General features: G+C 42.5%; 1 protein-coding gene across 1 annotated transcript; it reads left to right on the forward strand.

Moving 5' to 3' along the window:
* Positions 1 to 12,355: 12,355 nt before the first annotated feature.
* On the forward strand, positions 12,356 to 34,437 carry LOC135277215 (F-box/SPRY domain-containing protein 1-like). Its single transcript, XM_064382964.1, is given in 7 exon segments — positions 12,356 to 12,586; positions 22,498 to 22,626; positions 25,298 to 25,357; positions 25,864 to 26,025; positions 26,260 to 26,364; positions 33,406 to 33,658; positions 33,661 to 34,437. Coding segments are annotated over 7 exon segments (1,380 nt in total). The 3' UTR covers positions 34,101 to 34,437.
* Positions 34,438 to 72,089: the final 37,652 nt, after the last annotated feature.

Genomic DNA, 72,089 nt, shown 5'->3' on the forward strand with positions numbered 1-72,089 from the left:
TTTATTGGAAATGGAGTCTTGCTCTTTCATCCAGGCTGGAGTGCAATGGCACAATCTCAGCTCACTGCAACCTCCGCCTCCCAGGTTCAAGTGATTCTCCTGCCTCAGGCTCCCAAGTAGCTGAGATTACAGGCACCCACCACCATGCCCAGCTAATTTTCGTATTTTTTAGTAGAGATGGGGTTTCAGCATATTTGCCAGACTGGTCTCGAACTCCTGACATCAAGTGATCTGCCCGCCTCAGCCTCCCAAAGTGCTGGGATGACAGGTGTGAGCCACAGCGCCCAACCGTTCTTTATTCTAAAATTGCCTTTTGGTATCCTTTGCCCAAGTCTCTATTAAGGTACCTTTCTTTTTCTTATTGATTTTGCAATAGTAAATAGTATGTCTGGCCGGGCGCGGTGGCTCAAGCCTGTAATCCCAGCACTTTGGGAGGCCGAGGCGGGTGGATCACGAGGTCAAGAGATCGAGACCATCCTGGTCAACATGGTGAAACCCCGTCTCTACTAATACAAAAAATTAGCTGGGCACGGTGGCGCGTGCCTGTAATCCCAGCTACTCAGGAGGCTGAGGCAGGAGAATTGCCTGAACCCAGGAGGCGGAGATTGCGGTGAGCCGAGATCGCGCCATTGCGCTCCAGCCTGGGTATCAAGAGTGAAACTCCGTCTCAAAAAAAAAAAAAAAAAAAAAAAAAAAAAATAGTATGTCTGGGTATTAATAATCCCTCGTTGGTTTTAGACACTGCAAACATCTTTTCCCAGTCTGTCAGTTGTTAATTTTATTTATCAATGTCTTCATTGAACAGAAGTCTTAATTTTTTTTTTAACTTTATTTATTTTTTTTGAGACAGATCTCACTCTGTCACCAGGCTGGAGTGCAGTGACGCGATCTCGGCTCACTGCAAGTTCTGTCTCCCAGGTTCAATCGATTCTCCTGCCTCAGTCTCTTGAGTAGCTGGGACTACAGGCACGCACCACCATGCCCACATAATTTTTGTGTTTTTAGTAGAGACGGGGTTTCATCATGTTGGCCAGGATGGTCTCCATCTCTTGACCTTGTGATTCACCCGCCTCAGCCTCCCAAAGTGCTGGGATTACAGGCTTGAGCCACCATGCCCAGACTTCATTTTTATTTAATTATTTCCTTTCTTTTTTGTGTTATGGTTTGTGCTTAGAGGTTTAAAGAAGTTATTACCCACCCTTTGTATATTCATTAACTGCATATATTTATATTACACATTTATGTTTCAGTCCTTCCAAAGATAGTCTTTGCATGTGGCATGGGTAGGAAATCAGTTGTATTTTTCTCCTTAGAGTAAGCCAGTTTCATTAATGTCAAATGTAAACTATTATTTCCTGAATGGTTTATGAAACTACCTTTATTTTATATTAAGTTTCCATGTATACAATGTATCTATTCCTGAACTCTCTTCTAGAACTCTCTTCTAGCCCACTGGTCTATTTGAAAGTTCTTATGCCAATAAAATCCAGATTTGGCCGGGCATGGTGGCTTATGCCTGTAATCCCAGTACTTTGGGAGGCTACGGTGGGCGAATCATGAGGTCAGGAGTTCAAGACCAGCCTGGCCATCATGGTGAAAACCCATCTCTACTAAAAATGCCAAAAAAATTAGCCAGGCATGGTGGCGCCCACCTGTAATCTCAGCTACTCAAGAGGCTGAGGCAAGAGAATAGCTTGATTGCTTGAACCTGGGAGGCAGAGGTTGCAGTGAGCCAAGATTGCGCCACTGCTCTTCAGCCTAGGCGACAGAGTGAGACTCCATCTCAAGAAAAAAAACCAAAAAACAGATTTTTATTAGTGTTGTTTTGTAGTGTACTTTCTTTTTGTAATCCCTCCCGAAGTGCTGGGATTACAGGCATGAGCCACCACATCTAGCCTGTAGCATGTCTTACTATCTGACAGGGGAATCTCTTTTTTCTCAAGTCTAATTTGGCTACTATTCACAGACTTATTCTTCTATTTAGAATTTACAGTAAGTTTGCTGAGTTTCTCAAAAATATTTAATTAGTTTTAATTGTGATTGCATTGTAATATAAATTAGTTTAGGAAGAATTAACATCTTCATAATATTGTTGTCCCTATGAAAACTACATACTATCTCTCCATTTCTTATTGAGGTCATTATCTGTCTTTATGCTTTTTTTTTTTTTTTTTTTTTTTGAGATGGAGTCTTTCTCTGTCACCCAGGCTGGAGTGCAGTGGCGAGATCTTGGCTCACTGCAGCCTCTGCCTCCCAGGTTCAAGCAATTCTCCTGTCTTAGCCTCCTGAGTAGCTGGGACTACATGCATGAACCACCATGCCCGGCTAATTTTTGTATTTTTAGTAGAGACAGGGTTTCACCATCTTGGCCAAGCTGGTCCCGAACTACTGACCTCACTGCCCACCTCGGCTTCCCAAAGTGCTGGGATTACAGGCGTGAGCCACCATACCTGGCTGCACATACCTTTTCTCTGAATGCTCATACCTCTTATTTGGTGTCCTTATTGCATTGACCAGGATCCTCAGGACTATGTTAAACATTAGGGGTAATGGTTGGCATCTTTGCCTTATTCCTTCTAATGAAATGCTTCTAAGGTTTCCCCACTAAATATAATGTTTCCTTTGAATTTCTGGTATATAACTTTTGATCAAAACAAGGAGTTACTTCTACTTCTAGTTTGCAATGACACAAATGTTTATCATGATTAGATATTGATTGGATTTGAGGTGTCAGCCAATTCAATTATAGAAGAAAAAGCAATTAGAGTCCTAAGAATTGGAAATGAAAAGGTAAAACTTATTTGCAGATGACGTAATTATATAACTTGAAAACTCAACAGAAAAAATAGGAAATTTCTATAGAGAACTTAATATTAAGTATCAATATATAAAAATAATATACAGAAATCAAAAGCTTTCATCTTACTAAGAATAACCAATAAGAAAAATGGAGCAAAGGACTTGCTAATAAGGTATTGGGATAACTGAACAGCCATATGGAAAAACACATAATTGAATTGCTTTCTCATCCCTCATTATGTAATGAGCTTGAATCATTCTGAAACCATCAACCCCTGCCCCCATTGTCCCCAGTTCATGGAAAAATTGTCTTCCACAAAACTATTCCCTGGTGCCAAAAAGGTTGGGGACTGCTGTTCTAAAACACGTCAATAGAAATTTTGAAAACTAAAGTACAAATAAAAAAAATCAATGTGTGAGAGACGTGTGAAAAATATCTAACATATCTGTAGTTTGAGTTCCATGAGGAGAGAATAAGGCAGAAAAAATATTTGAAAAGATACTGAGAATTTTCCAAAATTGATTAAAAATATTAACCTACAGATCTAAGACACCCAGTAAACCTCAGCAGATTTAAGAGAGAGAGAGAGAGAAAGAGAGAAAGAGAGAGACAAATACCTAGGTATTGCCAAGCTGCTGAAAACCTAAGACAACCAAAAAAACCTTATAAGCAGCTAAAGGGAGAAAGCACATTATATTCACAGTAACGAATAAGAAAAATTACAGCTTACTCTTCAACAGCAACAATGGAAACCAAAAACAATGGAATAACATCTTTCAAATACTGAAAAACAAATCACAGCCTAGAATTTTACTGAGACAAAAGAGTCTTCAAACATTTGATAGCTGAAGAAGATAAACATATTTTTACACAAATAAGAGTTAATTCATTTCCAGCAGAGTCACATCACAAGGAATACTAAAGGACATTCTCCACACTGAAGGAAAATGATCCTAAAGAGAAACACAGATCTGTAAGAAGAAATGAAGAGCACTGGTAAAGGTAAATGTAAAATCATCTAAGACTAAATTATATGTTTAAATCAATAATAATTGTGATAATTATAACATAATAAAAGTAAAATTCTATGATAACAATAGCATAATGGGGGCATGGAATTATATTGTTTACTAGAATTTAGATGTTTGTTCCCCTAAACTTCATGTTGAAATTTGATCCCCAATGTTGGAGGTGGGGCCTAATGGGAAGTACTATGATCATGGTTGGGGGATCCCTCCTGAATAGAGTACTGCCCTCTTGGGAGTGGGGAGCTCTTATTAGTTCCTGTGAGAGCTGGTTGTTAGAAAGAGCATGGCACCTCCCTCCTCTTGTTCTTGCTTCCTCTCACCATGTGATCTCTGCACATGCTAACCTAGATTTACCTTCTGCAGTGTGTGGAAACAGACTGAGGTCCTCATCAGAAGCAAATGCTAGCATCATGCTTCTTGGAGAGCCTGCAGAACTGTGAGCTAAATAACCGCTTTTCTTTATAAATTACCCAGTCTCAGATGTTCCTTCATGCAACACAAAAGGTCTAAGACATTATCGCGTAAGGTTGTAGACATCTTACACTATGTATAAGATGTGGTGAAATACTAATTCAAAGCACAGACAGTCCGTGATTACAGTGGTTTGACTTACAATTTTTCAACTTTACAATGAGTTCATTGGGATGATTAAATGCATTTTCAACCTAACAATATTTTTGACTTACAATGGGCATATTGGGGCATAACCCCATGGTAAGTTGAGGAACATCTGTAGATTATAATAAATTAAACTTTCAGAGGATGTCTGGAAACTAAAAAAAAAAAAAAAAAAGGAAAAGAATAAATTAAACATGCACATAGCGATCTAGAATAACTACTAAAAGAACCTGCAAAAATAGGTTTAACTAAAGAGCTAAGAGAGAGATAAAATAGATTTAAAACACTTGATTAAACTAAAAGAAGAACAAAGGAACAAAGGAGAGGAAGAACAAAGGAACAAAGAACAAATGGGATAAAACAGAACATACAGCAAGATAATAGACTTAAACTCAATTATACCAACAATTACATTAAGTGTAAAAGCACTAAATATGCAATTAAAAGACATAGATTGTCAGAATGGATTAAAACAAAATAATATTCAACTATATTTTTTCTTTTTTTTCATTTGAAAAGTAAGAAGCATGCTTTAAATATAAGATATACAATCACTGGCAGTAAAAGAATTCTAAAAAGATATATTATGCAGATACTAACCATAAGAAAGCTGGTGTGGCTGTATTGTTAGTCAGCTAAGATTACTTTAACACAGAAATATTGCCATAGACAAAGAGGGACATTTCATAATGACAAAACAGTCAATTCTTTAAGAAGATACAATTATAAATATGTATGTAACTAATAACACAACTTACAAGGAGAAATAGAAAACCAGCTCCCTCCCCACTCTCTCCTTCCTTCCTTCCTTCCTTGCTGTCTTGGATAGCAAGATCCAAGACAGGATCTTGCTATGTCGCCCAGGCAAGAGTGCCGTGGCTATTCCCAGATGCAATCATGGTATACACTACAGCCTTGAACTCTTGGTCTCAAGGGATCCTCCTGCCCCAGCCTCCAGAGTAGCTGGGACTACAGGCACATGCCTCCATAACCAGTTTTAATTTTTTTCTTTCTTATTCTAAAGAAGGCTATTTACAAAACTATCTCAGCTAACATCACTTAATGGTGAAATTGAGCACTTTCCCTCTGGGGTTGGGAACTGGATAGGGATGTTCACTCTAATCACTTCTATTCAATGTTGTATTGGAAGGCATCAGCAGTGCAATAAGGTAAGAAAAAGAATTATGAGGTATAAAATTGGAAAGAAAAAAGTTAGAGTCATTATTTGTAGATGACATAATTATGAGTATAGATAACCACAATCAAGTGGTTAATATTAATGCATGAATTTAAATAGTTCAATGGATATAAAATCAATATACAAAATATTGATTAAATTTTTATGTAACTGCAACAATTAGAAAATGAAATTTTAAAAAGATAACACTTACAAATAGAAACAAAATATCAAATTCCTAGAAAAAAACTAATGAGCCGGGCGCGGTGGTTCACGCCTGTAATCCCAGCACTTTGGGAGGCCGAGGCGGGTGGATCACGAGGTCAAGAGATCGAGACCATCCTGGTCAAGATGGTGAAACCCCAAAAATAGGTTTAACTAAAGAGCTAAGAGAGAGATAAAATAGATTTAAAACAGTTGATTAAACTAAAAGAAGAACAAAGGAACAAAGGAGAGGAAGAACAAAGGAACAAAGAACAAATGGGATAAAACAGAACATACAGCAAGATAATAGACTTAAACTCAATTATACCAAAATACAACAATTTTGTATTTTTGTAAAAATACAAAAAATTAGCTGGGCACAGTGGCGCATGCCTGTAATCCAGCTACTCAGGAGGCTGAGGCAGGAGAATCGCCTGGACAACAGAGCAAGACTTCATCTCAAAAATAAATAAAGAAATAAAAATCCCTTCTAAGCATTACAGATGCTTATACTTGTTCCCTGGGTTGTTAGAGGTAGGAAGGGGGAAAGGGTTCTAGGCCAGAATGTTCCTAGTTAGAAAACATATTGAAATTATAGCCTTTGCTATGTATGTGCACCGTTTACTCAAAGGTACTCTGTCTATAGTGGAAAAACTTAAGTCCTATTTGGAACATCTCATCTTCCTAGATGTTTAAAAATGCACAACATAGGCTGGGCACGGTGGCTCATGCCTGTAATCCCAGCACTTAGGAAGGCCAAGGCAGGCAGATCACCTGAGGTTGTGAGTTGGAGACCAGCCTGACCAACAAGGAGAAACCCCGTCTCTATTAAAAGTACAAAATTAGCTGGGTTTAGTGGCACATTACTGTAATCACAACTACTCGGGAGGCTGAGGCAGGAGAATCGCTTGAACCCAGGAGGCGGAGGTTGCAGTGAGCCGAGATCGCGCCATTGCACTCCAGCCTGGGCAAGAAGAGCGAAACTCCATCTCAAAAAAAAAAAAAAAAATCACAACATATGTTAAAAGAAAAGGGCTAAAGTAACACCCTTCAAGTTTTTGTTTTAATTTCATAGGAGTGGTTGCATTTTGGGGAAGGAATTGTTACAGCTGATGTCTTGGAGGGTATGCTGACTGCTCGTTGGGTGGTAGTGGGTAGTGGGAAGGAGAAAGTTTTCAGAGAGAAGGGTTCTATGCCCACGAGTTAGATTAGTTCAGATGACCTAACCATTGTTTTCTATGTGCATTTTAGTTATTGTTGCTGTGCATTAAATAACAAATATTTTATGATGCTCAAGTTATGTTAAAAGTAGAGGAAGGAAAATAATCCCTTTATAAACGTGCTCTTGTTAGTTTTTAGGAAGGCCTGTCTTCTCAGAGAGACCTTTGTCCCTAGATCTCTTGGAGCTAGACATAGTCCTGTACTTAGTCCCTGGAGTGGTGGGGGGAGAAGAGAAAGAGTAGAGGGAAAGAGTCTTCACTAGATATCTAGAAGATGGTTTTAAATTAAAATCCTAGGTCTACATGTGCATTTTTAGTAAAGTACCTGTGTTTCCTGAGGACAAAGTTCATTGTTTTGCAACATCTATGCTTTATAGATGTCCTGAGGTGACAATGTAAGACAGGGATATCCAATCTTTTGGCTTCCCTGGGCCACACTGGAAGAACTGTTTTGGGCCACACATAAAATATACTAACACTGATGAAGTTGAAGAGCTAAAGAAAAAAAAATGGCAAAAAAAATCTCATAACGTTTTAAGAAAGTTTATGATTTTTTTTTGAGATGGAGTCTCACTCAAAAATCAAAAAAACCGATGATTTTTCTTTTTTTGAGACAGAGTCTTGCTCTGTTGCCCAGGCCTCCCAGGTTCAAGTGATTCTCCTGCCTCAGCCTCCCAAGTAGCTGACTATAGGCATGTGCCACCACGCCCAGCTAACTTTTTTTTTTTTTTGTATTTTTAGTAGAGACAGGGTTTCACCTTGTTAGCCAGGATGGTCTCGATTTCCCGACCTCATGATCTGCCCGCCTCAGCCTCCCAAAGTGCTGGGATTACAGGCGTGAGCCACTGCATCTGGCCTGATGATTTTTTTAATGAGCGCTTACTCCATATTGTAAAATACAGAGAAGTAGAGACATGGTGGTTGACCCCGAGGGGGAAGGAGTGCTGTCATTTGCTCCTGAGACTGCAAGAGCAGGTGGACGGCTTAAAGAACCCATGGCTCAGGACCAAAACCTCAAATGCAGGATTCATGAATCCAAGTCATGTAATTAATAGTAGGGTTGGAAGTCTGAGGTGCACAGGTGAAAAAGTCCAGGGCAATGGCCAGAAGGAGCAGGTGCACAGAAGAGGGAGGTGGGGGAGATTGGGAGGTAGATAGCCAGGACAAGGAAGATAATCAGGAGGGGCACAGGACATGTCGTTTCCTTCCTTCCTTCCTCCTCCACATACCACATTACCACGTCCTGTAAAGTTCAAATCAAATGTCACCTGCCCCATGAAGGCCTCCCTGATTTCCACAGCTGGCATTGAGCCCTCCCTCTTCTGTGCTCCCCTGGCTCACTCTCTCCTCCATCTGATCTTTGCCACACTCTACCTCCTCCTATTTTAACTTTTTCCCCCCAGACAGGGTCTCACTCTGTTGGCCAAGCTTGAATATACTTGTACAGTCTCGGCTCACTGCAACCTCTGCCTCCCAGCTCAAGCAGTCCTCCCACCTCAGCCTCCCAAGTAGCTGCAACTACAGGTGCACACCACCGTGCCAGGCTAATTTTTATATTTTTTGTAGAGACAGGGTCTCACTATGTTGCCTAGGCTGGTCTCAACATGGACTCAAGCAGTCCTCCTGCCTCAGCCTCCCAAAGTGCTAGGATTACAGGTGTGAGCCATTGCACCTGGCCCATATTTTAACTCTTTTAAAAATTAACTTGTGTTTGTCCTTTGCACCTTGCACTCCAGCAGCCTTGAATGGAGACGTAATGGCTGGAGCTATGGCTACTATCTTGGACCACTAGGAGTCAGCCACACTTTAGGGAGGGCAGAGCGAGGAGCTGGAAGGACCTGACTTCCTAAGGACTCAGTGGCTCAGAAATGCCACACCAGCCCTGGACTGCTTATCTCCAGATTTTTATGTGAGAAAGATATATTTTATGTTAAGTCAATTATTTGGGGTCTCTGTTAATTGCGGACAACCCCAATTTTAACTATGCATTGGGAATTATTTCTGACTCCTTTTCTACCTCTCTCTGCATCTAATCACCAAATCCGTCTGATTCTACCTTCTTGATATGCCCCAGATCTGTTGTAACCTTTTCTCCATCGCTGTTACCTCTACCTGAACTCAGGCAATCAGAATTTCTTGCCTGGATTCTTGTCTCAGCCGTCCTTCTACCTAGTCTCCCCACCTGTAGGGTTGTTCCTTCCAATCCACCTTTCATATCAGGAACTCAAATTAGCATATATATGTATGCATATATACACACACACAAAAAGTATATGCACACACACACACATACACACACGGAAAAGTACAGAATTCAATATAACAAATATTCAACCCCAAAATGGTGACAATTGTTCATCTTATCTGCATTTTTTTTTTAAACAGAGTCTTGCTCTGTGCCCAGGCTGGAGTGCAGTGGCGCAATCTAGGCTCACTGCAGCCTCTGCCTCCCAGGTTCAAGTGATTCTCCTGCCTCAGCTCCCTGAGTAGCTGGGATTACAGGTGCCCACCACCATGCCTGGCTAATTTTTTGTATTTTTAGTAGAGATGGGGATTTCACCATGCTGGCCAGGATGATCTCGAATTCTTGACTTCAGGTGATCCACCCACCTCTGCCTCCCAAAGTGCTGGGGATTACAGGTGTGAGCCACCGCATTGGCCTCTTATCTGTAATTTTTATGAAGCAAATATGACAAATTTGTCTCCTTCCATCCAAAAAGCAAATACTCTCTCAGGCCCTCTTAATCCTGTATTGAACTATATTCTTGGCATACTTTTTCAAATGTTTACATAAATTTATGAATGAATGTATGTTATGGTTTTGTGTATTTTAAAAATTTTATTCAAGTGGCACCATATTATATGTATAATTCTATAACATGTTTCTTTGTTTTTGAGGTCTAACCATGGTGATATCTATTGAGTTCATTTACGTTAGTAGTTCTGTAATGCTCCATCATGAGTCTGTGGAAGAGAACGAATCAGTTTTAAAGGAAACAGAACATCCATCTCTTCCTCCATCAATGGGCAACTAGGTTGTTCTCTGTTTTTCTTTTAAACAACGCTTCACTGACGGCCTTAAAAATGTGTGAGAAGCCGGGCACAGTGGCTCATACCTGTAATCCCAGCACATTGGGAGGCTGAGGTGAGCGGATTTTCTGAGGTCAGGTGTTCGAGATCAGCCTGACCAACATGGAGAAACCCCATCTCTACTAAAAATACAAAATTAGCTGGGCGTGGTGGCGCATGCCTGTAATCCCAGCTACTCTGGAGGCTGAGGCAGGAGAATCGCTTGAACCCGGGAGGTGGAGGTTGCGGTGAGCCGAGATCGCACCACTGCACTCCAGCCTGGACAAGAAGAGCAAAACTCTGTCTCTGAAAAAAAAAAAAAAATTGGGAGGAGATATCTAGGGTGTATACTTGAAAGTGTAATTGTTTTGGGAATAGTTGTTATGAGTTGAAATGTGCCCCCAAAAAAGGTATGTTTAAGTTCTAACCTGGGGAACCCATTAGTGTGATCTATTTCAAAACAGGGACTTTGCAGATGTAATCAGGTGAAGATGGGGCAATTAAGATGCACCCTACCCCAATATGATTGGTGTCCTTACAAAAGGAGAAGAGACAGACAGGGAGAGAACACCATGTGATGCCAGAGGCAGAGAACAGTGATGCCTCTAACAGAACAGGAATGTCCAGGAGTACAGAAAATTATCAGAAGCTAGGAGAAGCATGGAACAGAGTGTCTGAAACCCCATGAGGCACAAACTCTGCCATTGTCTTGATTTTTTACTTTGGGTCTCCAGAATTGTGAGTGGATAAATTTCTGTCATTTTAAACCACTCAGTTCATGGAGATTTGTTACAGCAGCCTGAGCAAACTAATGTACTGGTAGAATCCCAAGTCATGGCCTGTAGGAGCATAGGTCAAGGTCAGAGAGAGAGTATATGGGTCTGAGACAGAAAATTGGAGCTGGACTGGAACAACCTAGAATGTGACCCTACGTAGGGATCTAGACTTACTCATTCCGGCAACGCGGAGCCACAGAGGAGAAATGAAATTGGCAAGATACACAGTTCTATCTCGGTTTTATGTATGTATGTATGTATGTATTTAGAGACGGGGTCTCACTCTGTTACCCAGGCTGGAGTGCAGCAGCACAATCTTGGCTCACTGCACCCTTGAATTAATGGGTTCAAGTGATCCTCCCTCCTCAACCTTCTAAGTAGCTTGAACCACACGCACACAACAGCACACTCAGCTAAATTTTTTTACTTTTTGTAGAGATGGGGGTCTCATCTTGTTGCCCAGGCTGGTCTCAAACTCTTGGTTTCATGCCATCCTCCTGCCTTAGTCTACCAAAGTGCTGGGTTTATAGGCATGAGCCAACATACTGGGCCCCTATCTGGATTTAAGAGACGAGTATCAGAGAAATGGCCTACACATGAGGAAGACTCGTTTGACTTGTGGACTTGTCTGAAATTCACTTGCTTTTTCCTTTAAAACTGATTCGTTCCCTTCCACAATTATCAGGATTTGACATACAGAAGTTTGTCATTAATGACCATGGGTTATTTTGTGCTTACTAAATCAGGCCCTGCTTTAGACATAATCTGCTAATCTTATTAATCCTCACAATTGCCCCACAAAATACACATGCGACCCTCTCCATAAAAGGGATGAAGAGGCCAGGAGAGGTGGCTCATGCCTGTAATCCCAGCACTCTGAGAAGCTGAGGCAGGCAGATCACTTGAGGTCAGGAGTTCGAGACCAGCCTGGCCAATATGGTCAAACCCTATCTGTATTAAAAATAGAAAAATTAGCCGGGCATGGTGGTGGGCGCCTGTAATCCCAGCAACTCGGGGAGCTAAGGCAGGAGAATCGCTTGAACCCGGGAAGCAGAGGTTGTAGTGAGCCGAAATCATGCCACTGCACTCCAGCCTGGGCAACAGAGCAAGACTCCATATCAAAAAAGGAGGGGGGGCGGTAGGGTGGGGGATAAGGAAACATTCAGGAAGAAGGCGAAATGAATTGCACTTAGAGAAACCACTAGGGTTGAAAGTAAGGCCACCTTGGGTCCTAATGGCTGTAAGGCATCAGACAAAATACGTCAACTATGTCAGCCTACATTTTCTCATCTTTCAAACTGCCATAACAGCAGCCACCTCTTCGGCCCGGCCCGGCCCGGCTGGATTAAATGAATGAAGCGCAGCAACCGCTCGGCGCAGGTACAAACTGTGTTGTCATCCTCGGCCACAACCTCCGCCGAGGCCATGCCGCTTCGCCCCGCCGGCCTCCAGGGGTCGCTGTGATGCGGCTCGGGCCCAGCGCGCGGCCGCTCTGGCCCAGGGAGGTCGCTGTCCTTATCTTCAGCGGGGTCCCGCGCCCAGTGTATGTGTCAGCTCGTCCTCTGCTTTGTCCTGCGGCGGCTCACTGCCCTCCTACCGTCCACCATGCCCCTGCTGCACTCCCGCCGCGTCCTGTCCGGCATCGCCGCCGCCTTCCACCCGGGCCTCGCCGCCGCGGCCTCTGCCAGAGTCAGGTAAGCCAAGGGAGACGGAGACGGAGCCAGGCGACGGCCCTGCCCAGCTGAGCTGCGAGCGCCCCAAAACATTCACCCCTCCCGGCTCCCGAACTGTCACTCACACACACACTTTTTTTGCCACCCCTTGGGCTTTCCCTTACCGGGGGCTGAGGATTGAGCCTCCGTGCCCCACAATGATCCTCAGGAACCCACACGCCTCGCCCCCGCACCCGGCCCTGCAGGAAGGCGTGCAACGCTATCCCTGGGGAAAAGAAGTGTGGCCCTCGGCGGCTCCCAGACTTCCATTCAAGGGGGAGGGGTGCAGAGACCAAGTGGGCCGCAGCGCCGGGGGGGTGCCTGTGCCCTTGACCAGGTGCCCTGGGGGCAGCGGGCGCACCTGTCCTGGCCTCCCGCCCGCCCGAGCTGGGTCGGCAAGCGGCGGCTGGGTCGGCTTGTGTGCCCTGGGCGGGAAGCGCACGCGAGGAAGGTTTCCGGGGCGCCGGCATTCGGGCCTCGCTTTCCTCCTGGCATCCGCGACCTTGGCGTGGGGCATCCTCCAGATCCTGCGACTACCCCGGGGTCCCTGTGATCCCGGGGCCCGTTGGGCCTTTGCTTGGGAGAGGATTGAGATGTAGTGTGCCTCCTTTTTTTTTTTTTCCCTCCCTTGTTGCCCCTAAGGAGATCGGTTGCAGAGAGGCCATCGATCTTCCTCTCCATCTCCCTGTGCTCTTTCATTCAGTAAATATTTCGTAACTGCAGTTTCTCAGAGCCAGGCTCTGGGCCGGATGCTGGCGATACAACTGTGAACAAGGCGAGGGAAAGACAATGACAAATTGTCATTGTCTATAAAATGACAACATGATTTCGTACTGTGGTGTGTATAGTAGTATGGAGGGAAATTTCAGAGCATGAAATGAGCTCTGGCAATTCACTCCCAGTGGAGGCCGGAGCCAGACGATTAATTCAACTCAAGAAGGCGATTTGGAGCACTCTGCTTAAGTACTACCTTAATAAGGCACTGAGTATTTTTGTGTTTTGTTGTTGTTGTTGTTGTTTGTTTGGTTTTGTTTTTGAGACAAAGTCTCGCTCTGTAGGTCAGGCTGGAGTGCAGTGGCACGATCTTGGCTCACTGCAACCTCCGTCTCCCAGTAGCTGGGATTACAGGCATGTGCCACCATGCCTGGCTAATTTTTGTATTTTTAGTAGAGACAAGGTTTCATCATGTTGGCTAGGCTGGTCTCGAACTCCTGACCTCAGATAATCCACCCGCCTCAGCCTCCCAAAGTGCTAGAATTACAGGCGTGAGCCCGTGGGCCTGGCCAGGAACTGAGTTTTAAAACCACCCCCAAGCAGGTATTAACTGCAAGGAGCAAAGCGTTGCTTGGCCTTTCATTTGAATGTGTGCTCCGTGTCTTTCAACCAGCCGAACGTTCTGTTCTTTCCAAGGCCCCACAGCCTTGGCAGTATAGGTTTGCCCAGGCTTCCCACTTGCTTCTCTTCCTGACTTGGCTCCTTCTTGGCCCACTGTCAACGTGTGCTCTTTAAGCCTGCCTACCTAGTGGGCCAGAGCCAGGAGGAGTTATTTATGCAGCAAATTTAGAAAAACGAAAGGAGTGCTTAAAATTTCGGGCAAGAGAAAGTATGTTTACCCGTTGTAGTAATCGTAAAATAATGCCTTGTATTATGGATTTGGCTAGGTGGCCTGAAGCTCTAGTGCTTAGTGAAAATCCCTTGGGGTCCAGGTTAGTCATTCTTTCAGTTTGAGAGCCTGACTCATTTTCTTTTCTGTATTTTCCCATTAGAATGTAAGTTTCATGAGAGCAGAAACTTTACCTACTTTATATTCACTGTTATGTCTCAGCACTATTAAGGTTCCTGGCTTGTCTCTCATATTGGATATTTTTAAGCCCTGATTTTTCACTTAATGCGACAGGAACAAATGCAGTATGACATTTTAATGTTTTTTTTTTTTTTTTTTTTTTTTTACCTTCATATTTTCTTGACATTTTAATGTTTTATCTTAGATCAAAATCTGAACATGGGCTGGTCCAAGTGTAATGGTGTTTACAACTAATTGATCATAACCAGTTAGATTTTATTGTTCCTTTACTCAACTAACCTTAAACACACACACACATAGGGGAACCACAGTGCATATTTTGTACATATTTTTTGTACAAAGTATGTACAAAAAATAAATTCTTGGCCGGGCACAGTGGCACACGCCTATAATCCCAGCACTTTGGGAGGACAAAGTGGATGGATCACAAGGTCAGGAGTTCGAGACTGGCCTGGCCAACATGGTGAAACCCCGTCTCTACTAAAAATACAAAAATTAGCTGGGTGTGGTGGCACACGCCTGTAATCCCAGCTACTCGGGAGGCTGAGGCAGGAGAATTGCTTGAACCCAGGAGGCAGAGGTTGCAGTGAGCTGAGATTGTGCCACTGCATACCAGCCTGGGTGACAGAGCAAGACTCCATCTCAAAAAAAAAAAAAGTTTTTTTTGTTTTTTTTGTTTTTTTAAATACAGGGTCTCACTCTGTTGCCCAGGCTGGAGTGCAGCGGCACAATGGTGGCTCACTGCAGCCTGACCTCCCAGGCTCAAGTGATCCTCCTGCTTCAGCCTCCCATGTAGCTGGGACTACAGGCAATTTTTTATTTTTTTGTAGAGATAGGGTCTCCCTGTGTTGGTCTCAGACTCCTCCCATATCAGCCTCCCAAAGTGCTGGGATTATAGGCTGAGCCACCCTACCTGACCAGAAAATAAATTCTTAAAATAGTTGAGCACCTGATGTTGAGGAATTACTCTTCAAATTTAAACAGTGACACCTAATTAGACAATAAAACCAGGTGCCTTATCTGGCATAAAGGTTAACTGTTCAGGCAAGGAGGTCAGACTTCACTCCTTCCACTGTGGAAGTGATCTTTACCTAGATCCAAATGGTCAAAGTGGAAAATATTTAAAATAAACTGAACTCATCAACATTTCTATTACAATAAAACTTTGTCACTTGTTATTCTGAAGAATTGAGGATTTATCCAATGGCATACTTGGAACTCTTGGTAAATACGTGGAACTCTTTGTAAATTCAAGTGTATCATTTAACTAAACAATGTGAGTAAAACTTTCTGTTCTTGACCTGTACTGTAAAAGTATAGTGACATGAGATCAGACATAGTTGGAGTTCAATGAAGAAAAAAAGAATGCTAATGTATTTTGATTTATAATGATTTGTTTTTAATTCTGATTATTTAATTTTTAATGAAATAACTGAGCAGGTCTCACGAGACTCTTTAGATATGCAGTGTCCAGCTGTGGTACCATAACCATTAGCTAGAAGATCACAGACCAGGCGCAGTAGCCCACACCTGTAATTCCAGCACTTCGGGAGGCTGAGGCAGGTGGATCACTTGAGCTCAGAAGTTCTAGACCAGCTGGGCAACATGGCAAGACACCATCTCTACATAAAATACAAAAATTAGCTGGGCATGGTGGTGTGCACATGGAGTCCCAGCTACTAGGGAGGCTGAGGTGGGAGGATAGCTTGAGCCTGAGAGGTGAAGAGTTGCAGTGAGCCAGCCGATCACGCCACTGCACTCCAGCCTGGGCAGCAAAGCAAGACTGTGTCTCAAAAAAAAACAAAAAATCACAGCTGTGCTATTGTCTCTGCTATTTTTAGCTCTGTGATTGTGGACAAGCTAATTAACTCCCCTTCTGATTTTAAAATAAGAATGTGAGGAAAAGCAGTTTAAAAACGGTAAAACTTTAAGTAGGCTTAAGCTCCAGGGAAATGGCAAGGCGTTTCAGTTGGAAAGGCTTACCTGAATACTTTGTACCTAACCTCTCTTGGATGACTAGTCAACATTGCTCAATGTTTGAGGCTTTGTGCTTGTATCCAAAGTGTTCTGATAGGAATCACTTTATAGGTCACAGGTTATCAGCATAAGTTTTGCCCCTAGGACACTCTTATTTTCATCTACTCAATTCCTTTAAAAACGTCAGAGTTCTTACAATGTGTGTGGAGTCTTTACCATTTTAAGAAATGGAATAATAAAAGGCATGGAGGAGCTGAAAGATGATTACTAGTGTGGAGCTAATTAAATTTGAGTATTCCCTCTAGGTCAGGTGCCGTGGCTCACACCTGTAATCCCAGCACTTTGGGAGGCTGAGGTGGGAGGATCACTTGAGCCCGGCAATATGGCAAAACCCCATCTCTACAAAAAACAAAGCAGGCATGGTGGCATGCACCTGTAGTCCCAGCTACTCAGGGAGGATCACTTGAGCTCAGGAGGTAGAGGCTGCAGTGAGCTCTGGTCACACTACTGCATTCTAGCCTGGATGACAGAGTGAGACCCTAAAAAAAAAAAATGAATATCTCTGTAGGAGGGGAACAGCAGACACTGGGGCCTACCCAAGGGTAGAGAATGGGAAGAGGGAGAAAATCAGAAAAAATCACTGTCAGGTACTATGCTTATTACCCAGATGATGAAATTATCTGTACACCAAACTCTCTGACACACACATGTACTCCTGAGCCTGAAATAAAAGTTAAAAGAAAAACCTTGCCGGGCTCTGTCCTCTAGATGCCAGTGGTACCTGCTTTCCCCCAAAGTTTCAACAAACAAAAATGTCTCCAGAAATAGTCAAATGTTCCCTGACTAGGCAACCCCTTCACCTCTCCCTGGCGAAGAACCACTTTCCTCATGATCTGGATTATAAAGCATTTTTCTGCTTGTCTCAAGCAATAGATATGTGGTTTTTGTACCTGTATTCTTTAATCTGTATTTCATTTTCTTTTATTTTATTGAGCAGCCTCAGGTATGTGTTTCATTTTCAATCTAAAAACTAGCATTGTAAAATGAACATAATTTATTTCATATTATTTTTTAAAAACTAATTGAGTATCTCCACTTCCGTATCTAGATTGTTTAAAAATTCAGTATTTTGAAATTGCTTTTAGAATTCTTAAGATATGGCCGGGTGCGGTGGCTCAAGCCTGTAATCCCAGCACTTTGGGAGGCCGAAGCAGGTGGATCACGAGGTCAAGAGATCGAGACCATCCTGGTCAACATGGTGAAACCTCGTCTCTACTAAAAATACAAAAAATTAGCTGGGCATAGTGGCGCGTGCCTGTAATCCCAGCTACTCAGGAGGCTGAGGCAGGAGAATTGCCTGAACCCAGGAGGCGGAGGTTGCGGTGAGCCGAGATAGCGCCATTGCACTCCAGCCTGGGTAACAAGAGCGAAACTCTGTCTCAAAAAAAAAAGGATTCTTAAGATATATACCAGCAGATCCAAGGCTATGGTTTCTGAATTTCTATGCTTAACATTTTAAAGAACTTGAAAAATAAGTGCTTTTTACACCATTTAGCAAAAATGATGCCTTCTGTCCTTGTAGTTGGGAGCAGTGGGCAGTGGCTTTGTTATTGATTGAGGTCTTGGAGGATACAGACTATCTCCCCCTTCCGCCCCCCGCCAAGACGGGAACGTAGCCCCAAGCTGGTCTGAAACCCTATGGTCAAGTGACCCTCCGACCTCAGCCTCCTGAGTAGCTGGGACTACAGGCAAGTGCCACTATGCCCAGCCAGACCATCTTTTTAAAAATAAAAACTGTTTTCTGGAAGTGTTATCTTTTATAATCTAGTATGTCCTTGACATTCAGAGTATTCCTTTCACTCAGCAGTTAATGACAGTGATGTAGATAGACAGGTGGCTACATGTTTTCAGGGTCTGAATTGTGGATAAGTAAAAATGAAAGCTTTCTTCAGGCCCATTTCAGAAGTTGGTTCAAGGTATCTGTGCTTCTTGCTATCGCCTAGGTACTAGGAACAGGAAAGTTGAGGCTTAGTTAATTTACTTGCCAGTGGTCACACAGCTGGCAGGTGACTGAGCTGTTATTTGAATCCATGCAGTTTGCCCAGAACTGAAATTACCCAAGGCAATCTATTAAAAGAACCATTAAAAGAAGTAAGAGCCTGGGAAATCAAAAAAACTGGAATAATCTGCCCTTAAACAACAAAGAATTGACTGTACACACTAATTAATTACAATGATTGAGACTGCGGCAGTCTTTAACTTGTCAAGAGAGCATGAGTTAAACTCTGTACTGCCATCCAGTATGCCATGGAGGAGTGAGGTGTATGAGTGCTGACTGGCCACAAGTACATTAAGAGAAACTTTGTTGGGAAAGAAATGTTCGTGAAATAATTCATGGGTTTATCAGCACGGTGAACACAAAGAACTTCCACGGTGTCATACTGAAACACGTGGCTGATTCACAATGGATAAGTGATTACTAGGAGAATTTGGGCAATTTCACGTGGGTAATTTGAAGCCTTGCTTTTTTAGCTACCCGTTTCTCCTGCAACAACCCCCAGCTCTTTCTCACCATGAGCCTTTTTTCTTAAGCCTCTGTTTGGAAAGCTCTTTTTTGTTTCTCTCTCTTCCTTTCATCCTTAGCACTCAGCTGCTAAGTCACATCCTCCAGGAAGCCTTCCTAACCTGTACAGTACTTTCCTTCCCTTCTCCAAGCTATTAGGTCCTCTGCTCAGAGCTCCCATAAATAATATCCTGTGCCCTGGGTCGGTCTGTATTACTGTCCATCATCTCCCCGCAGTGCCCAACCTGCACTTCTTGCAGCTCCCTGCTGATCACCCCAGTGGACTAGTCGGGTGGTAAGGGATTATATTCTCCTTTACATTCCCAGCCCTTAGCACAGAGTGTTCTTAGTGATTGGTTTAGAAGATCGTAAAGCCTAGAATAGTGTTCTGGCAAAGCAGGGAATCTCTACTATCTAGGCTGATTGCACAGCCTGGATAGGTTTTTTTTTTTTTTTTAAAACTTATTTTGTAGGTGAAGTCATTAATCACTAAACCAAGTAAACTAGGCCATCAAGATTAGGCAAACTTTGTTAAAATGTTAACCCTGTGCACCTGTAGTCCCAGCTACTTGGAAGGCTGAGGTGGGAGGATGACTTGAGTCTAGGAGGTCAAGGTTGCACTCCAGCCTGGGGGACAGAGTGAGACCTATCTCTTTGTCTGTTTATTAAAACTGAGTCTTGGTCTATCACCCAGGCTGGAGTGCAGTGGCATGCTCTCGGCTCACTGCAACCTCCACCTCCTGGGTTCAAGTGATTCTTGTGCCTCAGCCTCCCAAGTAGCTGGGATTACAGGTGCCCGTCACCATGCCCGGCTATTTTTTGTATTTTTAGTAGAGACAGGGTTTCATCATGTTGCTGAGGGTGGTCTCAAACTCCTGACCTCAGGTGATCCACCTGCCTCAGCCTCCCAAAGTACTGGGATTACAGGCATGAACTACTGCACCTGGCCAAGACCCATCTCTTTAAAAAAGACAAAACAGTTAGTCAGCTTTTCAGATTCATTTATTATAAATCATAACAAAATTCACAGCCAGGTGCAGTGGCTCACACCTGTAATCCCAGCACTTTGGGAGCCTGAGGTGGGCGGATCACTTAAGGTCAGGAGTTTGAGACCAGCCTGGCCAACATGGTGAAACAATGTCTCTACTAAAGATACAGAAATTAGCCAGGCATGGTGGCACATATCTGTAATCCCAGCTATTTGGGAGGCTGAGGCAGAAGAATCACTTGAACCTAGAGGTGGACATTGCAGTGAGCCAAGATCATACCACTGCACTCCAGCCTGGGTGACAGAGCAAGACTCTGTCTCAAAGGTTAAAAAAAATTAATTAATTATTTAAAAATTCACTTTCCAAGTTTGGTCCTCATATGCTCTTTCATATTTAAAACAAACTGGTACTTCAGGATAATAGTTCTCCCTGGGAAAATGTTAGGTCCATGTTATGTTCGCGTACAGTGTGTTTCCATCATTGCTGTTTTCAGATGAATCAGTAATTAAAACAAGCTGCTCAGTTTTTCTAATACAGTAAGTATTAATAGTTAGACCCCACATAAATAAAAGCTCTTTGGGGTTTTCAGTAAGTTTTAAGAGTATAACAGGATCTAAAGATCAAAGTTTGAGAACTGCTGTAGAGCAATTCTACTCTTTTTCCTTAAAAACACACAATTGTATTATTTGTCACTATTGATCCTTGTGTGGTCTCAACACTCATTGCTTATCTTTTAACCAAAGTAGCTTCTATTTCCCAGAGAAAATTAAGAAAGGAGGGTGGTGATGTCAGTCCTACACAAGCATTCTAAACAGAGAGGCAAAACTCGTGAACACACGCAGCACAACTTCTACAGCCACGTGTATCATTTTATGCCTCCTCAAAGTGGCAACGAAGAAAGACCTTTTTATTTTAATGACTCAAAGCTATAGCTCTTCAGCATGTAAAAATAAGCAAAGGTATATAAATTTTAAATTATGCTTGGAAATCAATGTGTCTGTAGTCTATCTTAGAAATTGATTAGGTATCTAACTCCTTAAGTACTGAGGAAGATGTAAAAAAAAAAAGAAATTGATTAGGTATGCAGTGAATAATAATCTGTTAATCAACTTGTAATATTAGACCAAAATTGTCAGTTACCCTAAAGATCTTGGAAATTGTCTTCAAGGCTGGGCGCAGTGACTCATACCTGTAGTCCCAACACTTTGGGAGGCTGAGGCGGGCAGATCACCTGAGGTCAGGAGTTCGAGACCAGCCTGGCCAACATGGTAAAACCCCATCTCTACTAAAAACACAAAAATTTTGGTATGGTGGTGGGTGCCTGTAATCCCAGCTAGTTAGGAGGCTGAGGCAGGAGATTCTCTTGAACCCAGGAGGCAGAGTTTGCAGGGAGCCAAGATCGCACCACTGCATTCCAGCCTGGAAGACAGAGTGAGATTCCATCTCAAAAAAAAAAAAGAAAGAAAGAAGTTGTCTTCAAGCTGACATATTATAAAATACAATTACTGTTCTCCCAGAAGCCTATATCCCCATCCCCAGTCTAATAAGAAAAACTTCAGACAAATTCCAGTGGAGGGGCATCCTACAAGATACCTGACCAGTATTCCCAAAACTGTCACAGCTAAGAGGAGCTTTTGGAGACATGGCAACTAACTGTAATGTGGTGTCCTAGATGGAATCATGGAACAAAATTAGGTGAAAACTAAGGAAATCTGAATAATGTGTGGATTTAATAATGTATCCATATGGGCCGGGTGCAGTAGCTCACACCTACAATCCCAGCCCTTTGGGAGGCCTAGGCAGGCAGATCACGAGGTCAGGAGATCGAGACCATCCTGGTCAACATGGTGAAACCCTGTCTCTACTAAAATACAAAAAAATTAGCCAGGCTTGGTGGCGTGTGCCTGTAGTCCCAGCTACTTGGGAGGCTGAGGCAGGGGGATCACTTGAACCCAGGAGGCAGAGGTGGCAGTGAGCCAAGATTGTACCACTGCAATCCAGCCTGGGCAACAGAGCAAGACTCTGTCTCAAAAAAAAAAAAACCAAACTGCTTAGCTATGCCCAGTTTAATCCTGAGGGTGCACAAGAGGACCATGACTTTAAACACTGTCTCTTGGTGAGAGGAATAGCTCTTCATGGATTGCTGTTATTTTCCATTTCTCTAGTTGTGATTACCTTAATAAAACTTTTGTACACAGGCATGCTCTAGCCTTTCTTCCTGCTGAGCTATGGAATTTTTTTCCACCTCTTTCTTTTGTTATATTTTTATTAGTAGCATCTTTATTCATTAACTAAATAATGTAACAAATCCTTTTATAATAGTTTAAATTATTCAGCAAGTATTTTTGCTACTACAACCTGCATCACAGCCAAGCACTATTGTACATTCCCTCATTCACACCTCACCTCAACACTGAGAAATAGAAATAGTTCCTCCATTTAACTCTATCTCAAAAAAAAAAAAGGCTTTACCTCCAAAACTTATAAAACTTTAAATATTAATCATAGTAATTCCAAGTAAGGAGAAAAAAACCTCAATGGATGCATTTCTCTTGTCTAGGCAGAGATCCAAATTGCCGCAAAAAGTTTGGACAAGGAGTACCTGCCCATCGGGGGACTGGCGGAATTTTGCAAGGCATCTGCACAACTAGCCCTGGGTGAGAACAGCGAAGTCTTGAAAAGTGGCCGGGTAAGCTGAGCAGACTCTGACATCATCCCAGGTCTGTTTTAACAAATCTGTAATCATTTAAATAATTTTAAAGAACTAGGAAAAGACAACTCATTTTGTGTCTAATGATTGTTTTGAGGAGGCCACGCTATTTCTAATAATTCTTCTTTGATAATAAATTGTCATAATTAAATAATTTACATGACACCAATTCCAGAAAGTACTACTAGGAATCCTGAAACTGTGGAAGTAATTTGATTGATAGATTTGACATTACTTTTCTGTTAAGTCTCTACCCGCTTATGTTCATTTTACATTGAATATGCTTTAGAAATGCTTAGCTCTGCCTAGTTTTAGGCCTGCAGTTAACCCACACCCTCATGTCCTAAGCTTTCAACTTGCACAGAAGAAGCAAGCAGGAAGCAAGCCATGGGTGAACTGTGAGGGCTAGACCAGCCTGGCAGCCCTCTGCTGTCCCTTCACAGCCTGTCTGGACTCTGAAAGAAGACCACACTCCCAACATGTGAACTCGTGCACATCGTGGTTCACTTTCTTTTGGAAAAAAAAAAAATGTTTTTAATGAGTGCATTTGTATATTTTTCTGGGTAAGCCTGGGGAGTAAAGAAACATGAAAACTAGCAACATTAAGCCAACATTTTCTCTCCCCTTCCCCCTCTGAAAAGCCGGAATAAATACACTTTATTTACAAGACTGGTCTAAGTCCACCCATGAATTTAACTCAGAGTAAAGCACACAGCCTCGACCCCAGGGTTATGTAGTAATTATCCAACATAAAATGGAATTTGGTTTAGTCCTGTCCAAACAGTCACCCGCCTGTTAACCCCTCCTGGAAATTTCTGTACTTTTAATTCATGTGGTTTTTTTTCCTAGTATCTGGTCTATCTAGATAATAGCCTAAGTATGAGACTGGCCTACCTTAAAATAACATTAGTTTGTCTTTCATAAGTTGTTGTGTGTTGGCCAGACACAGTGGCTTGCACCTGTAATCCCAACACTCTGGGGGGGTGTCAAGGCAGGTGGATCACCTGAGGTCAAGAGTTCACGACCAGCCTGACCAACATGGTGAGACTCCCGTCTCTACTAAAAATACAAAACTTACCCAGGTTTGGTGGTGCACACCTGTAGTTCCAGCTACTGGGAGGCTGACATGGGAGGATCGCTTGAACCCAGGAGGTGGAGATTGCAGTGAGCCAAGCTTGCACCACTGCACTCTAGCCTGGGTGATACAACAAGACCCTGTCTCAAAAAATGAAGTTCTTGTCCTTTGTGAATCATAGTATTATCGGACCTACAGTGAGGTTTTTATTTCCATCATACTAAAGTTTGCAGAGACAAACTATTTTAAAAGAATTTTTTAGTTGGGTTTTTCCCTCTTTAATGCACTGCCACCCTAGTCCAGAAAAATAGGTTTATGCTTTATAGAGCCTTGTACTTCTACAATGCCTTTAAAAACAACAAACACTGGGCTCAAACAGTCCTCCCACTTTGGCCTCCCAAAGCACTGGGATTACAGCACTACTCTCAAACAAACAAACAAACAAACAAACAAAGGCCAGGCGCAATGGCTCACGCCTGTAATCCCAGCACTTTGGGAGGCCAGGGCGGGCGGATCACCTGAGGTCAGGAGTTCGAGACCAGCCTGGCCAAGATGGTGAAACCCCATCTCTACTAAAAAACACAAAAATTAGCCGGGCATGGTGGCACACGCCTGTAATCCCAGCTACTTGGGAGGCTGAGGTAGAGAATTGCTTGAACCCGGGAGGCAGAGGTTGCAGTGAGCCAAGATCATGCCACTGCACTCCATTCTGGGCAGCAGAGTGAGACTCCATCTCAAAAGAAAACAACAACAACAAACAAAAACCTCTTAAACCTACCATGGTTTCTTATTTGTCCCTTAAAGTTGACCAATTTGAATAAGCAAATTCACCTCAAGCATCTTCCTATTACCCAAAACACGAATATTTTCAGATTATGAAAACTCATGGAAGGGGACCTCTTAGAAAACCTTAAAATGTTGTAATGTTATCCTTGTGTATTTGTTGACTTGCTTTTCAAGGAACTTTGATGTTTAGAGAGTCATTCTACTTTATATGATTCTAGAGTAATGTTTTAATGTAGTGACTGTTCTCAGTGTCTTTTTATTTATTTTATTTATTTTTTTATTTTTTTTGAGACAGAGTCTCACTTTGTTGCCCACACGAGAATGCTATGGCACGATCTTGGCTCACTGCAGCCTCCACTTCCCAGGTTCAAGCAGTTCTCGTGCCTCAGCCTTTTGAGTAGCTGAGATTACAGGCGTGTGCCACCCGCCTGGCTAATTTTTGTGTTTTCAGTAGTGACGGGGTCTCACCATGTTGGCCAGGCTGGTCTCGAACTCCTGACCTCAGATGATCCGCCCGCCCTGGCCTCCCAAAGTTCTGGGATTACAGGCATGAGCCACCGCACCTAGCCTCTCAGTGTCTTTTTATATCTTTTATGTAATTCACCCCTTTTTTATATTTGGGAGGACTTTTTGTGTCCTGAAAGTTTCCTGTGTAAAATAGAATGATACTAACTGGCCATAAAGAAATAGCTTCTGAATTATGAAGGGTCCTGGACAGAGCAGTGCCCCTGGGGCTGGGCCCGTATAGAGAGTGTTGCACATCACTGACCATGGGTGTCTCTCCTTCAGTTTGTCACTGTGCAGACCATTTCTGGAACTGGGGCTTTAAGGATCGGAGCCAGTTTTCTGGTGAGTCTGGAAGCTTCTTCAGCAAAGAACTATATATGAATTGCAGATGACAAGGCTTCCTATTGTGTGTGTATTTATTGATACAGAAGTAGATTTCTTCTTTCCATGAAGTTTGCAGATGTTCTATTCTCTGATTAGAAAATGAAAGGATTTTGAAGAAATTACAAGAAACATAGAATATAGATGATGATAAATTCAGTTCACTGGGAACTTATTATTTACTAGGGAGCTTTTGCATTTTAAAATGCTTGTTTAATCCCTGTGAAGGAGGTATAGTTATGCTGTTTACAGGTGAAGAAAATAAGACCCAGATAGGTCCTTGGCTACACGGCCAATATAACTGTCAGAGACTGTTCCAACCCACGCAGTCTCGCTGCTGAGTCAATACTGCTTCTCAACCATAGAGAGAAACTGGGTTTCAGCAGAGAAAAATGTTCTCTCATTCAAATATGTCAACTTTTTTTGCCTCTCCTTTGTTCATTTTTCTATTTCCTTTCATCTTTTAGCAAAGATTTTTTAAGTTCAGCCGAGATGTCTTTCTGCCCAAACCAAGCTGCGGAAATCACACACCCATCTTCAGGGACGCTGGCATGCAGCTACAAGGTTATCGGTATTACGACCCCAAGACTTGCGGTTTTGACTTCACAGGCGCTGTGGAGGACATTTCAGTAAGTGGGGCTTTCAGGAGGAGAGAGATTAATAAAACTCTTGCTTGTGGACATAAGGTGTCTCCCAACATCTCCCAGTACTGGGGATGAGTTGAGTTAAAATACTGGGGATGAGCTGATTCCCAGACTTCTGGTTACCTTTGTTACTTATCAAATGATGGGATCCTGTGGCATTTCAGATAAACTGTTTCCTTTAAAGCTGCAAAGTCATCTGTTGGTTGTTTTTCTCTCTAGAAAATACCAGAGCAAAGTGTTCTTCTTCTGCATGCCTGTGCCCACAATCCCACGGGAGTGGACCCACGTCCAGAACAGTGGAAGGAAATAGCAACAGTGGTGAAGGTGAGGCAGATGAACTCAATGGTGACAGTTCTGTGTTTAGTAACCAGCTTTGGAGGCTTCCTTTGGCAATGTCTTAACAGAGAGTCTTAACCTTGAACCTGCATGAAATGTCCACACCGGTGAATAAGTGACCAGAAAAGGGCTCCTCATTTGTGTGATAAGCAGTTCTGGGATTGATGATGCATGAGCATTTGAAAGTAATCTTTTTTGGCCGGGCGCAGTGGCTCACCCCTGTAATCCCAGCACTTTGGGAGACTGAGGAAAGAGGATCACTTGAGTCCAGGAGTTTGAGACTCACCCGTGCAACATAGCAAGAACCCTTCTCTACAATAAAAACAAAAAACAAAAAAAACCAAAAATTGAAAACTTACCCTGGCATGGTGCATGCCTATAGTGCCAGCTACTCAGGAGTCTGAAGTGAGAGGCCCGCCTGAGCCCGGGAGGTCAAGCCTGCAGTGAGCTACGATTGCACCACTGCACTCCAGCCTGGGTGTCAGAGCAAGACCTTGTCTCAAAAAAGAAAGAAAGAAAGAAAGAAAAATACACATCTTTCCCTATCGCACAAGTTATAATTCTAAAGCAGTGATATTGATGGCTTAACAGGTTCAGATACCTGGTGTTCCTTTAAGATGCCCTATGGAGTATGATCTTGATGTGATTAGTGGGGCTGATTAACCAGAGTCTTGAAGTGGGCTCCCCTGAAAGCAGAACATGAGACAAGGATTTGAGTGCAGGTGATGTCTGAAGCAGGAGTGTGGAAGGCCAGGAGCAAAACAGGAAGGAGGAAAAAGCAGGTCTGGGTTATCGAGCTGTTTACATTTGGGTCAATTGGAGCTCAGACCCACCAGGGAACTTCTGAGAACCCATGTAGAATTATGCAGCTAAAGGACAACAATCTGGTGTCTTTTTCTTCTTTTTTTCTTTTTTGAGACAGAATCATTCTTTGTTACCCAGCCTCAGCTCCCAAGTAGCTAGGATCACAGGTGAATGCCACCCGGCCTAGTCATTTTTATTTTATTCTGGAGACACGGTCTTGCTATGTTGCCCAGGCTGATCTCAAACTTACGGTCTCATGCAAATCTCCTACTTTGGCCTCCTAAAGTGTTGGGATTACAGGCATGAACCACCACACCCAGCCTCTAGAGTTTCTTCCCTAAAGGATTCTACCGTCTTTTAGAGAAGACAGACGTTATATACATCCTTATGGTTAGAGGCACTTAATATCATCTTCTCTGGTAGACCACAGTGATCTTGATATTATAAATTATATTTTATATAAATTATATTTTAATCACCTTATATTTAATCAACCAACTCTCATTCCCTGTTGAAGGATTGGTCTCTTGCACATCTGGAATAAGGCAGTTGACTGTCCTGTGGCTTTCAAAATAGTCCTTAAGGCAGAAGAGAACAGGACACACATGGAAATGCTTGAGGTGAGATGCGGGCAGGAACAGGAACTGTCCACCTCCACTGGGCTGAAAAAGATGGGCAGAGGTGATGTGGCCTGGGTATGACCAGCATCTGTGTCCTCCAGGAAGAGTCTCATCTTGAATAACTTAGAGGACACGGTGCCACATTTGCTATTTGCTACTTGTGCGAGCTTTGGCAAACTTCTTTGCCCTCTAAACCTTAATTTCTTCATCCATAAAGTAATTACAATGGTAGCTATAATTAAATGCTCTTCTAAATAATAAACATGTTAATATATGTGAGATGCCTAGTGCAAGAAGAAAAAAACGTTGTTATAGTATTGTTAATAAAATAATAATTATACGAGTAGTATCTCATCTGCCTTACTGCTTTCTAATTTTGGGTCACATTTATTGACTCCGTTTTGGTCTTGCTCTTACTCCGTTGCTTCTGTTTATTTAGACGCATGGTAGTTGCCTTCGCTTGTTTCCTCTCTTCCTTCTTCCTTCCGGACAAATACTGATTGAGCCCTAACTGTGCTTCAGGCACAGTGCTCGCCTGACTCTATAATCTCCTTTGTTTCTCAGGCTGTATTTAACATTCTTTCCTGAAGTACTGGAAATTCATTGCTTGTATAAATACTGGCTCCAACTAACGCCTATTCTGCACCACACGAATACTTTAAAATCTTGTCATGCCACACTGGAAGTGCAAAAAGACCAAAACCTGTATCTCAATGAGCAGCTAGTCACCTAGCAAAGTTGCACAATCCACCTCTCTGCACCTGCACCCCAAGCATGCGTTTAGGGAATGGTACAGAGTTGGCTTACTGTTTTTTATGTATTTGAAGACAAAAAATAATTTTTATTTTATTTGTAGGAATATGCAACAACACAAACGCAGGAATTACACAGCACTAAAGACCACGTCTTATTCTCTTTTGCCTCTCCTGCTTTCCACCTACCCTAGTAACCTTCACTTGCTAAGTATACAATAAGCGTTAACTACTGTATTCATTCATTTATCAAATATTTTAAGTACTTACTATAATTGATCATTGATGTATTATGTGATGAAGAAGGAACACAAAGGTGATTAAAATATAGTTTATAATATCAAGATCACTGTGGTCTGCCAGAGAAGATAATATTAAGGGCTTCTAAGTATAAGGATGTGTGTAATGTGTCTGTCTTCTCTAAAAGACGGTAGAATCCTTTAGGGAAGAAACTCATGTTTGTAGTCCCCAAGGCACATAGTAGGCTCTTCTACCCATAAGAACTGGCAGAAGAAGAAAGGAAGAAAATAGAAAACTCAGTTGCTTCAAAGGAAAGAGAATACAGTCCACTGAAAAAGGATCTTGGAAAAGTTTTGTAATGGTTTGAATGGTTGTTCCTTCCAAAACTCACATTGAAATTAGCTACCATTGTAACAGTGTTGACAGGTGGGGCTTTTAAGAGGCGACTGGGCCATGAGGGCTCTGTCCGCATGGGTGGAATTACTGCTGTTATAAAAGGGTGAGTTTGATCCCTTTTGTCTCTTGGCTCTTCCACTCTTCTGCCATGTGAGGAATGGTTTCTCTCTTCCAAAAAATGCGGCCTTCAAGGCCTCATCTTGGGAGTGGAGACTGGGCCTTCGCAAGGCACCAAGCCTGTGAGTGCCTTCGTCTTGAACTTCTCAGCCTCCAGAGCTGTGAGAAATAAATTTCTGTTCTTTATAAGTTACCTAGTCTGTGGTAGTCTGTTACAACAGCACAAAATGGACTAAGACAAGTTTTGCAGATACGTTGAATTGAAGTGGAGAATATTTCAACAGACAAAAATGTGAAAGAAAGAGTACATGAGGCCTGGCACGGTGGCTCATGCCTGTAATCCCAGCACTTTGGAAGGCCAAGGTGGGTGGATCACCTGAGGTCAGGAGTTCAAGACCAGCCTGACCAACATGGTGAACCCCTGTCTCTATTAAAAATACAAGAATTAGCCCGGCATGGTCACAGGAGCCTATAATCCCAGCTACTCAGGAGGCCAAGGCAGGAGAATCACTTGAACCCAGGAGGCAAAGCTTGCAGTGAGCCGAGATTGCAACACTGAACTCCAGCCTGAGTGACAGAGCGAGACTTCATCTCCAAAAAATTTAGAAAAGAAAGAGTACATGACCACCATATGTTGTTTAACAAGAGGGGACGCATTCTGAAAAATGTGTCGTTAGGCGATTTTATTATTGTGAGGACATCATAGAGAATACTTATACAAACCTAGATGGTATAGCCTACTACACGCATGGCTATGTGGTAAAGCCATTGCCCCCAGGCTGCAAACCTGTACAGCATGGTACTGTAGTGAATACTATAAGCAACTGTAACACAATGTCAAGTATTCATGTCTCTAAACATATCTAAACATAGAAAATACAATGTGTGGTGCTATGACATTAGGACAGCCACTACATCACTAGGCAATAGGAATTTTTCAACTCCCTTATAATCTTCAGGGACCACCATCGTATATGCAGTCCATCAGTGACTGAAACATGGACGTGAAGCACGTGGCTATACTAGTCGAAGGAAGCACAAGCAAAGATACAGAGTCAGGAAATATTTGTGCACATCCTGTGATAAGAGTATACAGTATGATGAGAATTGAGAGGGTTTATCAGGGAGTAACAGAAGAATAAGCTAGAAAGAAAGTTTTAGACCAATTAAATGATTGAATCTTATGGATGGGGATCCACTTACCATCAAATGCAATTACCAGGGCACTGCAGGAAGAAGATTTACACCTTATGATTTACCAGAGAAAGGCTATATTTTGTTTTACCATGAAAGGGACATTGTCCAGAACAGTGATTTCTATAATTTAGTCCATAAGTTTATGGAAGGAGCTATCTAGATATTACACATAGTACACGAATCTCTATTCAAAAGATAATAGTCTATAGTTGTTTTTCATAGGTTTTTGGGGAACAGGTGGTGTTGGTTACATAAGTAATTCTTTAGTGGTGATTTGTGAGATTTTGGTGCATTCATCACCCAAGCAGTATACACTGCACCCTATTTGTAGTATTTTATCCCTCACCCTCTTCCCATCCTTCCCCCTGAGTCCCCAAAGTCCGTTTCACTATGTTGACCAGGATGGTCTCGATCTCTTGACCTCGTGATCCACCCACCTCGGCCTCCCAAAGTGCTGAGATTACAGACGTGAGCCACCACACCTGGCCCAAGTTCAGTTTTCTTGAATTAAGGAGTATTTGGAACATCCAAGACAGACTATTTCAGTACAACTGGTCAACACCACACTCTACCAAATGTGCCATTTTAGGTTCAATCAGGACCTTTATAACACTTATAAAAACAAAGTTTGAATTTTCAAAAAAGGAGAGAGTTGTTTCTCTCCACAAATCTGAGCAAAAAGCTCTCACTAAGTCAATTCACTGAAAGTTTTCTATTAACTCGTGGCTCTTCAAGGGACGGCACTCTCTCATTTATGTCAGTATCATCAGAACCTAGGCATTCAGGAAATGTTTGTTGAATTAATGTTAGAATACATTTCTGTTCTGTTCTTAAGAGTCTAAAAGACCGCTGAAAAGGAATCCAAGCCTGTAAACAGGGCTCTTTCTTTGGGAATCAGGCAAGAGGAAGGAGGAGCTAAAGGAAGCATCTTTCAGGCTAGGCATGGTAGCTCACACCTATAATCCCAGCTCTTTGGGAGGCCAAAGTGGGAGGATCACTTGAGGCCAGGAGTTCGAGACTAGCCTGGGCAACATGGTGAAAGCCGTTTCTACAAAACAAGATTTTTTAATTAGCCAGTGTAGTGGGAGAATTACTTGAGCCCAGGAGGTTGATGCTGCAGTGAGCTGTGATCCAGCCACTGCATTCCACCCTGGGCAACTGAATGAGACTTTGTCTCAAAAAACAAAAGGGCAGGGGCAGGTGATTTCTTCAGAATATAGCCAGTTGCTTCCTCCTACACTCATCCCCTGCCACTTGATTTCTACATAGAGTCTTAAACTAGAGAGATTAGCACATGTTTTAAAGAGGGGGAAGAAGAAGAGGAAAGGGAGGAGAGAATAAGGAGTAGAAAACCTGCCATAGTTCCCACTGGCTTTTCAGTGTATTAGTTCCAGACATTTACGAGGCCTGGTTTTGTATTATTTTGATACTCTTCTATCCTTTTCTGTTTAAGCTTAACCAAATTTAAAGAGTCTTCACTCCTTGAAACCAAATGGTTATGAACTTAGCAAATAGTGGATACTAAAACCTGATGAAGAGGAAGAGAGAATGGAAGGAAGCAAGGACAGAAAGAAATCTCTTTACACAGGCTGGCTTTCATGCATGGTACTACTGAATGTCGGTTTTTCTAAAGCACTCAAGAATTTCACAGAGCAGCTCACTCATCTTCAAACCTGAAAATCAGCAGAAACATTTAAAAAATTAAAGAGGGCTCAAATTTTGGGTCAGTGACACACCTGTTCCCAAAGGGTAACCCAGTCCCTGTGGGGATTGAGTCTGATATGGGATAATGTGAAGGACCTGGGCTTGATCATTAATCCTGGCCACAGTCTGTGGTGTTTGAGGGAAATAGAAAGGAGACAGTAAAGAGGAAAAACTGAAGGCTGAATTCAGCTGATAATAAATTAAAACGGGCCTCAAGAATGAGTAAATTCACATAATCCATGGAATAGGTCGCTTGGGGCACTCTACTAAGACACTGGTATAACCAATGTAACTAAGCGTCGGTGTTGAAATGCACTTCCCTTTTTTAATAACAATGCAGCTTGAAAATAGGAAAGATATTCATCCCCAAAGAATTCTCTGGAGGAGCTGCAAAATTACCTGCCTCCAGCTGGTATCTTGCTCTGTTAATGATTTGTATACAGGTGAACAAAAAGTTCAGTGCTCCTATTAATTACCTAAAAAGGGATTAATCTTCTTTTCACCAGGGAATTAGGAAATCAAGAGGTACATTACCTAATACTTCTCTGTATCAGAGATGTCAGAAATAAGTGTTCTTTCTTGTACATTCACCATGCTTTTCCCCAGTTTTCTTTCTTTCTTTTTTTTTTTTCTTTTCTTTTGAGACGGAGTTTCGCTCTTGTTACCCAGGCTGGAGTGCAATGGCGCTATCTCGGCTCACCGCAACCTCCGCCTCCTGGATTCAGGCAATTCTCCTGCCTCAGCCCCCCGAGTAGCTGGGATTACAGGCACGCGCCACCAAGCCCAGCTAATTTTTTGTATTTTTAGTAGAGACGGGGTTTCACCATATTGGCCAGGATGGTCTCGATCTCTTGACCTCGTGATCCACCCGCCTCGGCCTCCCAAAGTGCTGGGATTACAGGCGTGACCGTTTTCTTTCTACTCCTATTCTGTACACCGGTCTAGCACACCGGGAAAAAATAAATCCATATTTGGGTGAGCGAGCCTCTCCGGTCTCCAGGAGCGGCTTGGCCTTCTGAGCAGAGACGGCGGGAAGCGGCGGCGGTCCTCGGACCGGATAGTGAGGCGATAGCGGCGCGGGCCCCGGGGGCTGGGGCAGCCTCGGGCGGCGCTGGCTGTAGCGGCGGCAGCTGCAGCGGCGCGGGCGCGGGGGCCGGCTGCCCAGCCGGGTGCTGGAGTTGGTGTTCTCTTACCTGGAGCTGTCCGAGCTGCGGAGCTGCGCCCTGGTGTGCAATCACTGGTACCGCTGCCTGCACGGCGATGAGAACAGCGAGGTGTGGCGGAGCCTGTGCCTCCGCAGCCTGGCAGAAGAGGCTCTGCGCACGGACATTCTCTGCAACCTGCCCAGCTACAAGGCCAAGATACGTGCTTTCCAACATGCCTTCAGCACTAATGACTGCTCCAGGAATGTCTACATTAAGAATGGCTTTACTTTACATCGAAACCCCATCGCTCTGATGGTGCAAGGACCAAGATTGGTTTCAGTGAGGGCCGCCATGCATGGGAATTGTGGTGGGAGGGCCCTCTGGGCACTGTGGCAGTGATTGGAATCGCCACAAAACGGGACCCCATGCAATGCCAAGGTTATGTGGCATTGCTAGGCAGTGATGCCCAGAGCTGGGGCTGGAATCTAGTGGACAATAATCTACTACATAATGGCGAAGTCAATGGCAGTTTTCCACAGTGCAACAATGCACCAAAATACCAGATAGGAGAAAGAATTCGAGTCATCTTGGACATGGAAGATAAGACTTTAGCTTTTGAACGTGGATATGTGTTCCTGGGGGCTGCATTTAGAGGACTTCCAAAGGTCTGCTTATATCCAGCAGTTTCTGCTGTACATGGCAACACAGAAGTGACTTTGGTTTACCTTGGAAAACCTTTGGATGGATGACGGTGGCTTTCTTGTGATGAAAGATAGAATGGCGGAGAGGTCTGCTTATAGGAAGTAGAACCATGAAGTGACAGTGTCATATGTGCATGTCCAAGAAACATCCTGAAAAACACATGAAGTTGAAAACTGGAGAAGCAACTCTACACCAGAGATTATCTTTGTGTTTCCTCTTTCTACTGGGCCAGAAAAATCCTCAGGGTTGCAGTTGGTTGAGTGGTCAGTTGACATATGCATGTTGCAACAGATGTTGTCTCTAAGTTAGCAATGTGTTATTTCCAGCTTTAAAGGTGAGATTGTAGAGATGCTGTCAAAGCAATAATATAAGAAAATAGCAAGATTTTTAAGTAGTGTGTTTGTGAAGACTGATCCCATCTTACAACTGCCAGTTCTTTCTCCAGTCCCTTTTTTTCCAGCCAGCTTGACTACTAGAAAATTATGAAACTGGTTGAGTTATATTTAATATTTTTAATATATTGAGAAGCATGGTCTGCCTGGACTGCACTTCTCTAAAAGTGAGATATAAAATTGTGCAGCTATTTTAAAAGTTGTATATACAATATGTGTGTTTAAAAAAAAACTGTAAAAAAAAAAAAAAAGGACAGTTTGCTTTGTTCTAGTTCTAATTTCTTAAAAACCACTACATGATTACGAAATTGGAATAACATTTGGAGACAGGTGGGTTAAATACAAAGAAAAGGATTTTAAGAGAAGATGTGTTTTATTGACTCATTTTGTATTATTTTTGGCTTATAATTCCCTGTTAGAGTCTGGTTTGTTTTTGTTTTTACTATCAAAATTATAGTAAAGATCTCTCAATCTCCTGGCTAAAGATTGAGGGAAGACAAATCTATTTCTAATTATACACATATCAGTAAGGATGTTCTCAACATCATAATAATGTGCATCTTTTGGTATCCGGTTTTATTTTTGGCCTTCTAAGAAAGTGTCTCCTAACCAGAATGTTGCCATTTGCTCTTAAAGGCCTCAAATATTAAAACTATTACTCATAGAGCTTAGGAAAAAAAGAATTGATTAATGGTCTTTTTATTTTGTAACCTTATAATGCTGTAGATATTATCAAAACAACTTTTAATTTCATATTGTTTACATCATGCAACTAATCTAAGCCTCAAACTCATTATTGGGGCTATAAAGAAAATGTTTACTTACCCACCTGAAACAGGTTAAGAATATTCTTAACCTCATTATAGATAATTGCCCCCATGGGACTTGAAATATAACACCTTGTGCTGAAAACTTCAGGTTGGCAATATTTGAAGGTTTCATTGTAGAAGATTTTAACATTAACTCCTGTTTTGACTTATAAATCTTATTTCTCATCACTAAAAATGCTTTTGAATTAATAATCCAACACACATGAGCTGAGAGTTTTTCTTTTGTTAGAAAATAAACTGACATCATCTTTCTGTATGAAAGTATAAATTGTATGGTTTTAGGTACATAAGAATTGACAAAGGAAAGTGAAATCTTTGTACTTCTGAGTTATTGCTGTATTTATATTTTGTTTTAAATCTAATAAGGGACAGCAAGCTGCCGGTTGGGATTCTTGGGTTGCTCCTTGAGAGTTAAGATTGTCAATACTCCTATGAAACAAGGGATTTCAGCCATAGAACAAAGGTTTATTGTTGCCACCTGAAAGGTTTACAAGTATTTATTGTGTATTTGATACACTGCTTGAAAAGATGAAATCTATTCAAGATTCTTTCTGATGTCCAAAATAAATAAATAAATAAATAAATAAATAAATCCATGTTTGTCTTGGTTTTTGCTCAAATCCTGGAGGTAGAAATAATGGGGCATGAACTTTGTAAGCCAGAGCACATGGTAGATAACCATACCTTTCACTTCACCATCAGAATGTCCCCTTCCCCCTACATTCTCCCCTATCGATCACTCCCTGAATGTGTATTTCACTTCAGTTGGTCATGGGATCCTCAAAATGTCCACAGCCTTTTTTAAAAAAATGTTTAACTTTTATTTTACATTCAGGGCTACATGTGTAGGTTTGTTATATAGGTAAATTGTGTGTCACTGGGGTCTGGTGTACAGATTATTTCATCTCCCTGAATTAAGAATACTACCTGATATGGCTTGGCTCTGTGCCTCACCCAAATCTCATCTTGTAGCTCCCATAATTCCCACCTGTTGTGGGAGGGACCCAGTGGAGGATAAGTGAATCATGGGGATGGATCTTTCCTGTGCTGTTCTCATGATAATGAATGGGTCTCACGAGATCTGATGGTTTTACAAACGGGAATTTCCCTACACAAGCTCTCTTTGCCTGCTGCCATCCATGTAAGATGTGACTTGCTCCTCCTTGCCTGCTACCATAATTGTGAGTCTTCCCTAGCCATGTGGAACTGTAAGTCCAATAAACCTCTTTCTTTTGTAAATTGCCCAGTCTCAGGTCTGTCTGTATCAGCAGCATGAAAATGGACTAATATAATATCCACTAGGTAGTTTTTCAATCCTCACTCTCCTCCCACCCTCCACCTTAAATTAGGAGCCAGTGCATACTGTTCCCTTCTTTGTGTTCATGTGTGCTCAATAGTCAGTTCCCACTTATAAGTGACAACATGTGGCATTTGGTTTTCTGTTCCTGCATTAGTTCACTTAAGATTATAGCCTCCAGCTCCATCCATGTTGCTGCAAAGGACATGATCCCATTATTTTTTATGGCTGTGTCATATTCCATGGTGTATATGTGCCACATTTTCTTTATCCAGTCTACCGTTGATGGACATTTAGGTTGATTCCATGTCTTTGCTGTTGTGAATAGTCACGGAGTTTTCTAAAATAACACTAGGCTTACTCACTCACTACACTGACTATGGTTGGAGTCTTAACTGTAATAGTCTCCAGCCTTGCAATTCACCTTCCATTTGTGACCTCGACTCTAAACTGCAATGTGGATTTCCCCCATCTTCATTGCCTTGTGCAAATATCCCAGCAGATACGACATTGTCTTAGGGGCACTCTACCACATTCCAATTCTCAAGAAGGAGAGCGTTCTGGAATGTTCACCCCAAATTAAGTAACACTACATAGAACTTAAATCAAATAGGATATTCAGTAAGATCTTTTTTGTTTTTCTGAAAACTGTTCATGTGTGTCATTATGTTCAGGAGCTGAAATAATCAGCACCTGTAATGACTTAAATGGAGATGTAAAAGGTAAGAGCTCAGCCTTGCAAATAACGTGAAGATGTGGGGGAAGAAACTATTGAGTGAAATGCAATAAGCAGCTGTCTATTACATATGAATAAGATGCCTTAAAACTTAAATCCTACTATTTTATCATAAAAGTCCTTATAGAGAAGTTCAAGGCTGCAGTGAGCTATGATTATGCCACTACATTCCAGTCTAAACAACAGAGTGAGACTCTGTCTCAAAAAACATCCCTGTAGAGTTGCTGTTGTTACTACCTTATCTCCATCTCATAGAGCAAGTATTAGGCTTTATCATCCCTATAGCACAGGTGAAAAATCTACTGAATCTGAGAGAAGGGAAAAGACAAAAAAAAAAAACCTCTGCTCCTAGGGAAGTGGCAAGAGCACATGCTGAGCCTAGACCGTTACAGACCTTCTAGCCCGGTGTGGTGGCTCACACCTGTAATTCCAGCACTTTGGAGGCCAAGGTAGGTGAACTGCTTTGAGCCCAAAAGTTTGAGACCAGCCTAGGCAGCATGATGAAACCCTGTCTCTAAAAAAGTAAAAAAGTGGCCGGGCACAGTGGCTCATGCCTGTAATCCCAGCACTTTGGGAGGCCAAGGTGGGCAGATCATGAGGTCAGGAGATAAAGACCATGCTGGCCAATATGGTGAAATCCAGTCTCTACTAAAAATACAAAAAAATTAGTTGGGCATGGTGGCACATGCCTGTATTCCCAGCTACTCGGGAGGCTGAAGCAGGAGAATTGCTTGAACCCAAGAGGTGGAGATTGCAGTGAACCAAGATCATGCCACTGCACTACAGCCTGAGCAACAGTGTGAGACTGTCTCAGAAAAAAAAAAGTAATAAAGTACAAAAAAAAATTAGCCAGGCATGCTGTAGCCAGGCAGCACATATCTGTAGTCCCAGCTACTTAGGAGGCTGAGGTGGGAGGATTGCTTGAGCCCAGGAGTTCGAGGCTGCAGTGAGTCATGATCACACCACTACACTCCAGCCTGGGCAACAGAGCAAGACCCTGTCTCAAAAAGAAAAACAAAAAGCAAAAGCAGTTTATACTATTACATTTGGTATTAAGTTAAATATATATATATATCCTCTAGCTGGTGGGGAGGGGAGCAGGACCCCTAGAAGAGCCCATCCTTCTAGACCCACAGAAGAGTGCCAGTCTGATATAGAGGCTTCATCAGAACTACAGAAAACATGAGCCTACCCCGGCTCTCACCCCACCAGGGGCCTATTGCTGGAGAGAGGCAACAGGGAAGACCTAAAGCTGGTGATAGAGGCTGGGCATGGTGGCTCAGGCCTGTAATCCCAGCACTTTGAGAGGCCAAAGCGGGCACATCATCTGAGGTCAGGAGTTCAAGACCAGTCTGGTCAACATGGTGAAACCCCGTCTCTACTAAAAATACAGAAATTAACCAAGCACAGTGGCACACACCAGTAATCCCAGCTACTGGAGGGGGAGGGGGCGGTGCTGAGGCAGGAGAATCACTTGAACCTGGGAGGTAGAGGTTGCAGTGAGCCAAGATCTTACCATTGCACTCCAGCCTGGGCAACAGAGCAAGACACTGTCAAAAAAAAACAAACAAAAAAATACCCTCTGGCAAACCAGCCCCATCTTAAAGATGAAGAAAAACTAGAGGAATTTGAAGCTTATATATGGTACATTGAGGGTGTTTGAGTTGTTTCCCCCCTAAGAAAGATATGGTGGTAAATTTCACATTTTTTACCATAATTTTTTAAGTATTTATTTGGCACAAGAAGTAATATGAGACAGATGGCCAGGAGATCACCTACTGAGCCTAGCCTGAGGACAGGGGTGAGCAGGGGATAGGTTTTAACTTCAAAAGGTAATAGAGCTAATAACCAGTCAACACTTCCTCCCAGTCCTTTCTCTTTTGGGCACAGGTAAGTATAAAATCTTACCAACTATCATAGTTAACAAACAAACCATAGCAAAAGATGTCTCTATGCTTTTCTCTTGAGAGCAAAGAGTTTGGGTAATCTTTCTTAGACAGTTTCCAGGACTTAAGCCAGGAAGGGAACACGAATTTCTTACCTCTCTGTAAGGCGTCCCTTCTTCAATAGGCAGAACTAAAAGAGTGATATGTTGGAGTCCTGACTCCCAGGACCTCAGCCTATGACCTTATTTGGAGATAGAATCTTTACAGAGGTAGGCAAGTTAAAATGAGGTCATTACAGTGGGCCCTAGTTTAATATGACTGGTGTCCTTATTTTAAAAAAAAGAGAGAGATAAATTTGGACACAGAAACAGACAAACAGAAGGTGATGTGAAAAGCCACAGGAAGAAGATGGCCATCTACAAGCCAAGCAGAGAAGCTAGAACAAATCCTTCCTTTACAACTCTCAAAAGAAATGAGCCCTTAGCCAGGCGTGGTGGCTCACTCTTGTAATCCCAGCACTTTGGGAGGCTGAGGCAGGTGGATCACGAGGTCAGGAGTTCGAGACCAGCCTAGCCAACACAGTGAAACCTCTTCTCTAATAAAAATACAAAAATTAGCCAAGTGGGTGCCTGTAATCCCAGCTACCCGGGAGGTTGAGGCAGGAGAATCGCTTGAACCCAGGAGCAGGAGGTTGCAATGAGCCGAGATTGTGCCATTGCACTCCAGCCTGGGTAACAGCATGAGACTACATCTCAAAAAAAAAAAAAACAAGCAGGCAAAATATCTGAGCAGACACTTCACCAAAGAAGACATACAGACTGAATGAAAATCACATGTAAAGATTCCCAGCATTAGTGATCATTCAGTAAATACAAATCAAAACTATGTGATACTGCTATACACCTATTGGAATAACTAAAAAAGAAAGAAAAACTAACAATACCAAGAGTTGGTGAGAATGCACAGCAACCAGAATTCTCCTGCATTGCTGGTGGGAATGCAAAATGATGCTGACACTTGGAAAAATAGTAGGGCCATCTCTTATAAAGTCAAACATGCACTTTCAGATATAACAATCCCACATATACATTTTACCCACGTGAAATGAAAACGTATGTTCACACAAAAACCTGTATGCAAATATTTATAGCAGTTCTCATCGTCTTTGCCAAAAACTGGAACCACCTCAAATCTTCTTCAACTGGGAAATGGATAAACAAACTGTGGTACAGCCATACAATGACATACTGCCCAGCAATTTTAAAAAGAACTGATACAAACAATAACATCAATGAAGCCAGGCATGGTGGCTCACACCTGTAATCCCAGCACTTTGGGAGGCCAAGGCAAGTGGTTCACTTGAGGTCAGAAGTTCGAGATCACCCTTGCCAACATGGTGAAACCCCATATCTACTAAAATTACAAAAATTAGCCAGATGTGGTGGTGTGTGCCTGTAGTCCCAGATACTCAGGAGGCTGAGGCAGGAGAATTGCTTGAAACCCTGGAGGCAGAGATTGCAGTGAGCTGAGATCACACCACTGCGCTCCAGCCCGGCAACAGAGTGAGACTAAAACTAAAAATAACATAAATGAATCTCAAATGCATTATGCCAGCAATCCCCACTCTTTTTGGCACAAAGGGCTGGTTTCATGGAAGACAATTTTTCCACAGACAAGAGGTTGGGGGTGAGGGAGTGGGATGGTTTCGGGATGATTCAAGCACATTACATTTATTGTGCACTTTATTTCTATTATTATTACACTGTAATATACAACGAAATAATTATGCAAGTCACCATAATGTAGAATCAGTGGGAGGGAGCCCTGAGCTTGTTTTCTTGCAACTAGACAGTCTCATCTGGGGGTGATGGAAGACAGTGACAGATCATCAGCTGGAGTTCAGGCTGGCTGGTTCATCCCCTTCCCCTGTGTGCATGAGACAGGCAGGGCAGACGAGGCACAAGCACCACCTTTTCTTCTGCATTCCTGCAAAGTGGATTCTGCAGGTCCAGCTGATCCAATTGAGCAGCTCTGCTAGGGAAGGGCTTCAGAGGAGCTGCTGGTAGGTTTGGGGTTTCGATGACAGGTCATGGATCTACAAAGAGGGGGTGGTCATTGAGTGGGTGGTTGAGTGTCTTCCCACAGACCCACAACCGATAGCATGTCAGAGGGTCATGGCAGGCTGGCAGGGACCCACTGATTCAGGTGAAAGCCCCATGTGTGTTCGATGATTCAGCCTTGCCAGTCCTCAGCCATGATCACAAAGAAGCATGTGAGGTCCCCATGCCTCTTGTGGTCCCCAGAAGGTAGGTTCCAGCTGCTTATGGTGAGCACTTTCAGGCACTGCAAGGGAGGCAGGAATGGTCAAGCGTGAATGCACCGTGCCTCCTGGAATGTGGCCCTCCACCCCACTGAAGAGCCTCTTCCTTGCTCCTCCAGGGAGTCCCACCTTCCAGTCATAGATCTGGGACTGCAGGGACACCATGGCTGCTCCCGGCTCCCTGGAAGGATGTGCTCAGGTGTGTGCCTCTGAGGGGGTTCATCTTCAAGCCCTTCTGAGGGCCCCATGGCTGCTGGTCTTCACAAGGAAAGGATGTCCAGGGCCAGTTGTCTCTCTTCCCAAATGTGGTCCTGGTCTGGGTGCCTCCCCAGACCCCTCCAGTGGGAAGGCCTATTTCTCACCCCCCGTTCACCAGTTCCTGGCCCACATGCTCTCTGCACTTCTGCACAATTCCCAGCCCCAGTGCCTCATGCACCTCCCAGGTCAGCCCCAGCGAAAATACTCAGGAAGGACAAGGGGCTGCCCTCAGCCCTGTTGGAGGCATCAGATGGGTCCGTGCTCCTGTGCAGGTTTCCGCCCTGGTTCACATGTATGTGGCCTCACACACTGTATAGGGCTCTGTTGGGAGGGAGGTTCCCAGGGCCCTGAGTTCTGGAACAACCCACCTAGCACAGAGCAGACTATTATGCAGTGGTTTCATTTTGCAGGTGTGTTATCATGCGTGACTAAATTTTCAGCTTTACACTTTCGTTTTCAAATTCCACTATGAACACTAGAATTCTGGTACACACACACACACCTGTCTGCTGGCTAGCAGGGAATCTTTTGGCAAAGAACCTTCTCCCAAATGTCTCTAGAGGACACCCAGACATTGGGGGACCGGCAAGACCAGCTCCTGTGTGTGGGCCCCTGTCTCAGGTGGGCAGGGCCGTCAGAGCTTCAGGGCCTTCACAAGCTCGCCCTGCTCTCCTGGGGCAGCCCTCATGCAGGGGTGGCCTGAGGACTTCCTGGGGTCCCCAACTTGAAAACTGCCCCTCCGTGTGTTTCATGGGATTCTGAATGGCAGATATTTAGGGGGAGGAGAGAGGTTCTATGATCACTGAATAGACATTTTCCATAGAAGATACACAATTTGCCAATTGGCTCAATTTCATTCGTTGGTAAGAAAATACAAGTCAAACCACAATTAATACTAATTGACATCCACTTAAATGGCTATAGCAAAGATACAATGACAAATGTTAGAAAAGAAGTGAGGAATATGGGACTCACATATGCTGCAAATGGGAATGTAAAATATCATAGCCACCTTGAAAACAAAACAACAATGGGGCTATCCCTCCACATGCTGCACATAAAATCACTAGAGGACACAGACACTCTCACCCGAAGTGAGCATGCAAAAGAAATAACATTCCTATAACCATAAAGACTCTTACATGAATGCTCATAGCATGTGGTCTTGTCCATGCAATAGAACACTACTTGCCATCCAAGAGGAATGATGTAATGATACACGCTACCACAGAAATGAACCCCAAATCATTAGGCTGATAGAAAGAACCAGACCCAAAAGGCCACATAATTCGTGATCCTGGGTATTAGACATTTTGATAATAGGCTCATGTATAGAGACATAAAATTGATTGTTGTCAAAATCTGGCATGGCAAAGGAGAGTGAATGCAAAGTATACCCCAGTAAAGCATTTTAAAAAATAAACGTATCGACATACACTAAGGTACTTTTGACTTTCAGAAACCCAAGTCACAGATTGTAAAAATGAAATATATTTCTTGTCCAGTTCAAAGCAGGATAAAGAAAAGGGAGGCAGCAAGCTAACAGGCGCATGTTTGGTTACTGACGTAGGGATATTAATGGGCAGGAACGACGTGATTCATTTAACCAGGTCAGAAAAGCAAAGGAAATGATTTTAATTTATTGAAGACTGCTGTGACTCACAGAGTGTTATGAATGTGAAGCTGTACTTGTAGGGTTGGGCATATCCCTTATCAAACACAGCTCAAAAGAGCCATCTCACAGGAAGGTCAGCAAGACCCTCCTGGTCCCAGTTGCCTGGAGCTTTACAGCTGTCTATCCCACTCCTAAAACTACCTTCAGTCACTCATTCTAAACCCAAAGTAACAATGAAATCCAATACAAAACCCCATATTTCATGACTACTACATTCAATAATTTGCCGTCTTTTCTTTTCTTTTCCATCCCTCCGCATTACTTCTGTTTGTATCCCTACCTGGCGTGGCTGGTTCCGGAACAAGACTCTGTGTCAAAAATAAAAAGAATCTCAGGAGCTCAGGCTGTGGGTCTGCGGTTGGTGCCAGACACCCTCCCTGGCCGGCGCAGGAGCTGTGGGGCGGACTTGGTGCTCACAGGGTGCAGATGGCCCCTGACAGTCCCTGGAACCTGGATGTCACCCTGCACCAGGCCACAGTCCCCTCTGTGCCAGCCCAGGGTGTCAGATCTGCAATGAATACTGCGTCTGGCAGAGAAGGAGCAGGGGAAGCGCCGGACCCACCTTCAGACCTGCACATCACCAAGAAAACCCAATTCCAATTCCACAATAAAAGGATGCAGAGCTGCATAGCTCCATCTGTTCCTGCTGCCAGCTTTCAAGGGGTGGCCCGTTTGTCCCCCAGGGCTCAAGGAGCTTCCCCACCCAGGAGCCCCAGGACTCCTCGAAGGGAGTTTGCCAAGTGCTAACCAGGTGGTGGGGAGGAAGAAGCCTTTCCTTGCTCTAGGACCCAGGGAGCTCTGACCCTGGAAAGCACCCCACCCGGCGTACCGGCGACCTCAGGAGCCCCAGGGATCCATCTGTCAGATGCTCTACAGAAGGGCCCTGCAAGACAGGACCTGCTGAGGCCCCTTCCTTCCACCCCTGACCCCTGGGGGACCCATTATTCCCGAAAGCTCCTCTAGGTAATTCCCACCCAACCTGCATTGACCTCCAGCTTTGGAGCGCCCTTGCACTTTCCCTGCCCTTGGGAACTCCACAATTATTCCCCTCCAAAGACCCCTCCCAAAACTGCCTCCTGGCATCAGCAATGCTGTCACACCTTGGTGACTACCTAGGCCGCCCCCTTCCCTGTACCAAGCACCTCTGAGTCTCCATCATGACTTCCCAGGTCTAGGGCTGTACTGAGACTGCACAGCGACCCCTACACACAGGGCTTCCCTCCAGCACTCCCTCAGACATCCCGCCCACCCTACAGGGGAGATAAGGCTCCACCGCCCCTAAAACGCTGCTTTCCAGAGACCCCGCACGAGGCACCTCTGTCACACAGGGCTGACCCTATGAATCCCTCTCCAGATATCCTCGGGCCTTCCCCCAATGGAGAGACCACAGGCAGAGGACTCCTCTGGAGAGGATCCTCAGAAACCATCCTCAAAGCCACCATCACAACCAGAAAGACCTGAGGGAGAAACATGGCCACGAAACCCATCTCCACATACACACTCCTCCCAGCGGCAGCTCTAGGGACCCCACTCATGGTCACCTCACCCCATGGTGACCCCAAGACGCTCCCCCCAGGCTAAAGAGAAAAGAAAGGAAGAGTCCAACAGAATTCCTGCAGGAGAATCCATTTTCCTTTATTCATTATGCATTGGAGCTAAAGTGCAGGGCACAAAGGGTTTTACAGAAAATTTTAAGTTCTTGGTATAGTTTTCCATGGAAACTTTAAAAATTAACAATGACTACACAGTTCCCGAGAGAGATCCAAGATGGCCGCTTAGGAGGAACTCGGGAATGCAGCTCCGAGAGAAAGCACAGAGGGTGAGTGGACGCCGTATTTCCAGACTGATTTTTACTGCCCACAGACCAGGAGATTCACACGCAGAGAAGCCACACGGGTCGCCAGCACCGCTGGCGCCGCTGGCTTGAACGGCGCAGCCGCTGGGCCGGCACCCTGAGGCAACGGCTCACTGTACAGAGTGAGAGAGTCTGAGTCCCCTATAAGCCAGCAAGGGGAGCTGAAACGGGGAGCCAGGCCAGCGCCACGAATCTCAGAGCCGCGGCTTTAGCCAACGCAGCGGCTCCGGAGGCAGATCAGATGAGACGGTGTCCCCTCTTACCCAGCAAGAAGACCTGAAACACAACTGAAACCGGGACGGTCCAGCTCTGTGGAGGAGGGGTGTTCTCCATAGGCACCCAGCTCTTCCCAGGGCAATCTACCAAGGCAACTCGCCACTACAGAGACTCCGTCACTACAGGGGCGGGCCAACATAGCGGAAGCAGTTCTAACTACACCCAGAAGTTCACACGGAAGCTGGGTGGAGCCCACAGCAGCTTAGCGAAGCCTCTGCAGCCTGAGTGTGACTAGGCTGCCACCTTTTGGGCAGGGAAAACAGCAACCGCACAGGGGAACATCATAAAACCGTAACTCCCTGGGACAGAACACCTGGGGGGAAGAGCAGGGGGTTTATGAGTTCTGCCACAGCAGACTTAAAATTACCAAAATCAGAAAGACAACAACTACAAAGTCAACAGGTGGATAAATCCACAAAGATGGGAAGAAACCAGCGCAAAAAGGATGAAAACACCCAAAACCAGAACACTTCTCCTCCTACAAGGGATCACAACTCCTCACCAGCAAGGGAACAAGACTGGATGGAGAATGAGTGTGATGAAATGACAGAATCAGCTTTCAGAAAGTGGATAATAAGAAACTTCCGTGAGCTAAAAGAACATGTTCTAACCCAATGCAAAGAAACTAAGAACCTTGAAAAAAGACTTGACGAAATGCTAACGAGAATGGACAACTTAGAGAGGAATATGAGCGAATTGATGGAGCTGAAAAACACAACACGAGAACTTCGTGAAGCATGCACAAGTTTCAACAGCCGAATTGACCAAGCAGAAGAAAGGATATCAGAGGTCGAAGATCAACTCAATGAAATAAAACAAGAAGGCAAGATTAGAGAAAACAGGGTAAAAAGGAATGAACAGAGTCAACAAGAAATATGGGACTATGTGAAAAGACCTAATCTACGTTTGATAGGTGTACCTGAATGTGACGAAGAGAATGCATCCAAGCTGGAAAATACTCTTCAGGATATTATCCAGGAAAACTTCCCCAACTTAACAAGGCAGGCCAAGATTCAAGTCCAGGAAATACAGAGAACACCACAAAGATACTCCTCTAGGAGAGCAACCCCAAGACACATAATCATCAGATTCACCAGGGTTGAAATGAAGGAGAAAATACTAAGGGCAGCCAGAGAGAAAGGTCGGGTTACCCACAAAGGGAAGCCCATCAGACTCACTGCAGATCTCTCAGCAGAAACTCTACAGGCCAGAAGAGAGTGGGGGCCGATATTCAACATCCTTAAGGAAAAGAACTTTCAACCCAGAATTTCGTATCCAGCCAAACTAAGCTTCATAAGTGAAGGAAAAATAAAATCCTTTGTGAACAAGCAAGAACTCAGAGAGTTCATCACCACCAGACCAGCTCTACAAGAGCTCCTGAAGGAGGCACTACACATAGAAAAGAACAACCAGTACCAGCCACTCCAAAAATGCACGAAAAGGTAAAGAGCATCAACACAATGAAGAATCTGCATCAACCAAAGGGCAAAACAGCCACCTAGCACCAAAATGACAGGATCGAATTCACACATAACAATATTAACCCTAAATGTAAACGGACTAAATGCCCCAATCAAAAGACACAGATTGGCAAATTGGATAAAAAGCCAAAACCCATCAGTGTGCTGTATCCAGGAAACCCATCTCGCATGCAAGGATACACAAAGGCTCAAAATAAAGGGATGGAGGAAGATTTACCAAGCAAATGGAGAGCAAAAAAAAGCAGGAGTTGCAATTCTCATCTCTGATAAAATAGACTTTAAAGCAACAAAGATCAAAAGAGACAAAGAAGGACATTACATAATGGTAAAAGGATCAATGCAGCAAGAAGAGCTAACGATCCTAAATATATATGCACCTAATACAGGAGCACCCAGATACATAAGGCAAGTTCTTAAAGACTTACAAAGAGACTTAGACTCCCACACAATAATAGTGGGAGACTTCAACACCCCATTGTCAATATTAGACAGATCAACGAGACAGAAAATTAACAAGGATATCCAGGACTTGAACTCAGACCTGGAACAAGCAAACCTAATAGACATTTACAGAACTCTCCACCCCAAATCCACAGAATATACATTCTTCTCAGCACCACATCACACCTACTCTAAAATTGACCACATAATTGGAAGTAAATCACTCCTCAGCAAATGCAAAAGAACGGAAACCATAACAAACAGTCTCTCAGACCACAGTGCAATCAAGTTAGAACTCAGAATTCAGAAGCCAACCCAGAACCGCACAGCCTCATGGAAAATGAACAACTTTCTCCTGAATGTTGACTGGATAAACAATGAAATGAAGGCAGAAATAAAGACGTTCTTCGAAACCGACGAGAATGAAGACACCACATACCAGAATCTCTGGGACACATTTAAAGCAGTCTCTAGAGGAAAATATATAGCAATAAGTGCCCACATGAGAAGAAAGGAGAGATCTAAAATTGACACCCTATCGTCAAAATTGAAAGAGCTAGAGGAGCAAGATCAAAAAAACTCAAAACCTAGCAGAAGACAAGAAATAACTAAGATCAAAGCAGAATTGAAGGAGATAGAGACACGAAAAACCCTTCAAAAAATCAATAAATCCAGGAGCTGGTTTTTTGAAAAGATCAACAAAATAGACAGACCACTAGCCAGACTAATAAAAAAGAAAAGAGAGAATAATCAAATAGATGCAATAAAAAATGACAAAGGGGATATCACCACAGATGCCACAGAAATTCAAACCATCATCAGAGATTATTACAAACAACTCTATGCACATAAATTAGAAAACCTGGAGGAAATGGATAAATTCCTGGACAGCTGCCTGATCCCAAGCCTAAACCAGGAAGAAGTTGAAACCCTGAATAGACCAATAACAAGGTCTGAAGTCGAGGCAGCAATTAAGAGCCTACCACCCAAAAAAAGCCCAGGTCCAGATGGGTTCACAGCAGAATTCTACCAGACATACAAAGAGGAACTGGTATCATTCCTTCTGAAACTATTCCAAATAATCCAAAAAGAGGGAATCCTTCCCAAATCATTTTATGAGACCAACATCATCCTAATACCAAAACCTGGCAGAGACTCAACAAGAAAAGAAAACTACAGGCCAATATCCATGATGAACATAGATGCAAAAATCTTCAATAAAATACTGGCAAGCCGATTACAACAGCACATCAAAAAGCTTATCCACCATGATCAAGTAGGATTCATCCCGGGGATGCAAGGCTGGTTCAATATACGCAAGTCTATAAATGTAATTCACCACATAAACACAACCAAAGACAAAAACCACATGATTATCTCAATCGATGCAGAGAAGGCCTTTGACAAAATTCAACATCCCTTTATGCTAAAAACCCTCAATAAACTAGGTATCGACGGAACGTATCTCAAAATAATAAAAGCTATTTACGACAAACCGACAGCCAATATCATACTGAACGGGCAAAAACTGGAAGCATTCCCTTTGAAATCTGGCACTAGACAAGGATGCCCTCTCTCACCACTCCTATTCAATGTAGTACTGGAAGTTCTAGCCAGAGCAATCAGGCAAGAAAAAGAAATAAAGGGTATTCAATTAGGAAAGGAGGAAGTCAAATTGTCTCTATTTGCAGATGACATGATTGTATATCTAGAAGACCCCATCATCTCAGCCCAGAATCTCCTGAAACTGATAAGCAACTTCAGCAAAGTCTCAGGATACAAAATCAATGTGCAAAAATCACAAGCATTCCTATACACCAATAACAGACTTAAAGAGAGCCAAATCAAGAACGAACTGCCATTCACAATTGCTACAAAGAGAATAAAATACCTAGGAATACAACTAACAAGGAATGTAAAGGACCTCTTCAAGGAGAACTACAAACCACTACTCAACGAAATAAGAGAGGACACAAACAGATGGAGAAACATTCCATGTTCATGGTTAGGAAGAATTAATATCGTGAAAATGGCCATACTGCCCAAAGTAATATACAGATTCAATGCTATCCCCATCAAGCTACCAATGACCTTCTTCACAGAACTGGAAAAAACCACCTTAAACTTCATATGGAACCAAAAGAGAGCCCGCATAGCCAAGTCAATTCTAAGCAAAAAGAACAAAGCGGGAGGCATCACACTACCAGACATCAAACTCTACTACAAGGCTACAGTAATCAAAACAGCATGGTACTGGTACCAAAACAGAGATATAGACCAATGGAACAGAACAGAGGCGTCGGAGGCAACACAACATATCTACAACCACCTGATCTTTGACAAACCTGATGAAAACAAGCAATGGGGAAAGGATTCCCTGTTCAATAAGTGGTGTTGGGAAAACTGGCTAGCCATATGCAGAAAGCAGAAACTGGACCCCTTCCTGACACCTTACACTAAAATTGACTCCAGATGGATTAAAGACTTAAACATAAGACCTAACACCATAAAATCACTAGAAGGAAACCTAGGCAAAACCATTCAGGACATAGGCGTAGGCAAGGACTTCATGACCAAAACACCAAAAGCATTGGCAACGAAAGCCAAAATAGACAAATGGGACCTAATCAAACTCCACAGCTTCTGCACAGCAAAAGAAACAGTCAATAGAGTGAATCGGCAACCAACAGAATGGGAAAAAATTTTTGCAGCCTACCCATCTGACAAAGGGCTGATATCCAGAATTTACAACGAGCTAAAAAAGATTTACAAGAAAAAAACAAACAAGCCCATTCAAAAGTGGGCGAAGGATATGAACAGATACTTTACAAAAGAAGACATACATGAGGCCAACAAGCATATGAAAAAATGCTCATCATCACTGGCCATTAGAGAAATGCAAATCAAAACTACATTGAGATACCATCTCACACCAGTTAGAATGGCAATCATTAAAAAATCTGGAGACAACAGATGCTGGAGAGGATGTGGAGAAATAGGAACACTTTTACACTGTTGGTGGGAGTGTAAATTAGTTCAACCATTGTGGAAAACAGTGTGGCGATTCCTCAAGGACCTAGAAATAGAAATTCCATTTGACCCAGCAATCCCATTACTGGGCACATATCCAAAGGATTATAAATCGTTCTACTATAAGGACACATGCACACGAATGTTCATAGCAGCACAGTTTACAATAGCAAAGACCTGGAACCAACCCAAATGCCCATCGATGATAGACTGGACAGGAAAAATGTGGCACATATACACCATGGAATATTATGCAGCCATTAAAAACGAGGAGTTCGCATCCTTTGTAGGGACATGGATGAACCTGGAAACCATCATTCTCAGCAAACTGACACAAGAACACAAAATCAAACACCACATGTTCTCACTCATAGGTGGGTGTTGAACAAGGAGAACACATGGACACAGGGAGGGGAGCACTATACACGGGGGTCTGTTGTGGGGGAGTGGGGGGGACAGCGGGGGGTGGGGAGTTGGGGAGGGATAGCATGGGGAGAAATGCCAGATATGGGTGAAGGGGAGGAAGGCAGCAAATCACACTGCCACGTATGCACCTATGCAACAACCTTGCATGTTTTTCACATGTACCCCAAAACCTAAAATGCAATAAAAAAAAAAAAAATTAACAATGATTGATAGAGATAATAGATAATAAACCCATCATAAGTAAATTATCACTAGGTTTCAGCAATTCTCATTTTGCTGTTTAATTTCAACTATCAATTCCAAATATTCTGAGTTTTTACATCAAATATAAGATACGATATCATTAATTATGGAAGAACGTGAGTAACTATTATCTAACAAGTGAAGATAAAAGAGAAAATATCATTATCACATCTAATAAAAATTTTAATATTTAAAATAGATTTGTGTATTCACCAAAGAGTAGACTCTACAACCACCGAAGGCTTTGTATGAAATGTTTTAACACGTTTCATCTAATATTTCATCTTCAGACACAAAATATCAATACATAAAAATATTCAATTATGTATACAGGGCCACAGACTATGTTTGGAGGAGGAAATCGCAAATCAACAGTGGGATATTCCAAACCACTTTATTGTGAATGTAAATGCAAGAGGCTGGGCATGGTGGCTCTCACCTGTAATCCCAGCACTTTGGGAGGCTGAGGCAGGCAGATCACACGGTCAAGAGATCAAGACTATCCTGGCCACCATGATGAAGCTCTGTCTCTACTAAGAATATATAAAAGACTCTGAACTGAGATGTGCTGTGTCCATGTGACAGTCTTCCTCCCCAAGAGTTGTTCAAGAAGGTTGTGCCCTAGGAATGCCATCGGGACTCAGTGGAACAAGAAGGGCAGGTAGCACCTGGCACCCAGTGTTCATGCCACCATCACCCAGCTTCACAGTGTGGTTATTTGAAGAAGTCTCCGCTCTATGAAAATCCTAATCAACAACAACAACAGCAACAATAACAACAATAACAACAATAAAAATTTAAAAAAAAAACATAAAAAAAGAAAATTCTAATTATGCTGGTATGCTAATTTCTCTCTTTAAGATAAGATGGCATTAGCATGCCGAATGCTGATGGAATCCATGCTGATGGCCCTTCTCATAACGGCAACATCTTGATGCAAGTCTTCGTATTCACACGGCCGTGACATAGCCTAGGAAAGTCAATCAAAGAGAAAATGGGTACAATTTTTTAAAAGGCTCCAACATTTTTTAAAAGGCATCATTGATGAGAAGCCACACACACAGATTCCTTTAGAGGGTTCCCTTGCAGCTGCTTTGGCTGAGGTTTACACTGCCAGGTTCTGAGGATGAACTCCCTGCCCATTCACTAAGGTAGTCTCCTTTAAGAGCTATGAAAAGACTGCCAGAGCCAAGAGGAACTTACTTTATAATTTTAAAATTGGGCTCATTGCTTGATGATACTGTCACATAAAAAATAAAATAGGGCTCCTAAAGATTTTAAGAGTATTGTGACAAGCTTGTAACAATATTATCTGTTACCTGTGCACTTGTTCCTTCAACATAACCAACATACACTTGTGCCAAACAATCAACTTACTCAGAGGTTTAAATTCTACCCAATCCTTAGTAGTTACTACACACTCCAAGCAGATTTAATGAGGCAGGTGCGTGCCGGGCTGTTTTGGAACATCCAAGAAGTCTAATGATTGAAGCACCAAAAGGTGCTACTGTACTTGCACACTGTGGTAGATAAATGTATTATTCCAAAGTACACCAAGACACCAGAGACAGTGCCAATTTTAAATGAGGCTATTTCAGTTGTAATTTTCCTGTTTACTCACCAAGAGTCATAAGCCATAAATCTTATGTTGTCCCATGAAGCCATTTTCATTAAAAATCCATGTCCTTCCTACACCTAGTACTTGAAACACTGGCACCTTATACAGTCTAAGCACAAGTCTCTCAGCCACTACTGCTTTGTCTAACAAACTTTGTCTATATATAGAATAGACAAGGACACAAAATTGCAAACCGCTTAAGTAAAAGACAGTCAAGAGCGGTAAGTGCATTGTCTACTTAGATATAATTAGGAACACATCTGCATTTATTCACGAATGTTATTTGAATGGGTAGAGATTAAAAACAAAACCCATTAAGAACAGATTGAATTTAATTAAAAATATTCTGAATTGTGGTCAAAGCAGTGAGAATATCAATAATTTTTTAAAATATAGATCCTTGGCCAGGTGCAGTGGCTCATCCCTGTAATCCCAGCACTTTGGGAGGCCAAGGCGGGCAGATCTCCTGAGGTCAGGAGTTCAAGACCAGCCTGACCAACATGGAGAAATCCTGTCTCTAATAAGAATACAAAATATCCGGGCATAGTGGTGCATGCACATAATCCCAGCTACTTGGGAGGCAAAGGTAGGGGAATCGCTTGGACCCAGGATGTGGAGGTTGCAATGAGCTGAGATTGCGCCATTGCACTCCAGCCTGGGTAACAAGAGCAAAACTCTTTCCATTAAAATAATAATAATAATAAGGATGCTTGCATAAAGCATAAAAGACAAGAAATATGATGCCAAAGAAATAAGCACTTTGGTCTGTTAATTTTAAGGCTTTCATTTTCCTAATCACTACTTAATATGATTTTGTCACACATGTTGGCTTTTGCGGCCAATGGGAAACTCCACTAAGTGACTTCACAGCCTTACCTTCAGTTTCTGTGCTTTATCTTTGCGAAGAAAATCAAATATAAAATACACGTCATGGTCGTATGCCAAGGCACGCAGGTCAAAGTAATATTTTGCATAAACACTGGTAGACACATTAATATTAAACTGAAGTAGCTCCAAAAAACACTTCTCCATCTTACTCCTGGGGGAGGAGAAACACAATAAAGCCAACACAGGGCAATTTTAGTCAAGTGGGTTATCTTTAAAAATATCATTCTGAGCTACTAGGAGGCTCCAAATTCTGTTTTGAAACAAATAAAGGCCACCTGGTCGGGTACTTACACTAATGTCCAAACAAGGCACAGCTGCTTGGGGTCTCCCTGGCATCCCAGCACCCCAAGTTTGGGATGAGGGATAGGTAGAGGCCTCTTCTGCACTCCTCCTGCTGACCCAGGGCTTATTCTTCACAGTTCCCTTAGGGCAGCTGCACAACTCAGACTCCATGCTCATTCACAAACCCCGCAATCATGATCAGATGACAGGAACGATGGGTTCCATTTACTAGCTCTGAAGAAGCTCCACGCATGTTTACCAGGACAATAACAAGAAGGGACTTACTGAAGTAGAGAAGCACCAATGGTAAGATGGGGCACATCACCATGGCAACAAATGGACCCATGGAGACCCACCCTATTACCTTGGAGGCGGAAAAACTCTAAGGCTACAAGGAGGATTCATCCCAAATAAATATATAAACAAGATACATTCCATGGCAAAAAGAATCCCCCTCCCTCTGCTCCAGCACACAAGGCGATGTCAAGGACACATAATGCAAGTCTCTGCTCACCTTAATATTATGAAGAGACTGGGGAAGAATAACATTTACAATTTGAAAGGCAGAAAAGTCAAGGATGGACATTTTGGCTCGACTAAACTCATTTTATAATGTGATTTATAGTAGGGCCCTGGCCTTAACACATGCAGTGTTGCTCTTGAGTTGGGAATGCAACCGTGAAGAACTCAGCATCTGTCACCCCTGGACAGAACAGAATGTGGGGAAGTTGGATGCAATGGGAGAAGAAAGGACTGGGAGCCACCCTCTGCCTCATGGTCATCCAGCTGCCCTCACCAACACTAAATTAATAGGTACAGAGTTAGAGTCATTCTGGCTGCTTTCAGAGTAACCCTTGTAATGAGCTAATTGATTCAAAATGATCAACATCTGAAAAATACATTTGGTTTCTTGGTTTGAAAGTTTTAACATTTTACCCAGTGGCTAAGTCAACAAATGCTTGAAAGTGGGGGGCAGTTAGACTACAAGCCAAGATGTGGGGATCTCATTTGCTGAACTTAAAACCCAACTGAACCTCCTTCCAAAATTAATTTCCTGTTCACATGTTCATAAGTCTATAGAAATGGAAATCAAACAATATTTGAATAGACAGCTAATCAGGACTTACTATCGGAATTAAAGGCACTTCTCAGAATTAACATATCTATTAATAGAGGTTTAACCGCTGAAGAAAAGAATTCTGTGTACAGACTATGCATCTTCTAGGATTTCTGGTTTTTTAAAAGGCTAGATGATTGAATAGCATACCCTTTATGATTATCTCACAAACTGTTTTACTCTCTAGTAAGAAAATATATTCTAGGGAGACACATAGATGTTGGAAAGTTTTAAGAAAAATCTGATGGACAGCAGTTTTTTAATCTATTAAATTGACACTCAAAATGGGATCATTACAAACAGTCAGCAGCAGTGGGGTGAGACACATGGCTATTAAACGCTTGGACGTAATGCTTTTCAGCTTCCCAAGATCATACACAGAAGCAGCCTGTTTGGAGCCGGTCTTCTCGGAGCTGGCCTCTGCCTCCACTGCTCCTGGAGTTCAATTCTGTAGAAAACTGCACATATCCCCGCATGTTCTCTGTTCTTGTGACTAGAAATCAGAGCCCCAGCCAGCTTAGCTGCAGGTTTTGAGAACAATTCAGCTGCCAAAATGGCAGAACTAAGTGTTCGTGATTACAAATTTGAAACCACCTTTGCAAAAATTGTAACTGAGAAAATTATGACAGTGAAAGAGGGCTGATCTGACTTCATCTCACTTCTAACCTCCAAGCTGTCCTTGTTTGTTCCTACGCAGAGGCCAAACTAATTTTGCAAGGAACTTAGTTTGTAATTTAACTTTGAAACAAAGATGGTAACAACCTTTTCCCAAAACAAACCCCTTTCCCACCTGATGACTAGACAGATGACCTTTCCAGAACTAATAAATTAGCCACATGATTAGAAATTGTGGCTTAGGAGTCAGAAGGCTGCAACAATCTGAACCTCCCCATATTGCTCCTGGGAATAACATCACTATTGTAAAACCTAAAATCAGTGCTTGAGATATTTTGCAGACCCTGTACTGGGATCAGGTGGCACCACCCCAACAAATAAACGTGGCTCATCTGGTTCTGTGGCCCCCACCCAGGAGCCAACTCAATGCAGGAGGACAGCTTCAACTCCCTATGATTTCATCGCTGACCTCACCAATCAGCACTCCCCACTTTCTGACCCCCTACCCACCAAATTATTCTTTTAAAAAACCATCCCAGAGTTTTCAGAGAGACTAATTTGAGTAATAGTAAAACTCTGGTCTCCCGTACAGCTGTCTCTGCATGAATTCAACTCTTTCTCTATTGCAATTATCCTGTATTGATAAATCAGCTCTGGCTAGGCAGCAGGAAAGGAGAAATCAGGCAGTCACAAATCTTGCTTCCTTTCAGGGACCAGTTTGCAAATGGATGACTACAATTAAACTCACTTTAGCATTTGCAACTTTCAAAGTACTTCCATTTGTTTCAAATTCATTTGCTGTCACGCTCTTTGCTAAAATGTCTACCACAAATATCACAATGATCACTCGGTTTATACTATTAGCAAAGTGGTGGCAAAAAATTTTTTGTTTGTTTGTTTGTTTCTTAGAGAGTCTGGCTCCATCACCCAGGACTGGAGTGCAGTCACATGATCACAGCTCACTACAGCCTAAACTTACCAGGCTCAGGCAATTCTCCCACGTCAGACTCACAAGTAGCTGGGACTACGACAGGCACCTGCCAACACACTTGGCTAATTTTTTAAGAACTTGTTTGTATGGACAGGCTTCACTGTGCTACCCAGCAGGTCTGAACTCCTGTGCTCAAGTGATCCACTCACCTCAGCCTCCTGAAGGGTTGGGATTACAGGCATGAGCCACTGAGCTCAGGCGCCAAGTGGTTATTTTTGAATGTAGATACATACACACTGCAGTATATCTACAATATACACTGTATCTTCAATTGTAGACATACACCGAGGTGATTCTGAGTAACAGTCCTATCTGGAGTCATGGGCAAAGATCACAAAACTAACTTGTGCCACTGCCTGGCATCATCTTTTCTGCTGCTGCTCAATGTAAACAAGAGCTGCTCCCTCGTCTTGCACCAGATGCAGCCGACACAGCTGTCCTCACTGTCCAGCAGGCACCCAGGGCGGCTCTGCTGGAAATGCCCCCCGCTCACCCTGCCTGCCTGCTTCAGGGCCCTTCACTTCACAGTAGTCATAAGGCCAAATTGGAAGGGAACCCTGGGGAAGCTGTGTTTCAGTTTCATGTTGGTGCATCTGGGAGGAACCCCTTGACCCCGCAAGGCTCCCCGCACTCTCATAAACAACTACTGGCCCCCAGCCTGCTTCTGTGAATGTCTGACTACCCAGGGAGCCCGTGAGTGTGGTGGGCATGGGGTGATGCCCCAGAAATGCTTCTCACACTGCAGGAGGTGAACGTGGATGCTTCTAACTCATCAGACCGATTTCCAAACACATGCAATGTTCCCAGTGGGGAGGAGCCAGGGCACAGAAATCTGTAGCTATTTAGCATCATATCTCAAGGTTCCTATAAAAACAGATCTTCAGATTAAAGGGGGAGACAAGGACCAGCAAAAGCAAATACACGATGGGTGACTTAGGTTAAAGCTCTAACTTCTGCATAGTCCAGAGGACTTAAGACCTTAACAGTGGCCAACTATTTCAAAGGCCAGATGTTTGTCCCTTAAAAGGTGACTGAAACTGGCAGCCAGCTTCTAAAAAGCTATAAAAATATTTACTGTACTGTGTCATTCTGACAGCACACTTGTAAGAGGTTTGCAAAAAAACAATCAGAAAAACACTTTTCAGATTATCAGCCAGTTATTACAACAACAACACATCAAGACTTACCCATTAATGGTGGAAAACATAAACTGTTATACTAAAGCTGGATAGATTGAAGTCTGTGGTCTTACGCCTATTTCCTTTATCTGCACAATGAAACCTATAAAGATATTTCTTACAGTGATAACTTGGAGAGCAAATGAGGCATGGAAAATGATGACAAAGTTTGCCAAACCTTAGAAACTTACATTGTCTCAACTGCAACATCCTTGGGATTCTGGCTGTCATCCACACTCCAGGGACGATGATCTCTCCAAACCTTGGAGGCCAGAAGCATGGCTCCAAGGACAATTTGTTTCCAATTAGTAGGACAAAGATCGATGTTACCATTAGTCAAAAGGCGTTCAATGTACACCTGCAAAATAGAGCACTTGTCTTTGATTTCAGTTCTGTTTCAGTGTGGTGATAAGAACATTTAAGAATGAAAGACTTCTTCTGGTTTTGGACAGAAAGTAAGTACCTTTTATTCTTATGTTCTGCAGAACTTTGCTCAGACAAAGTGAGAGGCCAAGTCACAGTCACAGATACCTCTGCAGCATACTCTGCCCATAGAAATTTCCATGCCAATCTCATTCACAGGGATGTGAGCATGAAGAAAGGCACCTTCAGCACCTTCACACTCATGAAAGGCAGCACAAACACAGGCCTCATGCAGATTAAGGTTGTTCAGGAAACACTACAGTGCCATCCGCCTGCAGCGTCACACCTGGCTGGCAGGCAGATAGGAATTTCACAGGTGTGCCATGCTCGAATGTGTAGCACCCAAGTCATACAGATAACACTGCTGTCTTCTCCTTTTCACAACAACTAACCACTCTTGGGACACAGGCTTAGGAACTGCGGGTCAAGAGTGCTTCCCAGTGCCTGCCGGGCAGACAGCATGACAAGGGCAGGTCTCTGTTGCTGAGAAACAGTCCCTGTATTCAGTGCCCTGATGAGGAATGCACGTGAATGAATGGAGAGTCCTGTTCACAGCCCCTATTTTCCATGTCTCCACAATCATTTCACGAAAACTTATTTCTTGTCCTACAGTATCTGCATTCAGTCAATTCTGTGGGTTTGAAGGCAGAGACAGCTGCCGGCCTCTGTATCCTTGGGGTGCCTCTAAACCTGTCAAGCAGTTTGTGAGATAATCTCAGAAAGTACCCTCTATCTATCCAATCTCTATCCTATAAAGAACTGGGTGAGGGACCAGCTGAGTGAAGGTTACAGAGATAAGCTGTGAGGTGTTGCCACCTCAGAGGGTGCTCTGTAGAAGAGTATGACTCTATGCTACTTGAAGTCTTCGTATCAAGGTGAAAGAAAAACAGTTCATTTAAAGAGAGTTCATTTATTGTCTGAACATTATCAGATTGGTGGCTCAGATCTGGCAATGTTCTCCAAAGTCAACTGTGTTTTCTAAATCACATGGCCCTTGAACGTGACATGTTCTTGTGAGAGATGCTGCTCCCTTTCTTCAAAACTCTGCACTGTCGGATATCCAAGGAATAACCCTCCCTCCCAGGGTTCAACTCCACAGGACTCATTAGAGAGCACTGGAACAGCACTGGTGAGCCCTCAACTTCCTGTCACCTTTACTGGTAAGCCAGTGACCTGCTGACACTCATCGATACCACTTGCCCTCCTGGGTCAGTGAGAAAGTTCCTCTTTTAACATCAACTCTTCCATCAGCATGATGGATCCTATCCCACTTTTGCAGAACACTGTTCCCCAAATAACCTCTTCCTGAAGACTTTCTCCCTCTCTGCCAGAGATTTTCCCCAATACAAATGTCTCCCCCAGGACATCCTCTCATTTGCTCACAGTGTCATGCCCTGGTGCCAGCTCCTCATCTCCCATCTCTCCTTAACCAACCTCCACCCCCATCACTCACCTGAGACTCCTCTTGCTGAGGTCCCTGGAGCCTTCACACCCACAAACCAGAGCCCTTCACCCCAAGGCTCCACTCCCCAACCTAATCTTGTCCTAGGAATTGCCTTGGCCCTAATCTTGTCCAGGGAATTGCCATTGGCCTAGCTCCTGGGGACTAATACTTACATGTGAGTTACCCTCTTCCAATCCATGTGCAATCCCTCTATGGCTACCTTCACTGGTAGGCCGACTGCTTCAGATTCTGGGCCACCATGTGTCACGGCTTACCTGTAACAGCCTAGTTGCTACTTAGTCCTCTTCTCTGCCCCAACCCTCCTCCCAACTATGGTCTACTCTCCCCAAAGCAGTTGGGATAACCTGTAAATTAAGAACACTGCACTCCCCTGCTCAAGATCTACCATTAGTCCCCACTTCAAACTGGAATAAAACCTTAACTTCATCCTCTGCTCTGCAAGCCAAAGGGCTCTGTGACCTATGGCACCACCTGTGCGGCCTCGTCTTTTCCATTCTTTCCTTCATTTCTCTCACAGGCGGGCTCCCTGCTGTCTGTTCCTTGAACACACATGAAATGTGTTCCTGTCTCAGTCTTGGCACTCATCCCACCGCCTGTAATGCCAGCACTCCTTATCATCCTTGCTTTATAGTCAGGTCACTGCTCAGATGTGACCTCTCCAGAGAGGCTCTTCATAATCATTCTATCAGAAACAGCGAACCCCTCCCGTCACTCTCTCTGTATCCTGCTTTATCATTTTGCTATTTGCCATTACCTAAAAAAAGAAATGCTTTCCTCATTAAAACAAATGCCTCATAAAGACAAGGACTGTGCTCGACCTGTCCTCTTCTCTATCCCAGCACTTAGAAGAGTGGCACAGGGTTGGCATCCCAGGGGTATTTATGGAATGGGCACCTTCTTGGCAGCATGTAGCACTGTGACCACAGCCTTTCCTATCATGAACCCTTTGTTCTTATCATTTTCCCCTGCTCTTCCTCCTCCCAGTCTGGCCACTTTTCTGGGGGTTTGTCCCTTACATGCTGGTAGTCTTTACAGAGCTATCTTTTGTCCATCTTCTCTTTTTTTCCTTTTCCTGAGTAGCTGCGACTATAGGTATGTCCCACCATGTCTGGCTTGTCCACTTTCATTCTGAACACTTTCTTTGCATTCTGTGCATTTGAGCAGCTACTCTTTTTTTTTTTCTTTTTTTTTTTCCAGAGTTTTGCTGTTATTGTGCAGGCTGGAGGGCAGTGGTGCAATCTTGGCTCACTGCAACCTCTGCCTCCCAGGTTCCAAAGATTCTCCTGCCTCAGCCTCCCAAATAGCTGGGATTACAGGTGTCCACCACCATGCCCAGGTAATTTTTTGTATTTTTTAGAAGAGACAGGCTTTCACCATGTTGGCCAGGCTGACCTCAAACTCCTGACCTCAGGTGATCCAACCGACTTGGTCTCCCAAAGAGCTGGGATTACAGGCGTGAGCCATCATGACTCGCCTTGAGCAGCTACTCTTACTCTTCATTCCTTACCTCCAGCTCAGATTCATGCTCCATTCCCATAGATCCAAATCATGACTGCACTGCTCAGATTCATGCTCCAGTTCCATAGATTCAAATAATGACTGCACATGTCACTCTGCTATCTCACGGGCATACTAAATTTAGCCGGTATACAGTGAACTCCCCCTTCTTCCAATCCAGATTTCCCTCCTGCATCAGCTCTCTCTCTCTCTCCATCTGGAAGTACCACTCCTGCTTCCCTCCAGCATGTGCTGAGCATTCCCAATGGCTGCAGCTCCATGAAATGGCCTGCATCTGATCCAGTGCTCATGGAGAGGTTTCTATGCAGGTGCCCAGCAGAAGCCTTCACCCCTAAGCTCTAGCCGGATGCTAAAGGAGAGGGTACTGCTCTAAGTATCCTTTCTCTCCAGGCTGTGTGGTTGACATTCCTCTACAGGTTAGTGTGGGGAGGGGTCAAACAATCCCAGCCATCTGAACAGGACTTTATATTCAGAATGAGTCTCACCACAGGAATTCTGTGAGAACCATGCAGAGGTAAGGACACAGCTATGGCTTGGCAGGCTAACTAGCAAAGCCCATGTCCAAGTCTTACTGGTTCCACATTCCTGGGCAATTTCCCGAGCGGGCACAAGAGGTCCCCAGGAACAACAAAGCATTCAGAGCAGCAACTCCAGGTCACAACTGTGGGGAAATACAGCCTGGAACTCAGCTTAGACCTACATTGGAATCTGTTGAGGGAGAAACCAGAAGTCTCTCCTGCTGCTTTTAGTAGCAATTATTCTGTAATAAGAAAAGCAATGGCATCATTTTAAAACCTGACGATGATTAAACTCTAAGATGTGTATTTACTTTGCTTGCATAGGTTTCTCTTAAAAGATCTGATGATAACTTTAGGAACTGACTTTTATTTAGAAACACGGCCACACGCTGTGTAGGAGACCAGTTATTAAAGACGCTTTATAGATAAGAAATAGCTTACCAATGCTATGATCACACTTGGAGTACTTAGTTTTGGTTTTGTGTGTATAAAAAGATGAAATAAATATTCAAAAATGCATTTGCATGTGGGATAATCCTCAAAGGAATTCCCTGGAATCTTTTCTTGCTGAAAGAAGAAAAAAGGCAATATAAATATTCATTCAAGAAAACTTCTTAAGTACTCTTAAGATGGGAATGTTCAAATTTGTGCCCACATGTCCCTTACAATAATTTTGCTGGGATAAAATGTCTTTCAGTTTTAAAAATATAAACAGTAGGATCTTAAAATATTTTTGCTTTTCTGTAAACATAGGTGCTAAGGTGGCCCTGTGGCTATCATATGCCTGAATAAGGAAGTTTTTAACTTTTTATAGCATTTAACAAATTTAAATTTAAATTGCTTTCTAATTCTATTCACAGTTTGTGCATATTTGTTAGGACTACTTACAAATATTTTTATTGTTTGCTGCTATAAAATATTATCTTTTAAAATGACACATTTTGTTATTTGGATGGTATGTTTATTCCCCTTAGCACACAAATTAAACAAAGCTGTAAGTCAGCTGTTACTCCAGTGTGTCCAATTTACAACACTCCTTACATAAGATGATTAGACACAACTTAGTGAAGACTTAATGGTGGATGATTTTGACTTCATCATGAAATAAACACAACTCTATAAGACATAAACAGAACCTCAGAGAAAGTGACACTTACTGAAAGTGGATGTACTGGCTCATCAAAAATAGCCAGAGATCTATTCGCATATCTATAAAAGAAGAATGTGCATTTAAGAAATTAATTCAGGAATTGTTAATATCTTAGTAAAGTATCTGCTGGAAGTAGGGCAAGGAGGGTGGAGGGAGATACTTCTTGTTTGCTTTGGTAAAATTTGTCCACCAAAACAGTTGTTGCCAATTTTTCTCCTGGTCCTGGCCTTCAGAGGGTTTCTTGACCTCTTTTTCATCAGCACATCACGTTCTGAACTTGGAAGTCTTTTCTACATTGATGAGCCAGACTTGCCTTTAAGTACTGACTCCCGCTAACAGGCAATGGTAATAAGCTGTATCTATTTTTACTCCTCTAGCCTCACAGTGGAACACAAGAACATTTTAGAAAGCAGTAGTTGTTGGCAATAAATATTTTAGAACTTTTTACAATCAATTAAGATTTCCCAAATCTTTCTTTATTATACTTTATGTTTGCTGATGTAGTTTGAGTTACAGACTTAATTGCCTTTTTATTTTAAAAGAGGCCAGTCTTTAATGAACTTTAAAAACTAACACATTACGTGATCATTTAGGAAACCAGTGGTTCTCCCAATGTGGTTTGTGGACCCCTGAGATTCCCTAGGAGACCCATGATGTCAAAACTGGTCGTTGTTGTTGTTATAGGTTTTGCTCTTTCACCCAGGATGGAGCACAGTGGTACACACCTGACTCACTGCAGGCTTGACTCCGTGGGCTCAAGCAATCCTCCTGCCTCAGCCTCCCAGGTAGCTGGGACAAAATGTCCACACCACCATGCCCAGCTTATCTTTGTTTTTTGATAGATAGGGTCTTGCCACATTGCCCAGGCTGGTCTCAAACACCTGATTCAAAGTAATTCTCCCACCTTGGCCTCCCAAAGTGCTGGGATTCCAGGTGTCAACCACTATGTATGGCCCAAACTGTTCTTACAAGAATACTAATTCAACCTGAGAAGCTGATTGAAAATAAAACACACAAATAATTCATTACTTTTTAAAAGTATTAAGACATTGATTGCTTTCTCCCTGTTCAACCCTTGTAATGACTGTTTAAAAGCAAAAGTGGGTAAAACTGATGGTTTCTCAGTATGAATAAGGGCAGTGGTACCAAATTATACCAGTATTCATTCCACTCTTCACTGCCCCTTGCAGTTTTTATTAAAGTAGCATGTTTCACTGAAGAATGTCCTTGATGAAACAGTAAAAATTAATGGTGTTATTAAATCTTGACCTCTCTTTTTAGTATTCTAAGTAGAAAGTTCAGATAAAGTGCTTCTGCATACTGAAGTACGGTCATGTTAAAGAAAAGCACTTGTGATTAAATTGTGAGCTGAACGAGCCAATTTTTCACAGAACACCATTTTTATCTGAAAGTATAACTGACTATTATCCATAAAATTAAGTCAAGTGAGTCTGTCATTTCAAGGAAAATAACAAGTATTTGTCTATAATAAAGCTAAAACTTTCAAGCTAAAAATCAGGACTTTGAAAACTCATACCTACTACTGTGAGCTTGAGAGCATCTACATATTTGAGACATTTTTATAATGCTGGTGATGCTAATGAAAGTGAGTTGTTGACACTATAAATAAACCAAGTAGCCAATGCGTAATATTTTAAAAGCCAGTAAAGCGAAAGATCCATTTATTGTACAAGAAAGATCAGTGACTATTAGTGAACGAATTCATTGATATGTACAATCCTGCTATAACTATTTTAATCAGTTAGCACTTCTCGAGTTTTAGTGGGGTTAAAGAATACCCACAGTTACCTGGGAGCTTTAAAAATACACCTTTTTCCTACTACATATTTGCATGAGGCTAGGGTGTCTTTTTACTGCTTCTTTACAAATAAATTGCAAACAAAGACATAAATGAATACACTTTGGAACACTTAATAATTTAAAAGAGTCTTACGGACCAAAAAACCCACAAATGATTCACTGTAACACTGTAAAATAAGCACTCTACAGCTTATAATGTCTAGAGTTATGACCTGACAGCATGTTTCATATGACACAAAGTGATGAGCTGGAATAACAAGACAGGTTTCAAAGAGCTCACCTGTGCTTTATGACGTAATATATTGCCCAAGTGACGCTGTGGAGGGAAAAAAAAATTGTAAGTACTGATTTTATCATTTGTTAGGCCTGAAGATATATTTCTAAGGGGGAGGGAGGGAACCCTCTCAGTGGCCCTGAAATCCTCTGTTCTAAACAGTACCACATGAGCACTTTCCTTTTGTTTTAGTCCTCTGGCTTTACAGCAAAAATAGGAGAACCAGAATGCAGGCAATATGCTGTTAGAAGACTTGTGTCTGCAGATGGTTATTATGTATAAATAATGACATATTTTCTCTGTCATTTGCTCTTCTGCCCATAGAACCTCTCATTCTGTGCAAGTTACTTATATCTATGTGTACATATGCTTACATTTAGGACAGACAGTAGTGTTTTTCTTTTTAAGTTGCTAGGCCCTGCATTTCGGCTGATTTAGTTCACCATCACCTACTCACCCATTTGTCATTATTTCCCTAAAAGCACAGAATGAATGTGCTTTATATCAAATAAAGTAATTTAAAATCACCTATGCATGATTAGCAGAAAATCTATTAGTAAACATTATAATGCATCCAAAAATTGATGACACTTGTAGCTCTCCTAAAATAAGCAGTACTAAACACACAGCATAACACCACATCATAGAGTATTAATGAGAGGTACTTCCACATTAAACAGAATATGAATGAACAAATACAACTCTTCGGATGTATGTTACTGTGTTCCAAAGTCATCCACGATGTTGTGTGTCAGGAAACAGGGGCTTCTCTTCGATAAGTTCTGACCTTCCATTCACCCTCAACATTTAAAATGAGGCTCAGAATAATCTGAGAAGGCAAATTGGAGTTGTAAAAAGTAGGCCTTACAGCATTATTAGCATCTAAGATAGATATTTCTATAGTGCTTCCAACAGGTTCATCTCCAAATTTTAAGATCACAGAATTTGAAGTTACATGCTGAAAAGGACCACCGAACCTCACATGACACGCCATGCACCACCCATTTTACAATTAAGAGAACCAAGGCTTAAAACTGATTTGTCCAAGGTCCCCAAACAGTGTTCCTGTGAACTGCAGGTGTTCACAAAACACTATGGTATGGTATAAATTGAAGTATATGCACATATAGATAGAAATGACTCGCACAGATGAAAGGCTTTATGGGTAGAAAGGAGAGCAAATGACAGGGAAAACATGTAATTTTTATATTAGAACCATCATTTTTTCACACAAAGGAAGCAGTAGCCTCCACATTTGCTGCACACTGGATCACCCGGGGAGCTTTAAACAGGGCCTCAATGTCAGCTGGAGACATTCTGATTTAATTGGTGTTGGGTATGCTTTAGGCATCAGGGTTGTTGGTAAAGTTCCCCAGGTGATTCCAATGTGCAGCAAAGTTTGGGAATGACTGAATTAGGGTTAAGATCAGAATCATCTGGGATGCTTTTATTCATATAATGATGTCTCACATACTTCCCTATTTTCCTAAAAGGCTTGTGAGTGCCCAGAGACAGAGGGAAGGTGGAGCTGGGAAGATGCATGTGTTTGCAGACATATATTTTGAAGAAACAGTATAAGTGATTCTAATATGGCTCACTTCTTCCATTGAGAACAGCGCTCTACTAACCAAGAAATATATTTTTCAAAATCTTTCCTAAAAATTAACTTGCTCAGTAAACCTTTATTTCATCAAAAGCAAATATATCAAATAATCCCTTCTAAAACTGGAGTGTAAATTAAAACTTACTGTGTTTCAAAACTAGACTTCTAGTCCAGGCATGGTAGCTTATGCCTGTAATCACAGCATTTTGGGAGGCTGACTTGGGTATATTGCTTGAGCCCAGGAGTTTGAATCCAGCCTGGCCAACACAGCAAAACCCCTTCTCCAGAAAAGAAAATATATATATTTCAATTTTTAAAAAAACTTGTAAAATTTAGACTACGCTGGAAGAAAAAGCAGGACTTTTACTTGTTTGAACAAGGGTAAGCTTAAAAACTACTTTTGAATTGCATAGTGAAATATTAGGATCTTTTGAAATCAGAAGAAGCCAGGGACTCTAGCCAAAAAAGGGTGGCTTTTTACTTAGGACTGAGTACGAACATTAAGTGATGACACCATAGAGGTCAAAGTTCAGGGCTTTAGACACAGGTAGAGTCCAGTTCTTGCTGAAACACAATTGGATCTCAATTATTGTTATACATGAGAGAGGAAAGTCACATTATTATGAGTATAAACTGCCATTTTTCATTAAAGTAGAAGTTACTGACAAATTAGCTTAAAAACTAGTACATTAGAGACAAAATTAAGCTTGTAACTTAGTCATGTTTATAGATTGGAAAGTCAAGTTAGGGATAAGGAGATTAACATTCTGAGGTACCACTTGTCAAACTGTTTTCTGAAAATCAACACTCATAAGCGAAGGAGATGTTAATAATGTTTCCTGGACATCTCCATTGGAGCTGGCTTTTTAAACCAACTTGAACCCATCTTTCAAGGGCGTTTAGAAGGGCATCTCTGATCATGGCCTATGAAGTGCTGGTGCATGATGGGAAAATTTAAATACAGATACACTATGGTGCCATGGAGGACAAACTGTTCCTTCTTCCAAGAGTAGTTTCCAAAGTAGCGCCCATCATCTTAGGCCTATGGCCCATAAAGAACTAATAATTTTTCCTAGAAACATCCAATAAAAAGCACCTCTCCTGTCCATTAGGTTCAATACTGTCATAACATAAATGCATCAAATAAATAGCCATGCTTTTTCTGGGATTGCTTATTTGCTAACTGGCTTTCCCTTTTACCATGCAGTGTCTAAGATTAAAAGAGAAACAGAAAATTCATACTTAGGTCCTGAAAAATCCATATATCATTGACATCAACTTCTTCAACTGCTTGCTGAAAAGGGCAACCAAATGGCTGAAATAACAGCGGATGGCTGGGATGCTTTTAGCATACGGGGGTCTGTCACTCAGCCCTTGGCAGCCTCATTGTACTCACCTATCTAATATTTTGCTGAGATTAGGACTGCAGACTGTGCTGTTATCTAGCAATATGGTGGAACATGAGCTGTATTTTCCATCAAGATGCCATGGAAGTATCTGAAGAAGAAGGAAGATAGAGAAAAATATCACAGTAGGCTGAACTTACAAAAGTGTGGGTTTTTTCGCTTTGTCAAAATGTCAAACAATAAAGCATTAAGGTATTTTTTATACCCTGTGACCTGCCTGAGTGTGGTATCATGTGCAGCTCTATGGGAAACTCATTGGAGGCTCCTAACTTTCACAGATGATGTTTGAGAAATGGGTTATAAAATGCTGCCCTTGATATGACACTGATCATCAAACCTGGCAAGGATCTATCATAAATTCCATTTATAAATAATGGGAAACATTTAAAATGGGATTTCATGTTTTTTTCTTACGCAGTAAAAAGCACTGAGATTTTCTATTTCTGTTATTCATTAACTGCAACAAAATGTCATCCATTAAATAATATTGACACAAGAGCATTTGATTGCAGTAAATGAAGACCTAATACTACATTTACTAAGTTACTAATCCTAAGTGTGTGCATTCAAGAGAGAGTGCGATGGAACCAGTGTGTTAGAGTCAGAGACTGTGTGTGCCAGAGCTGCTCAGTCACCCACCAAACAAGTGAGGGGCCATACGTCTCTCTGGGCCTGTTTCCTTGTGGGAGGATGGAAAAAGTACTGCTTTAAGACTCTCTCACATCCAAAAATCAGATGATGAAAACAACTTTGGGAATTTCACTTTCACTTCATGTTTACATAAGACTGCTATTACACTACTCAAATGAGAACTTCTGAGAATACTCTGCATTCATTTCAAAAGTTAATTGATTTCATTCTTTAAATTATTTGATGCACATTATGGCACATTCCTGCCTCACTCGTGCTGCTCTCTGTCTGGAATATTGATTCCTTTCCCCCTTGTCCCAGCAAGCTTGACCTCATCCACCTTCTGGGATCCTTTTGCCTTCAGCCACACCACAAAATATTTCTGGTTTTGTGTACTCATCAGTCTAATTCACCATGTGTTACATGATACAATTGCCTGCAGAGCATCCCCCTCATGAGAAAGTGAGCCTCTCCAGGGGAGGGAGGACCCCTTCTCTCCTACCTGCAGCTGCTGAGCACAGAATGTGGGAGAAATTAAGGAGTTCAATAAGAGTCTGGCAAATATTTAAATCAGTTACAATTTGGAAAGTAAATCTTCCTACAGATACAAATCAGGAAAATTCATCCACAGTGCTATCAGAGATACGACAGTGAACCTTTTGAGCCCTGTAGAAAATAAACTATCTCTAAAACACTTTCAAAGTATCTATTCATTTCTTGAGAGTGCAATAGTAAATATGGAAACTGCCTCAACTATGTTAAGTAAATGTTCCTCCTGGCCAGGTGAGGTGGTTTACTCCTGTAATCCCAGCACTTTGGGAGGCCGAGGTGAGTGGATCACATTGTCAGGAGTTCAAGACCAGCCTGGACAAGATGGTGAAACCCCATCTCTACTAAAAATACAAAACTTAGCCAGGCGTGGTGTTGGGTGGCTGTAATCCCAGCTATTCAGGAGGTTAAGGCAGAGAATTGCTTGAATCCCAGAGGTGGAGGTTGCAGTGAGCTGAGACTGTGCCACTGCACTCCAGCCTGGGTGACAGAGCAGGAATCCATCTCAAATCAAAAAAATAAAGAAAGTGAGAAAGAGCGAAAGAAAGAAAGTGCTCTTCCTTAAAAATAATCCCAGTAGCCAAATGCCAGTCACCAAATCGTTGAAAAGATCAACAGCATTATTTAAAACCACAAAATACTCATTATTTTAACTGGAAAAAAAACTAACTCAGATGAGCCTTCCTTCCTCCTCGTAATATGCTTGTTTGCATTGTGTTATCACACTCTTCCATCAGGGTCCCTCACAAACACATTAAAGACAGAACAGGTTTGGATCTACTACTAATGAGCTAGTATGAAAAAAAAGGCAGGGTAGGGAGAAGATCTAGTGGTTGTTTATAAAACTACACTGCATTTAAACATTGCCAGTAGCCAATAATCAGAAATATCCATAGCGTCCAACAGCATTTTGCTGCTTCAGATGCTTTTTACTGCAAATTCACTCATTTCTTAACCAAAATCCAAGATACCCTTTAAGATAGAAACGTTTTAACTCTAGCTAAACTCTTCTGTTTCTTAAGCTATTCTGTTACAGTGTACATTAACAGTGTATGTGTGTCAATGTACATACTTTTATTGTCTCAAAAACAAACATGGCATAAAAAATAAAAATGGACTCATTCAGATACTTTCATTCAAAGGGAAAGAAGGTATCCCTTAAGGTCACTACTATTAGGGGTAATGCAGTGTAATACTTTAACATAACAAAAGTCAATTCTGAGGAAAATTCCATATATGAGAATAAAAATAACAGGAAAAAGCACCAAAACGCAGACTACTTGGTACAGCTTTAGGTGATATCTGTCCCCATTTTTTTTTTTTATTTAAAATTTCCTATCACTCACTGTGGTCTCCACCTCCAAGTTCAAGCAATTCTCCTGGCTCAGCCTCCCATGTAGCTGGGACTACAGGCGTGTGCCACCATGCCTGGCTAGTTTTTGTATTTTTAGTAGAGATGAGGTTTCACCATGTTGGCCAAGCTGGTCTCGAACTCCTGGCCTCAAGAGATCCACCTGCCTCAGCCTCCCAAAGAGCTGGGATTACAGGCATGAGCCACCACACCCAGCCCTCAAGATCACTTTTTTCTCCCCACTTTTTTACAAGACATGTTTTAGATGTTTTTAAAATAAGTAATGACTTTTAGGTAACTTGAAAATTTCCAATACTTTGTGCACTAACAAATCAGCTCCATCTATGTTGCACAGCAATGGGACCACATGGCAGTTATGGAGTTTGAATAGAATTATTACACAAAGCCTGAGTGGAAAAGTGTAATATGCTTATTATAGGTATAACTAGAAAATTGTCTGAATTAATGTCATAATTATGTTCAATTTAAACTTAAGATTTACATTACATATAGGTTCTAAATTTGGGTTAAATATGACGGATTGACCATAAATTTATTTTCTCTTCCTTCTGAAATCTCATGAGAATTAGTCATAAAATAAACATTATACACAGGACCAGGAGACAGGATTGACAGCAGATGATTCTGAGTCAATGATGCAAGGTGACAAGCAGATAGAGCAGTGGTAACTGACATGAAAGCACAACCCTGGTGCCCACAAGGAGTGACTTGAACAGAAACAAGCAATCCTGTGTATTTTGAAGAACCCAACACAGTCTGCAAAATCAGAGCACATGGTACCTGGGAAGGTAGGGTGAAACATACAACAGAGCCGGCAAGGTCAATAGTCAACCTGTGGTTAGAACCCCAGGTCCACCTGTCCTCCCATCTTATAAGGAATGTCGATGTGTATTCTCTGGATATATTATACCTGAAGGTTTCTGAGCTCAGACATACTAGGGCTGAAACCTGGGAAATGGGAGTAAATGGCACACACAAAGTGAAACTCCACCTTGCTTCCCAACCCTGCTTCTGGAAAGCCAGCAGCCATGCTTGCACTGCCCAGGCAGAAAACTGGGAGGCCCTTCTTGGAAGAAAACTGAACCATGGCAAAGAAAATACCCTCATTCCCTCATATAATACACTGATGTCCCTCAAAGGAAATGCTGCCTCAACATCCAAATCCCTACAGTGAGACCCCTCAGGGAAAAAAAGGTCCTGCTTTCAATGGGAGAAAGCCAAAGACCACCACACATTTGAGCAAAGCCTCCAATGGGAGATCAAAACAACAGGAAAAAGGAATTCCTGGGACCAGTAAAAATTCAGGAGCAAAACTTTTTTAAAAATCTTAAAACACCCTTAAGGAGATTTTTAAAAATTCAATAGAACAGTTAGCATGGACAGTCAAAGAATCTCTAAGAAACAGAACAAAAGACAAACTGGAGAATCGGAGGTGAGGAAATTACAGATCAATGCAGAAATACTGGTCTAAG

The sequence above is a fragment of the Aotus nancymaae genome, unplaced genomic scaffold, assembly GCF_030222135.1.
Source record: "Aotus nancymaae isolate 86718 unplaced genomic scaffold, 86718_ANA_hifiasm-v0.15.2.pri h1tg000030l, whole genome shotgun sequence".
In the NCBI taxonomy this organism is placed as follows: Eukaryota; Metazoa; Chordata; class Mammalia; order Primates; family Aotidae; genus Aotus; species Aotus nancymaae.